This window comes from Lolium perenne, chromosome 2, assembly GCF_019359855.2.
Source record: "Lolium perenne isolate Kyuss_39 chromosome 2, Kyuss_2.0, whole genome shotgun sequence".
Classification (NCBI taxonomy): domain Eukaryota; kingdom Viridiplantae; phylum Streptophyta; class Magnoliopsida; order Poales; family Poaceae; genus Lolium; species Lolium perenne.
Window position 1 is genome coordinate 229324742 of NC_067245.2, and position 72089 is coordinate 229396830.

A 72089-nucleotide genomic window follows, 5' to 3' on the forward strand; every position below is an offset into this window, starting at 1 on the left:
AGCATAACACAGGTAATGATCAGGCAGCGGGGGCTTCAGGAGGGGCATCGCCAGCACCGGCATCGCCCAGAGGCTCCTCCTCAGCTTCATCCTCCTCCTCGTCGAGATAATCTTGGACGTCAGGAGGGGGAGGGATGAAGGTGCGCATGTCAGCGTACTCCGCGATGTGGTACGCGCGATCCTGCCGCTTAGCGGTGAGAATCGGGTCCAGATCGGTTTCCGCGCCTTCGCGCACTCCGGTGAGGGCATCCAAGTTCAGCTCCGGATACCATGAGCAAGCGATGCAGAGGGCAGAGTCTGCTCTAGCGCGAGCAGCAGAGCACTGCCACTCGCGGATCCTCTTGCCGGCGCCCTTAAGGCGGTCGCTGATCAGCGAGAAAGTATCCGGCACCTCCTCGCCAGGCCACAGAGTCCTGAAGAGCTGGGTAGCTACATCAGGAATGTCAGACAGGTTGCGATCTATGGCGCGCATATGAGACACCCGCACGCTCAGTGCGACCAGATGGTCATAGGGGGTCCATGGCACGCCAAGATTCTCTTGGGCCTGGGCAGTGCGGTGCTCGTCAACCTTCTTGACAGCAAACCTCTGAGAGTCCGGGAAAAGGCCTGTGCAAAGAAAGAAAAAGGCTAAGGAAAGGAATCCGGAAGAAAATGCAACCGGAAGGAAAGATAACGAAAAGAAAATGCGATCGGAAGAAAAAAGGCTTGTGGGCAGTAATCGGAAAGTGCAAAAGGAAAGGACTTACGGTAGGCGTGTGCGTCAGTTTGCACGACCAGCCGGTCGTACTCCTTCTGCTCCGCCTCCAGCCGTGCAGCTTTTTCCTCGGCAGCCTTCCGGGCTTTGGCCAGCTCCTCCAGCTCAGTCCGCAACACCATGTTGGAGTTGCCGGCATCTTCAAGAGCCTCATGCATCTTGGCCGCTGCATCAGCTTCAGCAGCTTTGAGAGCCTTAGCATGATCAAGCCCCAGCTGGATGAACTGGGACTTGAGCTCCTGGTAGCTGGTCTTTTGGGCGCTCAGCTCCTCCCCGATCTTTGCCGGATGAGCTGGTCCTTCTCCCCTGAAACCCGGAAAAGAAGGTGTTAACAAAATTGTGCTGATTAAGATGAAAAGAAAACCAAGCTAACAGGAAAGAGGGAAAATTGTACGTTGGGCGGCGGCGAGCTGCTCCTTGAGAGCCTCAATGGAAGCTTCCGGGATCACTGTTAAGCAAAAATTATAAATGTTAGGAGGAAAAAAGGTTTCCGGTAAGAAGATGCCGGTGGTACAAAAACTTACCTTGGCACTTATCATGTGCCTCAGCGAGGTCCCGATGCTCCCATAGAAGCTCCTCAAAGAGGACCTTCCGAGCGTCAGCCATGAGCTGTTCAAGAAAAAGAGATTAGCTGAGTTTTGCGCTAAGAACAAGGTTCTTAACCCGAAACTCGGGGACTGGCAGTGCTAGTTTTGCGCGTTTTTAAGCTAAGTTTTGCGCTAAGAACAAGGTTCTTAACCCGAAACTCGGGGACTTTGGCGAAGCTAGTTTCGCTGCGTTTTTAGCCGAGTTTTGCGCTAAGAACAAGGTTCTTAACCCGAAACTCGGGGGTACCGATGCTAGTTTTGCGCGTTTTTAAGCTAAGTTTTGCGCTAAGAACAAGGTTCTTAACCCAAAACTCGGGGACTGGCAGTGCTAGTTTCGCGTGTTTTAAGCTAAGTTTTGCGCTAAGAACAAGGTTCTTAACCCGAAACTCGGGGACTGGCAGTGCTAGTTTCGCGCGTTTTAAGCTAAGTTTTGCGCTAAGAACAAGGTTCTTAACCCGAAACTCGGGACCGGGCAGTGCTAGTTTGCGCGTTTTAAACTAAGTTTTGCGCTAAGAACAAGGTTCTTAACCCGAAACTCGGGGAATTTAGCGAGTGCTAGTTTCGCGCGTTTTAAGCTAAGTTTTGCGCTAAGAACAAGGTTCTTAACCCAAAACTCGAGGGACCGGCGATTGCTAGTTTTGCGCGTTTTTAAGCTAAGTTTCGCGCTAAGAACAAGGTTCTTAACCCGAAGCTCGGGGACTGGCAATGCCGGTTTCACGCTAAGTTTTTAAGTTAAAGTTTTGTGCTAAAAGCTGCGCTCTCACCACAAAACTCGGGGACTGGGAAGATAGACAAGAGAGAAACCGGCATGAAACTGAAGAAAAGATAGAAAAAATCCGGAAGTAAGGGAACCGGCAAAAGTTGAAAAGAATGCTGGAAACTTACCCTCAGATTGTTCGTGGAGTCAAACCACGCGTTGTCGAGCTCCTTCACGGCTCGGCGGAGCCGCATGAAGTGCTCCTCGGAACTTCGGTCCCCAGCAGGGTCTGGCAACGGCTGCCTGTCCTTGCCCACGCCGTGGGTCGCCCGGGTCATATCCGCGGCATTCCACTGCTGGGCATAGGGCAGCAGATGCCCTAGCTCCCGGCCCCGCGCCGGAACTCGTTGATGCGGCCGAGCAGGCCGGTGGCCTTCTGTTGCAGATCGCTGGCAGCCTTGGAGACATGCAGCACCAAGGGCTGCTGTCCACCGGAAGGGGCCTTGGAGGCCGTCGCCTTCCCCTTGACTAGCTTGGAGAGCTTGGGCGGCGGCGCAGTTGGAGCAGCCCCGGCAGGTTTGGGGCGAGGCGCATCCGGTGGCGGCGTTGGAGTGGTTCTTGGAGAAGGGGGTGCGCTAGGGGCACCACCCAAGTTGGAACTTTCCGGCACGGAAGTTTCCGGCACGGAAGTTGTCTTCTTTTCAAGGACGGGAGGAGCCGAAGGCTCCGCCCGCCCGGCAGCTTCTTCCTCGGCGCCGATGTTGCTGGCGCCGGAATCCTGGTTCTCTGGAGGGAAGGAAAGATCCTCCTCCGTGCGGTGTTTTGGCGGTGTAGGGGCCGCACGCCCCAAACTTGTTGTGCCCCCGGAGGGGAGGCGAGAAGGTGTTCTTAGGCACCCCGGATGGTGCCGGGCTTGAGCGAGGAGGAGGGGTTGAGGTCCTTGCGGAACCTTCAGAGCCCGCTGGCCTTGAGCCAAGCTTGAGCGCAGGGCTGAGAAAAAGAAAGAAAAACAGTTGGAGAAAAGCAACCGGAAAAAGAACTTGGCAAAAAGAGGCAAGCAAGAAAACAAGAAACTTACCCGGAGGCAGTCGGCATCTGCTTGCGCCCGTAGCGACGCATGCCCACTTCCTTCTCCCCCAAGGGCTCAGTCCGGAAGCGCTTGGAGGGAGGGGCCTGACTGGAACCGGCATCAGATGCTGGCATCTTGTTCTTTTGGCCCTGGGCCATGAGTTTGTCCACAAACTCGAGCCGGCCTCGGCGCGCAAGGGCGGCGGCGCGTGCTCATGGACCTATGAGTTAAAAATGGCTAAGAAGCGATTCGCGAGAAAGCAACAATGAAAGAAGAAGAAGAAACCGGAAAAGAAAAATACCTCAAGCATGGTCAGATCATCCGAAGAACCGGTTGGCTTCGGCGGAGACCTGCCAAGGCATGAGGCTGGGGTCTTGCCCATCTTTAGATCCTTCCAAAAAATGTAAGGATCCGGGTCGACGGAGTCAAGGGCGCGCTTCACGCAGATCCCACGCCGCTCTGCTTGAATGAGGGGGAAGCGGTCCTTGGCCTGAAACACGAAAAAAGAGGGTTAACAAGAGCAAAAAAGTTACCGGCAAAACCGACCCTAATTGCGTAATCTCTTACTTCTTGGGTCGGAGGGTTAGTAGTGCTGAGGGGAAGGAGGCCCCATTCCCAGTCAAACGGCATGGCAGTTTGGCAGATCTGCCTAGCCTTGCGGACGACGTCCTTCTTGCTAAGGGGACGGCCTGTGATCTTGGTGGGATCGCCAGGACCGTACATCTCGCTCATCCTATGCACCCGGCGCTTGAGAGGAAGCACCCGGCGCGAAATAAAAGTGCGGATGATATCATCCGAGCAGATGTTGGTCTCCTTCTTCAAAGTGGCCATGAAGCGTACCACCCGGTTGGTTTCGGTGTGATCCGTCTTCGGGTTATAGCTCCTGTTGGCTCTACTGGGAGGCCCCACTTTGAACGGCGGAAGATCAATGAGATTCGCGCGGCCGTTGTTCTTCACGTAGAAGAAAGTTCCTTGCCAGGCGCGACAGGACTCGAGGCCGGTGAACTTAAAGAAAGGGCTCCCCTGGCGGGAGCCAACGATGCAGGACCCGCACTCCACAGGCGGCTTGGGCTTAGGAATTTCCTTGCCCTGAACGGAATTAATCCGCAGAGAAAAGAAGTGGGCAAACGTCTCACGAGTGGGACGAATGCCGATGTAGGCCTCCATGAAGGTGGCATAGCAGGAAAGGTAAAAGATGGCATTGCCAGGAAGGTGATGAGGTTGGAGTTCATAGAAATCTAAGAACTCCCGGAAAAAAGGCGAGGCAGGAAGGCCGAAGCCACACTCAAAATGAGCAAGAAAAACAACGTGTTCACCGGGCTGGAGCTCCGGTTCAATCTCGTCACCGGGAAGCCGGCAGGTTACTCCTTCCGGAATCCTGCGGGACAGGTATAGCCAATCGATCTCGTATTCGGTAACATTGGAGCCCATCCAGGCTCCACGAGTGATGGGGGAAGGCTCTACGCCGGAAGCTTGGCTAGAGCTACCGGATTCTAGGTGGCTACCGGATTCTTGGCGGCTACCAGATTCCTGCTGGCTGCCGGAATCGGTATCCATCGGATCTGAAGCCGTAGATCCACCGGAAGATTGTCTACGCCGGCTACCGGAGGAGGAAGAAGAAGAAGCAGAGGAAGATTCCTCGCTAGACATTGGGTTGGAGGCGAAAAAACAGAAATCCCACAGTTGAACCCCGCGCGAAGATCTACGAGTAAGAAGAAAATCAAAGAAAAAGAGGAAATAAGAACACTGTCGACCCAAGATCTAGAAAACAAGCAAACGGCAAGCAAAGTGAGATTGGCACTAACCTCGAGCGGCGCAGTCGCTGGGGAAGACGTTCGCTGGCGAAGGAGCGGGCCTACTGTCGCCGACGAGCACCGTCGACGGTGAAGCGGAGAAGGGCGCGAAGAAGAGAGAATGCGGCGGTCGCAACAGAGGCGCAGCGAAGGATTTCCGCACGGCGAGGTCCGGCGGAGAAGCAGCGCGAGTTCGCCGGGCAGCAAAGCTCGAGCGGACGACGGCGGACGGAGAACGGCGGAGGCACAGCGAGCGAAGAACACTATGCGCGAAGGATGGAGAATGCAAGAAGAGGGAGAAGAAGGGGCAGTTCTCCTTATAAAGAAGAGAGAAGGTAGGCCGAAAACCGCCGGGCCGCGGCGGTTCGCCTCGCGGGCCGCGACGGTTCGCACCACGGGCCGCCACGTGGCGAGGAAGTACACGCGAAAAAATAAGAAGCCACACGGAGGCACACACAGATCCGAAGTGGCTAGTGGGATCCGCAGTGGTGCATTTAATGAACGCGCGGGAGTCGAAGCGAAGTGACAACTGACACTGGCGCGCCAGTTAACAGTGCGCATGTCACTGACAGGTGCGGGGCCCGAGATATTCTCGACTTCGCCGAGGAAAGAGTAAATGCGAATGATACCGGAGAAAAGAGATGCCGGGAGATGCCTTGCAAAGAGAGAAAAGACAAATAAGGGCAAAGATGCCGGATCCAAGTTCAAAGCCGGAGAGATTAAACCGGTATCCTAAAAAGATAAAAACCTGGCATGGTCTGTAGGATAGAATCCGCCAGACTATACCAGCTTCGGGGACTAATGTTGGGGGGATGACCCCCGGTATGCCAAAGGCATGCCAAACCGGATGGTTTGAGCCATCAAGATACCGGTTTAATATTCTAACCGGAACACAAAGGTAAGAGTGTAGGCTAAGTGAAGCTAAGCCGGTATCCCCAAGAGGGGTATACCGGAACCTGGTAAAGAAGATACCGGAGAGAAGGGCCTGTCGGCGGGACTGGTCAAAGATTCTCTTCAGAGCAAGAAGACAAGGATGAGCTAAGCAAAGCGGCTTTAATCAGAGCCCTGGCGCCAAAGAGAGAGATGACGCTGAAAGAAGCCGGAGGACGTCAGCGTCCCTGATTAAAGAGGACTCCGGCGTCATCTACGATTAAAGTAGCTTTGTAAAGTAGTTTGTCCAGTCAAAGATGCCATTAGGGTTTCTTGTTCTGTAAGCCACCCTCTCCCCTTTATAAGGAGAGGGGGCACTGCCTCATACGGGCGCGTGTCCACAGAGGAGATTAGACGATAGAACTTGTATCCAAGCACCTGTAATCATGTTGAGATCAATGAAGCAAGCGATCTAGTAAAGAGTTCTTCCTCTTGTCTCTCTTCTTGCATACCGGCCTTTGGTTGTGTTCTTGAGGAAAGCATCCGGAAGTTCATCCCATCTAGTCGCAAACCCTCCCCCGAATCCTCTAGCGCCCATTCGGCCCCAACTTAAGCCATCCCATGGCATCTGCTCGTTCGCCACGACGACACCCGTCTTGCCCTTCAACTTGAGCAACTTCAATTTCTTTAGTGTGCTCAACCTCATGTGCTTGTTCTTGGACATCATTTGGTGCGGAGCAAATATCAAATGGATACTCGTCGGAGCCATCATGAATTCTTGGTTGATCTTGTCCTTGATCTTGTCCTTGATCTTGCACACAAGAGGGAGAGTCTTGTTCTTGTTCTTGGGTTGGTGCATCATTTGCTTCACTTGATGGGGTTTGTTGATGTTGATAAGATGAGGGCTCCACCGTGGTAGAGCATAGTCCTTCCCGAGACGCCACACCGTGTCCCTCAACGGGGCGGAAAAATCCCACACCCATTTTTACTATGGCATCTTGAGGTATTTCATCACCTGCACATACATCAACTTGCCCCACTTGGGAGCCATCATTTTCTTTGAACTTCACACTACTAGATTCGATGATAATCCTGGAGGCTATATCAAAGATTCTATAAGTGCGAGATTCGGCACCGTAACCAACAAATACACCCTCCAAAGCTTTAGGAGCAAATTTAGATAAACGAACCCCTTTGATTTTGTAGAAACACTTACACCCGAACACCTTGAAGTATGAGATATTAGGCTTGTTCCCGGTGAGTATTTCATATGGAGTCTTGTTCAAGCCCTTGCGGAGATAGAGCCGGTTAGAGGAGTGACAAGCGGTGGAGATGGCTTCGGCCCAAAAGTTATAGCGGGATTTATACTCCGCCATCATAGACCTTGCCATATCCATAAGAGTCCGGTTCTTCCTCTCCGCAACACCATTTTGTTGAGGGGTGTAAGCAGCGGAATATTGATGTCGAATCCCCTCATCACTAAGAAAATCATTGAGTGTGTAGTTCTTGAACTCGGAGCCGTTGTCACTTCTTATTGCCATAATGAGGAGGTTGTGTTGGCGTTGCACCTCGGTAGCAAAGTCAATGAATATTTGTTGAGTCTCATATTTCGTCTTGAGAAAGTAGACCCAAGTGTATCTTGAGTAGTCATCAACAATCACCAAGCAATATTTCTTCGCACCAAGACTTGCATGAGTAACGGGACCAAAGAGATCCACATGAAGGAGCTCCAAGATCCTCTTGGAAGAGATGATGGTCTTGCTTGGATGCGGAGAGTCATGCATTTTGCCTTCAACACAAGCCCTACAAACACGATCTTTGGCAAAATACACATTTTCCATTAGTCCCACAATATGGTTCCCCTTGTGAAGACTTTGCAAAGTTCTCACGTTGACATGGGCTAGGCGGCGATGCCACAACCAACCCACGTCCGCCTTTCCGAATAGGCACATCACACTTGTTGTCGTCGTGGTGAACGAGCAGATGCCATAGGATGGCTTAGATTGGGGCCGAATGGACGCAAGAGGATTCGGGGGAGGGTTTGCGATTAGATGGGAAGAACTTCCGGATGCTTTCCTCAAGAACACAGCCAGAGACCGGTATACAAGAAGAGAGACAAGAGGAAGAACTCTTTACTAGATCGCTAGCTTCATTGATCACAGCATGATTACACGTTCTGTCTACCTCTATTTCATCGTGCCCGCAAGGAGGGCTGCCCCCTCTCCTTATATAGGGGAGAGGGTGGCTTACAGAGCAAGAAACCCTAATGGCATCTTTGACTGGACAAACTACTTTACAGAGTTACTGTACAAAGCTACTTTAATCCTAGATGACACCGGGGTCTTCTTTAATCAGGGAGGCTGACGTCCTCCGGCTTCTTTCTCCGTCACCTCTCTCTTTGGCGCCAGGGCTCTGAATAAAGTTACTTTGCTTAGCTCATCCTTGTCTTCTTGCTCTGAAGAGAATCTTTGACCAGTCCTGCCGACAGGCTCTCCTTTCCGGTACCTTCTATACCGGGTTCCGGCATACCCCCTTGGGGATACCGGCTTAGCTTTGCTTTCCCGGATTCCTACTAGGCTTCCGGTAAGAACATTAAACCGGTATCTTGATGGCTCAAACCATCCGGTTTGGCATGCCTTTGGCATACCGGGGGTTATCCCCCCAACATTAGTCCCCGAAGCTGGTATAGCCTGGAGGATTCTATCCTACAGACCATGCCAGGTTTTCATCTCTTTAAGATACCGGTTTAATCACTCATGTCCTGAGCTTAGTTCCGGCACCTTTACCCTTGTTCTTTCTCTTCTCTTTGCAAGGCTCGTTCCGGCATCTCTCTTTTCCGGTATCATGTGTCTTTACTCCTTCCTCGGCGAAGTCGAGAATATTTCGGGCCCCGCGCCTGACAGAGACATGCGCATCTTTGTGTCGAAAGCGCGCCAGTGTCCGTTGTCACATCGCTTCGACTCCCGCGCGCCCATTTAATGCACCGCAGCGGATCCCACTACCTCTTCGGGATCCCGTGTGCGCCTCCATGTGGCGTCCATTTTCTCGCGTGTATCCCTTCGCCACGTGGCGGCCCAAGGTGCGAACCGTCGCGGGCCGCGAGGCGAACCGCCGCGGCCCAGCGGTTCCCTGCCCACTTTCTCTCTCCTTTATAAACACAACCGCCCCTTCTTTTTCATCTTCTTCGCATTCTCATCCTTCGCGCACAGAGCTCCACGCCTTTGCGCCACCGCCGCTCTCCGTCCGCCGTCGCTCGTTCAAGCTCCGGCGCCCGGCGAACTTACGCCGTGCTTCCGCCGGACTTCGCTTGTGCGGAGATCTTCGGCAGCAACTTCATCGCGCCCGCCGCATTTGCGCTTCTTCGCGAGATTCTCCGCCTCGCCGTCGACGGTGCTCGCCGGCGACCGCAGGTCCGCTCCGCCGCCAGCAAACACTTCCCTCAGCGACTGCGCCGCTTAAGGTTGGTACCAATCTCGCTTCACTCGCCCTCTGCTTGCTTTTCAGATCTTGGGTCTTTGGTGTTCTTATTTCCTCTTTTTCTTTGGTTTTCTTCTTACTCGTAGATCTTCACGCGGGGTTCAAGTCTGGGATTCCTGTTTTTTCGCCTACCCTTGCAATGTCTGACGAGGAATCTTCCTCCGCATCTTCTTCTTCCCTTTCTCTCAAGCGCCGTAGACCCTCTCCCGGTGAATCCACGGCTTCAGATCCGATGGAGACCGATTCCGGCAATCAGCAGGAATCCGGTAGCCTCCAAGAGTCCGGCGGCCACTTAGAATCCGGTAGCTTTAGCCAGGCTTCCGGTAGCCAAGAAGCAAGTAGTTCTGGCCAAGCCTCTAGCAGCTCCAGCCAATCTTCCGGCGAGGAGCCTTCCCCGATCACCCGCGGAGCCTGGATGGGCTCCAACGTTACTGAGTTTGAGATCGATTGGTTGTACCGGTCTCGGAGGATTCCGGAAGGAGTTACCTGCCGGATTCCTGATGACGAGATCGAATCGGATCCTGAAGACGATGAATATGTTGTTTTTCTTGCTCACTTTGAGCGTGGCTTCGGCCTTCCTGCCTCCCCTTTTTTCCGGGAGTTTCTAAATTTTTACGAACTCCAACCTCACCACCTTCCTGGCAATGCCATCTTCTACCTCTCTTGCTATGCCACCTTCATGGAGGCCTATATCGGCATTCGTCCCACTCGTGAGACGTTTGCCCGTTTCTTCAATTTGCGGATTAACTCCGTCCAGGGCAAGGAAATCCCTAAGCCCAAGCCGCCGGTGGAGTGCGGCTCTTGCATAGTTGGCTCCCGCCAAGGGAGCACTTTTCTTAAATTTTCCGGCCTCGAGTCCTGCCGCGCCTGGCAAGGGACTTTCTTCTATGTGAAGAACAGCGACCGCGCCAATCTTATCAATCTTCCTCCATATCGAGCGGGGCCCCCTAGCAGAACCAATTGGAGCTACAACCCGAGGATGGACCACGCCGAAACCAACCGGGTAGTGCGCTTCTTGGCCTCTTTGAAGAAGGAGACCAACATCTGTTCTGATGATATCATCCGGACTTTCATATCGCGCCGGGTGCTTCCTCTAAAGCGCCGCGCACATAGGATGAGCGAGATGTATGGCCCAGGCGATCCTACCAAAATCACAGGCCGTCCTCTCAGCAAGAAGGACGTTGTTCGCAAGGCTAAGCAGATTTGTCAAACTGCTATGCCTTTTGCGTGGGAATGGGGCCTCCTTCCCCTCAGTTCTTCTAACCCTCCGACTCAAGAAGTAAGAGATTGCGCAATTTGGGGTTGTCTTTTGCCGGTAACTTTCTGCTTTTGTTAACCTTCCTTTTTATCTTGTTTCAGGCCAGGGACCGCTTCCCTCTCATCCAGGCAGAGCGGCGAGGAACTTTCCGGAAGCGCGCCCTCGACTCCTTCGACCCAGATCCTTACATCTTTTGGAAGGATCTGAAGATGGGCAAGACTCCGGCTGCGCGCCTTGGCCGGGACCCGCCGGAGCCAACCGGAACCTCCGACGACCTGACCGTGCTCGAGGTACTTTCCTTTCCGGTTTTCTGTACTTTGCCGCTATTGCTCTCTTGCGAATTGCTTCTTAGCCATATCCAACTCACAGATCCACGAGCGCGTGCCGCCCCTGCGCGCTGAGGCCGGCTCTGAGTTTGTGGACAAACTCATGGCCCAGGGCCAAAAGAATAAGCAGCCGGCATCTACCACCGGCTCCAGCCATGCTCCTCCCTCCAAGCGCTTCCGGACGGAGCCCGTGGGGGAGAAGGAAGTGGGCGTGCGCCGCTACGGACGCAAAGCGATGCCCACCGCTTCCGGGTAATTTTATTTTCCGGCTTGCCTCTTTTTTGCTAAGTTCTTTTTCCGGTTGCTTTTTCTCAACCATTTGTCTTTTCTTTTTCTCAGCCCCGCTCTCAAGCTTGGCCCAAGGCCATCGGGCTCTGAGGGATCCGCAAGGACCTCAACCCCTCCTCCTCGCTCAAGCCCGGCACCATCTGGTGCCGGCAACACCTCTGCCTCCCTTTCGGGGGGCACAACAAATTCGGGGCGTGCGGCCCCTTCATCGTCAGATCACCGCACGGAGGAGGATCTTTCCTTCCTCCCAGAACACCAGGACACCGGCGCCAGCAACATCGGCGCCGGAGAAGAAGAAGCTGCCGGGCGGGCGGAGCCTCCTGCTCCTCCTGTCCCTGAAAAGACAATTTCCGCGCCGGAATCTTCCGCGCCGGAAGGCTCCAACACGGGTGACGCTCCTAGCGCTCCCCCTTCTCCACGCACCATCCTCATGCCTCCGCCAGAGGCTCCTCGCGCCCAGCCCTCCAGGGCCGCTCCTAACGCACCGCCGCCCAAGACCTCCGGGGCCGCCTCTACCGCGCCGCCGCCCAAGCCTTCCAAGCTCATCAAGGGGAAGGCGACGGCCTCCAGCGCCCCTTCCGGCGGCCAGCAGCCCTTGGTGCTGCACGTCTCCAAGGCCGCCAAAGGTGCCGCCATGAAGGCCACCGGCCTCCTTGGCCGCATCACGGAGTTCCAGCGCCAAGGCCGAGACCTGGGGCACCTTCAGCCCTATGCTCAAAAGTGGAACGCCGCGGACATCACTCCGGCGACCCGCGGAATGGGCAAGGACCGGCTGCCGGCACCTGATCCTGTCGGGGATCGGTCTTCTGAGGAGCACTTTATGCGGCTTCGCAGCGCCGTAAAAGAGCTCGACAGCGCGTGGTACGATTCCACGAACAATCTGACGGTACGTTCTACTAACTTTTTTCAATCTTTGCCGGTTTCTTCGTTTCCGGCTCTGTTTTATCTTTTCTTTAGTTTCATGCCGGTTTCTCTCTTGTCTATCTTCCCAGTCCCCGAGTTTTGTGGTGAGAGCGCAGCTCTTAGCGCAAAACTTAACTTAAGAACTTAGCGTGAAACCGGCACTGCCAGTCCCCGAGTTTCGGGTTAAACACCTTCTTCTTAACACACAATTTACCTTAGAAACGCGCAAAACCGGCACTGCCAGTCCCCGAGTTTCGGGTTAAGAACTTTGTTCTTAGCGCAAAACTTATCTTAAAAACGCGCAAAACCGGCACTGCCAGTCCCCGAGTTTCGGGTTAAGAACTTTGTTCTTAGCGCAAAACTTAACTCATTTCTTCTTTTTCTTGAACAGCTCACGGCTGACGCTCGGAAGGCCCTCTTCGAGGAGCTTTTATGGGAGCACCGGGAGCTCGCTGAGGCACATGACAAGTGCCAAGGTAAGTTTTTTGTTCCACCGGCATCTTTGCTACCGGAAACCTTTTTTCCTTGTGACATTTACAATTTCTGTTCAACAGTGATCCCGGAAGCTTCCATCGATGCTCTCAAGGAGCAGCTCGCCGCCGCCCAACGTACGATTCTCTCCTTTTTCCTTTGAACTTGGTTTCTTTTCATTTTTACTAGCATAACCTTGTTAACACTCTTTTTCCCGGTTACAGGGGAGAAGGACCAGCTCAGCCGGCAGCACCAGGAGGAGCTGAACGCCCTCAAGACCAGCTACCAGGAGCTCAAGTCTCAGCTCATTCAGCTGGGGCTTGACCACGCCAAGGCCCTCAAAGCCGCTGAAGTGAACGCAGCGGCCAAGTTGGACGAGGCTCTGGAGGATGCCTGCAATGCCACTGTGGTATTGCGGGCAGAGCTGGAGGAGATGGCCAAGGCCCGGAAGGGTGCCGAGGAGAAGGCCGCGCGGCTGGAGGAGGAGCATAAGGAATGCGATCAGTTGATCCTGCAAACCGACACACTCGCCCACCGTAAGTTCTTTTCTTTTACACTTTGACTACTGCATATGAGCCTTTTTTCCTTCGACCCCATTTTCTTTCCGTTATCTTTCCTTCCGGTCTCTTTTCTTCCGGATTCTTTTCTCTCCGGTCTCTTTTTCTTCCGGACTCTTTTCCTTAACCTTTTTCTTTCTTCGCACAGGCCTCTTTCCGGATTCGCAGAGGTACGCTGTCAAGAAGGTCGATGCGCGCCGCAAGGACCAAGGCCGAGCGGATATTACCGTGCCATGGACGCCCAAGGACCATCTGGTCGCGCTTAACGCGCGGGTGTCCCATATGCGCGCCATAGACCGCAATCTGTCGGACATCCCTGATGTAGCTACCCAGCTCTACAGGACTTTATGGCCTGGCGAGGAGGTGCCGGACACCTTCTCCCTCATCAGCGATCGTCTCAAGGGCGCCGGCAGGAGGATCCGCGAGTGGCAGTGCTCTGCTGCCCGCGCTGGAGCGGACTCCGCCCTCCGCGTCGCCTGCTCCTGGTACCCGGAGCTCGATCTGGACGCCCTTACCGGCGTGCGTGAAGACGCAGAAACGGATCTGGACCCGATCCTCACCGCTAAGCGGCAGGATCGCGCGTACCACATCGCGGAGTACGCCGACATGCGCACCTTCATCCCTCCCCCTCCTGACGTCAAGGACTATCTCGACGAGGAGGAGGATGAAGCCGAAGAAGAGCTCCTGGACGACGCTGATGAGGGAGAAGGTGTGGCCCCGAAAAGTCCACCACATACAAGTTGTGTCCGCGATACCCAACGAAAGCGACTTTTAGAGTCTTGCTCCACAAGAGGACCACAATATCATTATCAATAAAGACGGCGAAACCCATCTTGCCAAGGGCGGAAACGGAAAGCAAATTGTAACCAAGGGTTTTGACAAGCATGACATCCACAAGAGTAATGTTGTGAGCAACCACAACCTTGCCAAAACCCAATACCTCGGATGTAGAATTATCGCCAAAGGAGACGGTGATATCATTTATGTTGGGCCTCAACTCCTTGATGAGGTTCTTGCCGCCGGTCATATGACTTGTACATCCACTATCAAGTACCCATTTTGAACCTCCGGCGGCATAGTCCTACATGAGATCAATTCTTGGATTTAGGTACCCATTTCTCAATGGGTCCTCTTTTGTTAGCAACAAGGGTCTTTGGGACCCAAATAGACCAAGCAACATAACCATCATATGGACCAACATATTTAGCATAAACATCACCATAATAATCTTTAAAAAGAACATAGTGAGGGTTATCAATTCCCGCACCATCATCAATAATGGTTTTGCCCTTTTGGGTTTCACCATTAGTGGTGACCTTCTTTTGTGCGGGCTTGGCTTTTGGCTTGTTTGCCTTTTTAGCCTTGGCATTGAAACCAAGTCCCTCCTTCCCATTTTTTGACCTTTGCTTACTCAAAAGATCATCCAAGGAAAGCTTACTTTGGGGAGAGGAGGCCTTAGCAAGTTCATCCTTCAACCTAGCATTTTCATCAATAATATTTGCATGATCACATGAAGGAGTAGAGGTACTAGGTATGTCATATGAAGCAAGCCTAATTTGAAGTTGCTCATAAGACTCGGAGAGGAGAGAGTATTCACTCTTCAAGGCTTTGTGAGCCTTGTCTAGTTCATCTAGATCCTTCACAAGTTTCTCATGATCAACACCAAATTTGGCATTTTCCTTTATAAGCACTTTAGTCTTAGCTCTAGCAAGATCTCTAGCTTTAGTGAGCTTGTTAAGTTTATCTTGAGGTTCTTCAAGATTTTCTAGCCTCTCTTCAAGAGATGCTATAGTTTCTTGACATTCCTCAAGAGCATTTTTAAGAGCATGTATTTGTAGAGAGTCTTCTCTTTCTATTTGGCACTTTTTCTCAAGAGTATCATTTAGTTGAGCTATACGAACCATGAGACTTGAAACATGCTTCTTAGTGTTACCTTGTAGGTTAAGAATGAAATCATCAAACTCTAGCATTTCTTGTTTCACTTTTAGACTAGCAAGATCAACCCCTAGATCATTTGAAATGTTAGGCGTAGAGGGGTTAGGAGATGATACCTCGGAAGATTTAGCCATGAGGCAACTTTCTTCCTCCACATGAATGACCTCATTGGGAGATTCACTTGTTGATGAAGAGTTAGTGGAGAGGGAGGCAAGGGCAACCAATCCATTTGAGGTTGCATCTTCTTCATCATCAACATCATCATCTCCGGAGGTATACTCTTCTTGAGTTGATAGCACAATTGATGTGTCCAAGGTGGACCTTGCCATGAAGCAATGTGCATTCTTGAATTGAGGATTCTCATTGGGTGAATCAAAGAGAGAGGAAGAGGGAATGTTGGTAGTGACAATGACGGCCACTTCTCTTGAGCTTTCCTCTTCATCATCACTAGCACTTTCAATCTCATCGGAAGAGTATTTTTCTTTAGTGACTAGCACAATCCTTGAGGGCCTTTTGCCCTTCTTGTTCTTGTTATAGAACTTCTTGTTGGGGGGCTTTGAATACTTGCCCTTTGAGTCTTTGCTCTTGTCCTTGGGAATGAGCCTTCCACCATGAGACTCCCTATTCTCATAGGGACATTCGGCAATGAAATGACGCTTGTCATTGCAATTGTAGCAAGATCTTGTTCTTGGGCCCGAGCTTGAGGGACCCCTTGAGTTGTTTCTCTTGATGTTGTCTTCTTTGGCCTTGGATGGGTCAATCCAAAAGGTGTTTGCATGGAACGCCATGTGGTCATGGTAGTGGTGTTCCAAGTCTTCCGGATAGGACATGCTCCAAGATGCCCTATAAGATTCTTGAGGAATCACTTCTTCCACGGAGTTGACCACCAAGGCAAGGTTGGACCCTTTTGACATACCAAGAGCACGATTGCGAGAATCATGAGAGTTTTGCTCAAGCACCTTGAGAGCTTGCATCTCGTGCACGGCTTGTTGAGAGGTGAGAGAGGCATAGCATTCTCTACCGACAAGAGTCTTGACATCAATAGGCTCAAACGGCATCATGCAATCAATGTACTTTTCCTTGATCCAAGAGTCATCAATGTGAGTGGCACCAACATTCCGGAAGGCACCGGCAACGGTGAGAAGTCTTCCATACATGTCTTCATGATCTTCATCCGGTAGCCTCATGAATCCTTCGGCTTTATTCTGAAGAGCATTATACTTGTTCCTTCTTGTGCTCTCACTTCCAATGCAACTTGCGGCCAAACCATCCCAAGCTTCCTTGGCGGTGGTGAAGTGCCGAACACGAGACAACTCCTTTGTCCCCACACTAGTTTGAATCATGTGCAAGGCGGTGTTGTTGAGTTGACTATCAACCGCTTCTCTTCTAGTCAACTTGTCGGGGTTGTAAGGCTTGAAGCCTTCCACGATGATTCTCCAAAGTTCATTGGAGGCACTGCGAACATGATAGCTAAACTCAAATTGCCAAGTATCGTAATCATTAACGGAAAACTTAGGTGGGTCGCCTCGAATGTTTATATGAGGGTGAGGAACCGGTATATCGGGAGATAGAAAAGGTGGAGCCACTCGATTGTAGCTCTCACCTCCACTAGTTCCTCTAGGAGATACAATGGTGGATTTGATAGTGTTTATGTTATCACCATCCACGGGTGTGGTAGAGGAGGGTAATACCGAAGTATCATCCTCTTCTAACGCATCCGTGACATTAACCTCTTTGGTGGGAGCCACGGGACGGGGCGGAGTCAAAAGCTCGGAAATCATCTTTCTCATGCTTTCCATTTGAGCTTCCATGGATGACCTCAACGGGTTGATATCATCCATGGTGACCATCTTAGCCTCCCCTTCCGTATGTCCATCGTCCGGCATACTCTTAGGCGGTTAAGCCCAAAATAAGAGCCGAGGCTCTGATACCAACTGAAAGGATCGTATGCCGCACCTAGAGGGGGGGGGTGAATAGGTGCTAACCAATTTTTAGTTCTTTTTCAATATAGGCTTGACACAAAGGTAAATTCTCTAGATATGCAACTAAGTGAATTTACCTATATGACAAGGCAATCAACTAAGCAAGATATAACTATGCAATATAAGAGATAAAATAGGATAGAGGTAACCGAGAGTGGAGCACGCGATGACACGGAGATGATTCCCGTAGTTCCCTTCCTTTGCAAGAAGGTACGTCTATGTTTGGAGGAGTGTGGTTGCTACGAAAGCCAAACCAACAGCCACGAAGGCTTCACTCAGATCTCCGGTGAGCAACGCCACGAAGGCCTAGCCCACTTCCACTAAGGGATTTCCTCGAGGCGGAAACCGGGCCTTTACAAGGTTCTTGGGGCACACATCCACAACTGAATTGGAGGCTCCCAAATCTGTAACAATACAACAATCAACAACAACACATCAATACAAATCAAATAGGGAACCAAATAGGAACACTAGCATGAGATCCCTCAAACAAATGAGGGGAAATGGAAAACGCTTCGGTGAGGATGTAGATCGGTGTCTTCTCCTTCGAATCTCCAAAGATCAAGAGCTTTGGTTGGGGGAGGAAGGAGATCTTGCAAATCTTGTGTTCTTGAGGTGGCTCTAATGGTGGTGAAGCTTGGCAGATTTTTCTTGCAATGATTGAGCAACTTGTCCCTTTGGAGAAGAGAACTATTTATATGATTGGAGCTCTCAGATCTGACCGTTGGGGCGAAATCCACTAACACCGGAAGTTCCGGCCAGGAGGGCCGGAAGTTCCGGCTTCCACCGGAAGTACCGACCAGGAGGGCCGGAACTTCCGCCTTTGTCAGACAACCAGTTCAGAAGATGTTTGGGCGGAACTAGGGAGGAACTTCCGGTGACCGGAAGTTCCGGCCAAGTTCCGGAATTTGGAGAAAACCATACTGGACATTACTGAGCCACATTTCGGGAATTCCGGAACTTGTCCGGAAGTTGGGCGGAAGTTCCGCTGACCGGAACTTCCGGCCAACTCCACCGGAACTTCCGGTCAGGGAATAAAAACTGCACACGGAACTGCGCTGAGAGGCTTCTGCTGGATGCACCAGGGCGAAAGTTCCGCCAGCTGAGGCCGGAACTTCCGCCAGAGATAAAAAAGCCTTCATAACTTCAGAACAGCCATACCATATCACCGATCAAATATATTTCTCGAAAACTTATACCTGTCTACATCAACACACATAAATATATACCTAGTTTTGACATCAAACACACAAAACCCAAAATGGCGGGAAATGTTCTTTCACACGCGGCCACAAGGCAACCAAAGCCGACATGAAGCGTGATGCTTCGTACATGCTATTGTTTGGCACTTTGAAGGAGATGCATGCGGACAGAGAGGTGTCCACGGACAAGAGGGATGAGAGGAGGCGCCGGGCGAAAGATGAGGACAGGAAGAACTACTTCGATGTCCAAAAGAAGAAGCTTGAGATTGAAGAGGTCAAGGCCAAGACCAAAGCTAGAGAAATTGAGCTCAAAGAGAGAGAAATTGAGCTCATAGCAATGGCAAGGGCCAAAGAGGTGGAGTTGAAGGCAAAGGAAGTTGAGCTCAGACGGCAAGCCGAGGATAACCTGATCATGAACGCCGACCTGACCACCATGAGCGAGGCGAAGAGAGCTTGGTTCGAGAAGAGGCAGAAGGAGATCCTAGAGCGTCCAAATTGAGTTGACAATCTCAATTTGTAATTTTTATATTTGTTCGAACTATGGCACATTTCATTTGTTCATCATGCAACATTTTATTTGATATTATTTTATGCTATTTGATATTATTCTATAATTGTTACATATTATTCTATATTTGTTAGATATTATTTATAAGTATGTGTGTCCAGATGGCCTATTTCCCAAAGAAAAATGTCAAATGGCCAAATGGGTGGCCGCTGCGTTGGGCGCACCGTGCGATCCAAACGGACACGCGGACGCAGGGCGCTGTCCGTGTGTCCGCGCGGTCACCCAAACGGCCCAGCGCGTCCATTTGGGCCGCTCGGTTGGAGATGCCCTTATATCATAGGAACGTCCATTCGTGGGCCCTACACACTCATTTTAAAAGATTTTTTTTAAATGCACTACAAATTGAAAAACTAGCATAACTTTCACGTAACAAATGAAAATGAGTTTTTTATTTCATATTCGACTTCCTCGCGACAAGCTCTTCGAAAGGTGTCTAATATTCAATGTTTTAAAATTTATTTCGTGAAATGGATCTATAGAGTTCTCTCTGTTATTTTGATATGTTGTCCAGACACAATGCCATGTAGTCCTATGATATGTTGTGCTGGTTTTATAAAGTTCTTCAGAGTTTGTTTAAAGGGATTTCTAGTTTCGTGCCCCTGGTTCGTTAGTTGTACTCAGTTTTCCCCAGTCCCTTAGTTTTTCCTCAGTTTTCCCCTCCTCTAGTTTGAAACACGCACAAGTGCTGGAACGGCCGGTAGCCGTCAGGTCAGAGGCCTTGACCGTTAGTCTGACCGGGTGGGGCCGCACAGGGGCAGCTCCTCCTGACCGTCTCGTCTTGACGGGTAGGGTCAGGAGACACGTCGGAGCAGCCATCCATCTATCGCTGACGTGTGGGCCGTTTTATTTCATGATTTTATACGCGGTGCTGCCAATGACAAATGGGGCCGCTCTATAGGGCTGCCGCAGCCAATGACCAGTGGGGTCGTATATTTTTCAGTAAAAGACATATATTGCCGCTCTGTGGGGCTGCCGCAGCCAATGACCAGTGGGGTCGTCTATTTATTTAGGGAAACTCATATATTGCCGCTCTGTGGGGCCTCCGCAGCCAATGACCAGTGGGGTCGTCTATTTTTCAGGAAAAGACATATTGCCGCTCTGTGGGGCTGCCGCAGCCAATGACCAGTGGGGTCGTCTATTTATTTAGAGAAACTCATATATTGCCGCTCTGTGGGGCCTCCGCAGCCAATGACCAGTGGGGTAGTCTATTTTTCAGGAAAAGACATATATTGCCGCTCTGTGGGGCTGCCGCAGCCAATGACCAGTGGGGTCGTCTATTTATTTAGAGAGAAAAAATCATATCTTGCCGTTCTGATATATGTCTTTAGAGAATATCATAGAGAGAAGCAACAAGTTCGCTAATTAATTATTCTTAAGCTAGACCGGAGAACCATTGCAGCTCGTTCCCCACCGTCGGACGGAGCAGCCATCGCTGGCGGCGCGCGCGCGCCTCGTCGCGCCGCCGCTGCTCATCCCCGGCGGCGTCGGATTTAACTGCGGCGCTGCACGTCAACCACGGCTCCAGCACTTGTTTCGTCCGCACGCATTGTACCCACCGCAGGAAAGTCCGCCGCAAGCAGATCCGCCGCCCACGACGGCCGGGATTTGTTCCGCGCACCAATTGGTAGACCTCCGCTTCTGCCTCCCCGCCCCTAATCGATTCGGTTCCCGTAATTTATTGGAGTTTGCAGGTACGAAATAGTCCTCAATGTCTCGTCGTAGCGGGTACACCGGCGAGGGTGGGGATTCGATCATGTCGTGGCCACGTTCTACTTCTCCTACCTCGTCGGAAGTGCGGTATATAGCTTCAGCTCTCTGTACTACCGTTGAATTTGAAGTTCCGCCATGGCTGTTGGGGTGATTTCAGTTGTTCTTTTTTCCATTATTGTTACGATTAGCTGTGCAAGCCGATGATCCATGGTACATTGCATACCAAGATGAATCAACCCGGTGGTGTAGCCAGAGGATGGATTTGGAGGAGAAGGTGGCCAATTTAGGTGATGAATTGGCCCGTAAAAACCTGATGATATTCGAGCTGAAGCGTATTGTGGATGAAGAAAAGAAGAATTCAGAGCTTATTCGCAAGGAGAAGTTGAGAGTTGAGACAGATCTTGCCGTATTTGATCAAGTGGTAGAAAATCTAGAACATGAACTAAAAGTGATGGGAGAGGAGAAAAGTAGATTCATCTGTGCAGGTTTTATTAGGTGTCATCCCTGTCCTAGCGGTTATGTGGTTACGGTAGACGATTTAGTATAGAATTGTTATTCGTAGATGGCTCTAACCACTTTGTATTTTGTTGTGGCTCTAAGCACCGTATTTCGGTGTACAATTTCCTACTTGTGCTAAGTAATGTGCACGATAATTTTAGCAAGGGATCCCAAAAGTGAAAGCATGTACCAGCCTCCGGATCAAATACATATCAATATCTTCCCAATCAAGTTGGGATAGAATTCAAATCATACATACGGATGTACATGGACACATCAAGAACGTGAAGAAGCTTTTTTTGAGACGGAGGTAGTAGTTCGAATTTATAATAATTTATCCCAATTTGCGGCGTCGAACACGGTCGCGCAGCGATGGGCAAGAAAGGCCGGAGACGACGGGCGAGTGAGGGTGGTCATCTGCGCCATCAAACGTTGAAGCGATGTTATCGGCGATGGCTTCAATGTTCGTGGCATCGATGACCACTGTCGAACCGCCGCTGTCTTGGTGTTCTTCATCAGCGACGGATCTGCGGAGGGCTGGATCGGCGGCTTTGCAGCGCGGTTGTAGACGATGGCTTCAATCGTCTTGGCATCGATTCGCACTCTCGGCACCGGAAGTGAGACATCAACAGGCTCCGACATTGAAGGCTGGGTCTGCGCGTCGAAGCGATGTTATCGGCGATGGCTTCAATGTTCGTGGCATCGATGACCACTGTCGGCACGGCCGCCATCTTGGTGTTCTTCATCATTCAACAGATCTGAGAATAGAATCGAAAGTGAGACAGAGAGAGACATTTCAACTATTTCTGACGGTTAGATCCTCACCGGCACTCTTAGATCCACGGCGCACGCACGGTTAGATGCACGCCGCCGCACGCACGGTTAGATCCGCGCCGCCGCCGCTGACGCACGCACGGTTAGATCGCGCGCCGCACGCCTGCCGCACGCACGGTTAGATCCGCGCCGCCGCACGCACGGTTAGATCCCGCGCCGCCGCACGCCGCCGCACGCACGGTTAGATCTGCGCCGCCGCCGCACGCCGCCGCACGCACGGTTAGATCCGTGCCGCCGCGACCGCCGTAGTAAGAGAGGAAATACGAGAGAGGAGGATGCGGCCGGAATATGCGATTGCCAGGGTTGGTAGGTATGTGCTCTGCTCTTGTCTCCGTATGCGTCCATCGTGGTAGAGAGAGATACGAGGCCGTCCGATCATAAATGATCGAACGGTGCAAGCGTTCGTTGAGCTTTCAACTAACCAAGATCCGTGTGACATACATCTCGACCAATCAGAGATCAGCCGGTGAGTACAAGTTAGGAAAACTGAGTAGAACTAAGAGGGGAAAAGTGAGGAAATGTTTATCGGAAGGGCAAACTGAGTATGACTGAGTAAAACAAGTGGGCCGGAGGGGAAAACTGAGTAATACTAAGTAAAACAGGGGCACCCAAATAATAAACGGACTAAGGGAAATTGAAGCTTTTGGCATAAAAATTGTAAAATTGTGTTATTTGAACAATATATTACATTTTGGCCGACTAGATATTGTTTGCAACTCAAAGATACACAAGTGTGACGAATTTGGACTCATTTGGACAAAGTTTGTAAGCATAGTGGGTATTTGGGAGGTGTATTGAGCAGAAAGCCCTGCATCTTCATATCTAGTAGCTCATGGACTAGGAAGTGGTTTTGAAGCTTTTGGCATAAAAACTTCATATCTCTATATTTCCTTTTCCATTATTATTTCTCTAGGTTGTAGGTAACATAACAAGGCTCCATGGGAAGGTTCCACCATGTTTTGAATTATTTTGAATTGAACCCTAAAACCCTAAAACCCTAAAACCCTAAAACCCTAAAATGATAAATGTGGCTTAAATGTGGCATACAAATTGTTCATACAAATTCAAATTGTTCAACACAAAGGGATCCCCAATACAAAGGGAACCACAATACAAATTGTTCATACAAATTCAAATTGTTCAACACAAAGGCATCCCCAATACAAATTGTTCAACACAAAGGCATCCCCAATACAAATTGTTCAACACAAAGGGATCCCCAATACAAAGGGAACCACAATACAAATTGTTCATACAAATTCAAATTAGTTGTTCAGAATAAAATCTTTCTCTTGCTCCTGGTGTGACTCGCCGGGGCCCACACCTTCCTCCGGGAAACCCTACCAGGGATATTACCGGTGTCTACCTTCCTTTTGCCCTCTTTCTTGTTCTTCTTCTTACGCAAAGCTTGTGCTTTTTCTTCTGCCATGTACTCTTCGAAGTTAGCATCTATCATGGCCTTACTACTTTCGAGGCATTCTTGACTATACTGTTCCCTCTCCTCTAGACTCATCGGTTGAAGCCATTCTAGATCCATCTGTTCCCTCTGCTCTCGATCCATCGGTTCAATCTCCTCATGTTCAATTGCTGCTTCAATCTCCTCTGCATTTGCTGCTTCAATCTCCTCATGTTGAACTGCTGCTTCTATCTCCTCTGCATTTGCTGCTTCAATCACCTCCTGTTGAATTGTTGCTTCAATCTCAAGTTGAATTGCTGCTTCATTCTCCTCTGCATTTTCTGCTCCCGCCTGATCTTCCATTCCAAAAGCTGGGTCAACTCCATTTTTACAAATCCTAGCAATGTGTCCAGGGATTCCACAACGTTTGCACTTACGTTTTCGAATCGGTGCACCACCCTCTGCACTAGCTCTGATCCTATTCTTCCTCGGCCTACCTGCCGGTCTAGTCAATACTGGAGAGTACAGTTTGAAGCCTGGATCGACTTTCATCCATTGGTCTTTTCCCAACAAGGTAGGAACATTCATAGCATATGCAGCCCTAAATTTGGCAACAGAGAAATACTCTGACACATACTGATCAACTTCACCATCTTCACCCCCTATAACACTCATGAAAAACAATGCGTGTATGCAGGGTATCCCACGGATCTGCCATCCCCTACAATGGCATGTCCTATCAACCAAACTCCTTTGGATACCTCCACTGCTGTTTGGTTGTCGGTGTAGGTTACCTCAGCCTCCATTCCTTTTCTGACGCATTGCATCCTCAATTGTTTTGCCCTCTCATGCAAAGACTTAATCAAAGATGGGAGCATGAGATGGCCAACATAATTTGTGGATGCAATTCTTTGACGCAGATCGATCTTTATCATGATCATCTGCCTAATCTTATCAAATATTTGCCACAGCATAAGCCCTTTCAATGACTTGACCTTTGAATTGAAACTCTCCGCAAGGTTACTTGTTACATAGTCTACCTTGCAAATTTCATTGAATTGGCTTCTTGACCACACCCTACCATGATGTTCATCCAAGTACTCCTTCACCCCAGGTTTTTGTTTATACAACACATCCAAATGAAACAGATGCTTCCTAGAGCTGCATGTGTATGAAGCTGGCCATAGGTTGTCAGTAAAAACTTTACCCTTGAATTTCTTTGTAAAATTCTGTACCAAGTGTCGCATACATTCCCTATGCTCCACTCCAGGGAATACTGCTTCTACCGCAGTCTCCAAACCTTTGCAAGCGTATGTGTGGATAACAAGTCCTGGTGGATGACCTATAAGGTCGCGCAAATTCTGCAGAAACCAAGTCCAACTTTCCTGTGACTCAACCTCCAAAACCCCATAAGCAACAGGGAACATCCAATTATGTCCATCAACTGCAGTAGCAGCAACTAGCTATCCTTTAAACCTGCCATGAAGAGCTGATGCATCCACGGCCAAATAAGGCCTGCAACAGTCCAAAAAGCCTTTCCAGCAAGCTTTGAAACAAACAAAAGCCCTTCTGAAACATTCCTTGTGCATTACCTTCCCGCTTTTCAATTTGTAGGGAACTGCATGCTTGTCTATCGCTACAACACTGCTGGACTAGCCATCTCCACTTCAGCTTTGAAAGTGTAAAGCAACTGAAAGCTTTCATTCCATGGACCATTGATCTTGTCAAGAGCCATTTCCTTTGCATAGAACATCCTCATGTAAGGTACTTCCATTTTATACTTCTCAACCACCTTTTTACGAGTCTTTGTTGGACCAAGTGAAGGATCTTCTCTCAGCCAATCTAGGATTATATCTCGCCAACCACCTAGTCTTCGCTAGCTTTGTTTTCAGCTACGGCTCTCCCCCTAGAGGTGGACACCTATGGATCTCCTTATTCTTCTTTACCTGAAACATAATGATAAGGGATGTCGGTAATAGATAACAAATTTTACACCGTGATCTAAATACACAACCGGTTGGCGTAGTACACTGAACCAAGCCGCTTCTGCGCATTGTGGATGCATGCAGCCTAAACCTACACCTTGGGTATGGGCATTTAATTGTGAACCTACGGCTCACTTTTAACAACCTCAAAATTATTCTTAGTGAGAATGTGATATGTAGTAATTGCATTACGGCAGTCCATCATCGTTTGAAACACGGTGCCTTCTACAAGCTGGGGATTCTCCCTGTTCCACTCAATTGTAGGCAAGTCTTCACCTTCGTAATCGGCTAAAACGAGGCTGTCATCATTCTCATTCTTCTCTTCATCATCAGTGTCATCAAATCTGGCACCAAAAGCAATATCTTCCATGTATTGATCCTCCATTGCCTGCTTACTACATCGATCTACCAATTCAGGAAACATCAACTCATCCTCATCATCTTGAGGAGGCTGATCCTCAATGTCTGCATCGTCCTCCACAATGACCGTACGAACGATCTGGCTACCACTAGCACTGGGGACAGATGGTGCTGCTGTGGACCTACAAGGAGGCGCCGCAGACACTGTTAGAAGAGGCGACATCGGTAGAGAGACATGATGCCCGACCACCTGATGATGCCCCAGCACTAGATGAGGCCTGGCCCCTGCCCCCATGGATACGACTTTTACCGAACCGGTAAGAAGCAGTCAAAGCAAAAAGAATTCCCAGATCGTCGTCGGAAATTAGTGGAACTAATCTTCCCTCCGTGTTGAAATATTCGAAATGAATCACATCGTAAGAGCTCCACTGTGCGAGCGCAGATGTTAGCTTTCAAATCCCTCAACGAGATGGTGGTTGCAACCACCGCAGGGAAGAAAAACCCATTCTTATAGCGTTTAGAATCACGCGTATAGCTAGAATCCAGCCTAGCCACCAGCCGAAAAGCCAGCGCTGGATCAATCCTATTCCAAAAGCAACGCAGTTAGTTGAGCAACAACGATTGGCGCTCAAAAACTGCCTACTGTTAATTCACATAGGCAGACGATGCTTACCCAGATGGAATCCATGCGTTAGATCCCTCCGATTCCCAATCTTCTCCGCGGTTGACGCGAACATTTGGCACACCAGATGGACATACAAACTCCACGAAAGGGGTAGATCCAGATCTGGTGGAGGCGGAGCCCTCTCCGCCTCCCGGTGGTGGTGGTGGGGACGGGGGCGGCTCGGCGGCGGACGACGCCATAAGGTAGGAGGGCAGGACGGCGTGGCGGCGGAGGGGCGGTGTGTGAGCTCCTCCAGTATCGGGCGGAGTGGAAAGCTTTGGGTGAGCTCCTCCAGTCAACGATCCAACACAGTTCGAAAGAAACGGTCAATTCAACACCAACGCGGCTCCCTAGCCGTCACCGGTAACGGTGAAGGCCTCTGACCAGACGGCAACCCTCCCGTCTGAGCGTCTGCGACGGGTTTCAAACTAGAGGGAGGGGAAAACTGAGGAAAAACTAAGGGGCTGGGGAAAACTGAGTACAACTAACGAACCAGGGGCACGAAAATAGAAATCCCTTGTTTAAATGGTACATGCAATACCCTTTTCATGTGGGCAGCGGCGGAACTAGCCCAAAAAAGCTGGACGGACCAATACACTGAACCTTGGTAAAATGAGCTGTTGTTGGGCCAAAATTTACAAGTATATAGGCTAAAATTTCCTGGGCTAGGTGGGCCATGGCCCGGTTTTGACACAACATAGGTCCGCGAGTGCACATGGGGATTGTTAACCCAAATCTCGAGGAAACCTAAATAGGAGTAATGGTTGTGATATCAACTTCGTCCCATATCAGCTGCACCAACTGCGCGTCCTCCCAACTGAGACTTCTGAAAATTGTGGTGTTTGATAGCCTCGGTTCTCATCTAGCTACTGCCCACCTCATATGAAAAAAGCCCTCAGCTATGTCTCATGCGATAGAGAAGCTCAAACTCGAGCTTCTCAGCTTAGCCTAGCTGAGTCCATCCCGAAAAATCCTTCGCGTGTATGGTCACGGCTTCGCAAGCCTCGAGCAAGTCATTCTTCCTCGTAGCCTCATCCGCCACCACGGTCACCTCCAAGCACAGCCACGACCACCTCCAAGCGCCGCCACAACTTCACACCGCCTCCTCCAAGCGCAACCACGGCTCCACAGCCGAACACGAAGCTCTACTGCCACGGCCGCCATAGCCAAGCCCGAAGCTCCGCCGCCAAGTGCCTCCTCACGCCACCACAGCTTCGCAGCCTCCTCCTCATGCAACCACGACCTCCACAACTGAGCACGAAGCTCCGCCACCACGACCTCCACAACCGAGCATGAAGCTCCGCGATGAGGTGATCCTGGGATCTAAGACCTGATTGCTTTTTTCGTTTTCTATTCAAGGGCTTTTGTGTAATATTTGGAAACCCTTTTAGTTTCAAATTTGAACATGATCCTCAACATCTCTTAACATATACCAACCCACCAAACAACACCTCAACTCAGCATGTATCAACAAACTCAGGTTATCAGACGCGTGCCGAAATATCAACCCGACTTAGCTAGGGTCACCATGTACGAGGAGAGACGGAGATTCTGGGTTGACCCGGACTACCGAGCATGCCCTAAGATTCTCACCTGGAAGACGAGTTCCAAATAATACTCTCAACAAATGGACCAATGCACTATAAATATATGTTACGTTAGAGGATGTTAGAGATGGAGGCTGAAAAAGAGATTGGAAATTGAAGTGCTAAGACAAGATTAGTTTGCGAGTGTCTTGGGCTGACAGGAGAAAATTGCAAAATAGTACCACATTTTAGGCAGCGACTTCAAAAAACCACCACAATTTAAAAGTTTATCAGAAAACTACCACACGTGGCCTTTAATTGTTTCCCTGGCATGAGAGGATCCCGTTTTTCTTCAACAAAAAGATACTAATAGTTTCCCTGGCATGCTTAGGACCCATAAGCACCTGAACTCCTGAACCACGCTCACTTTGACCGGGTGGGTTGTCTGCCCAATTGATTGGTTAACTAGCAATCACACTAGTCTTGAGCATCCCATTGCCACCGAAGGCAGATAAGCGAAAAAAAATACTTGACAGGTGGACTAATAAAACGTGGATAGGCAAATTAATATATGCAGTTGAGGAACTAGAAAAGAAGAAGCAATGGTTTTTCAACTTTTACACTACTCGCACAAAACCACATCGAATATGCTACCTTTGGAGGGAAAGATGGACATAACATACATTACGTAGCACATAAAAAATTATCCGAGAAATAAGAACATCATCAATCAGATAGTAATATCCATCATATCAATGTCTTTTGAGTTAAAGCTGAGGATGCCACCAGTTAAACATTTTCTATTTGTCCTGCTTTGAGATTCATAGTTAGCCTTTGACTTTCTGTGAACACAATTCAATAAGAAGACTAAATTCGCGTAGATAATAGTATGATCGAACAAAATGCTCAAATTTGGATAAGCAATAATTATTTCTCTTATTTGACATAAGTGAGCATAAACATAGGCCAATATTTTCAAATAATTGAAGTGTTGTGATAAATGTTGGCATGGAAAAGGTACCTGTTGGATAAGAAATTTACTCTTTCATTGTTTGTTCTTCAGCATTACTCAAAGTAAAAAAGACATCGTCAATATCATCTGTGGTGATCCTTTGACAAGCAGTTTTGTGAACTCCAGCCATATGCTTTTTGAATTCACTCTATAATTAAAATAATTAATCAGTAAATCATAGCAGAGTGAGAAAGAAATAGATGAGATAGAACGAACCCACAACAATGTTCTGGATAGTGTCAACATAATTTTGCCATAATCAAAAACAGTGTGCTTGAGAAATTGAAGCCATAACTCTCTAATCTCATTAAACCTGGGCGACTGCAATGCAAAACAAAGAAAATAACTCAATCCTTAGTCCAACATACCATGCAGCAAGAATATAAGCTGTACTGCACCAAGGTAAGCAAAATAGCAGCACATAATTTTTCCATACCTCATCTGTTGTAGATTTGTCAGTAGGCAAACTTGCCATCTTCTTTTTCATGATCTCAAGAAGTTTTCTTCCCTCAGTACAATTCTCTTGCATAATGTCGCGAAATGGCCTATATTTTTCTCCACGGATAGTTTCAGAAAATAACCAGGCAAATATTCCACTTCTTTCTTTGAATCTAATGATGTCGTGTGCGTCTTGATCCTGAGTGAAAGACACACCATCAAACAGTCCATCGCTCTCCCCTTCAGGTACTGAGTTTACAACAGATCGCATCCTTGGCAAGACAAACCTGGGGTGCTTCTTGTACATATGTTCCATTAACGGACCAGGCATTGTATGTTTTTTATTTGAATTGCAGAGAGGGCACATCCAAAACCTCCAAGAATTAGTCTCCTTAAGGGCATGTACAATGGTGATGACTCAGCTGAGGGGTAGTTATAGGTGATTTTGGTGATGTGGAGGAAAGAGAATGAGACGGCTTACAAACAGCATTTTTGTTGTTGTATGAAGGGTGTCTATAACTTATACTCACACATGGTTATGGCTAAAAATAGATAGCTTACAGATAGACCATTGTAGACACTGTCTATACTACTGTCTATATATGATATGGAGTGTTATTATAGACACCACCTGTCTAGACCATTGTACATGCCCTAAAGAAACTCAGTGTACTTTGCACGCTGAAAAGAGACGACTGGTCAAACTTGGTGTATTCATCTTGTAACGCATCAATCTTCACTGACAAGAACCTCTGTTTGCTCTCACCAGTAAGACAGTTCTCCCAAAATTTCTCAGCACTCCCGATGATTTGCTTGAGTAACCAATCGAAGTCTCCAGCGACTGAGCTAAGTCTCGCTTCATAGTTATCGCCTCCAATGAAACCTGGTGGAACACACTCCTCTTCTGGGTCACTAACATCTTCCATATCTAGAGCCCGGTGGCACTCGGCCTCTGCACCATCTAGCCTACCAGAGACCAAAAGTAGCTTTGCATGAAACAACGCGATCACAACCGAGTTCGGGAATGCTTGGGCAGCACTGCCTGCACTGCGGACAAGCCGTTCCATGCCTTTGCTCATGTCCAGCTCTCGGGGAAGGCTACGCATATGCTGCAACTGAGCCAACAGATGACACAGCTGCGCCCGCGCCGAGCCTGGGAAGCGGTTGGCAAGGCTTCTGGCCTCTTTCAATATCCTCATTGCCAGGACATCGGGCTTCTGAACCCCACCATCTGTCGACAAATCCACCTCACCGGCCGCCTTCGGGGCCACCCCACTGTCCAGATTATGCTTGACCTCGGTGTCCTGAGAACCACCGTCAGTCTTCATCTTCAGGGCCGACCCACCGTCTGTATTCAGGACTGCCCCACCGTCGGTCTTGCTGATGTCCAAAGTACAAGCACTACCTTCAGTCGGCCCGCCCTCTGTTTTCAGGACACCGTCGGTCTTGCGAATGTGCAGAGTACGAGCACTACCTTCAGTCTTCAGGACACTGTCGGTCTTGCTGATGTCCACAGTAGGAGCACTACCTTCAGTCTCGATGTCCAGAATACGCCTGACTTCGTGCAAGACCAAGCGATTCGCCAATCGCTGGCATGCTTCCTTCCTCTGTTTTTTTAGAAAAAGAAATTTGCCCGACTTTAAATTAATAAAGCCATACGGTAGCTAGTTAGGATTACACACCGCTGGGCATTACAGCTTGGCCACAAAGACACGACAAATGAAGTTCCAACAAAGACGAGCACACGACAATACGTAAGGAAGCCCTAAAGATAGAGCGAACGCCGGTCCCAAACCAGATGGAGGCTACTTCCTTACGACGCCGGGGGCTTCAACTGCACGTACAGCTCCCTTAGCTCTTGTGCCATCCAGCTTAACCCCTCCTTTTCTCTTGCTTTGAACTTTAGGCTCCACAGCTGCAAAAGAATAATAGTTTTGTAAATAATGTCAGCTGGGTTAGAAATAACTTTCTTTTCAATCGCAAGTTTATTTCGAGTGTTCCAAAGGGCCCAGGATTGTGCCAAAAAGAGCACCCACAGCAGCCTCCTAGCATAACCTGAGAAACCAGAAAGAATAGCGTGGAATTGTGCGAAATTGGCCGGACACCAGTTGCACCCAAGCAGCTGGCGTAAGACCGACCAAGCAAACTTTGCAAGGGAACAAGCGAAGAAAATGTGGCCTGCATCCTCCGGGCGCCACAGAGGGCACATAGACCATTGGAGGGGCCGTGTCTAGTCAGGATCTGCAGCCTAGATGGCAACTTATCCAGCGCCAGCTGCCAAGAAAAAATCTTGATTTTGAGCGGGACTTTGGATTTCCACATGTCCTTGTGATGAGCGACAGTCTGGGAGAGTTGGGCGTACGATTTGACCGAATAGGAGCCACTCTGCTCCAGGTGCCAGGAAACCTTATCCAGGTCAGTGACGAGGAGCACCTGGCTCACCATGCTTTGCAGCTCACCCCAGAGCTGCAGTTTGGGAGTGGAAGAGGAGAACGGGATGTTGACCGACGGCCTCGCCGGCGTTGTGATGTCCATCTCCATCTCCATGGCGCGGCGGTACTCGGTCTCCGCCTCGCAAAACATCTCCGACTCGATGAAGATATCCGCGAGCGCGGTCGCCATGTCGACGCTATCCGGCGCGAGGACCTTCGCCTTGGAGAGCGCGTCGCGAGCACTACGGAGGTGCGTCTCCGATCGCGACGACGCGTCCGCCGGCTCCTCCTCCGAGCCTGCTGCAGCCTCGCGGGCGCGGGCGACGGCGACGAAGTGGAGGTCCCCCATGAGGCATTGGGTGATGACCTCGCCTGGGTGCTCGGCGGCGAGCGACTCGGCCCGCTCCAGCGCCTGCGCGATGCGACCCTCCTTTTTCAGCTGTAAAATCCGCTTCACTTTCGCCATCAGATTAGATTTCGCCATTGCGAGCCGGAGAGGGAGAGCGGAGGTTGCGGGGAGGAGGGTTTGGTTGGGGTCTTGGGGACGAGCGGCGGCGTTGACAAAACTGCATAAGTACGATTAATACCACCGCAATTCGAGTAGGTTATAAAAAATCACCACTATTTATTTATTTATTTTTAAAAAATCACAACCTTAATGCTCCCTCCATTCCATACAAAATAGTCTAAGATTTTTCTAAATTTAAATATACATTCAAATTTTGATAAACCACCGACATTCTACATGGGACAGAGGGAGTAGATGGCAGACTATTTTGCAGGTTGTACCTAGGATTGCAGATGCAGAATATGCTAAACCTGCAAAATATGGTATTGTCGTACAAAATGCACAAGACCGATTAATCTTTCCGAATGAAGCATGGAGACGTTTGAAAACTAGAAACTCTAGTTGCACGGGCTTCCTCCACATTGTGGTTAGCATGAGTCTTAAATTACTCATAGCTCCTTTGGAGCCTGCCCCATTATCGCGCTTTGATGTGGGCAACCTAAACAGGCATCTCTCGTTATCATACCTGGTGCGGTTCAAGCAAAGGGCTATGGAGGAAGAATTGACGAGTCCAACTATAATTGGGTTGTGTAAAGCACCCGAAGGCTCATGGACCCAGCGTGTGTAACAAGGATACGACTCGTCTAAGAAAACTCCTACGCGGTAACCTACCTGGACATAGTAACCGGAGACCTGGCTTCGCATATAAAAGGCAGGAGAGGCACCATGCAAAGACATGCGATACACCAAACCCTAGCTATGCTCCATCGATCTCGCCATAGCCAATCTCGATAACCTATGGCGTGGATGCATCGATACAACATGCGTCGAGGATTTGGTGAGGCGATGGGATTGGGGCAGCGGCGACAGATGGGAATGGGCCGCGCGAATGTGGTCGACGAGGCATTGTGGGGATTATCGATGGTGTCAAAGGATTCAGAAATGCTGCCGGTAGACAAATATTGGCGGCGTACCATATTTTACCATGCCACCGATATTTTGGTCAAATACCGGTGGCGTGGAATATTGGCGGTGCACTGTTAGTATTTTTCCTCCTATAAACTATTTTCTTACTAGTGTGATTATTGCTTCAGATTGTTTGTTAGTTGTTCTGCGTCTCAAAGTTGAAGGAGGGGGGCTATCAATTTGTGGACATGTGATTAACGATATCAACACCCTGACGGTCTCCTTCTTGTGGTGCTATGTTCTTCATGTTAGTCAGTCACATTCAGCTCGTTCTCTTGGGTTGTGTAGTAGGTCTGTGTGGCGTGGTGTGTCCAGATAGTGTATCCGGGAAACTATTTATTGTAGCATTGTATCTATGTGAATCGCACTCCTTAAACTATTTGTTGTAAATCAAAAATTAGATTACTATGTCCAGTTGAGTTCTACATGTTTTGGAACCTATATGAATTTTGTATAAGGAGTGCTTGAACTAGAGGAAAAACAAACAAAAAATGTAACATGAGATTTGGGTGAATGTGAAATTTCCTACAAAACAATAGCGTAATGCAGTCCTATTAAAAACATATAGCTATTTAATCCTATGAATCAAGCAATGCACATAGAAAAAAATTCCAAGCAACACACACCTCCACAATCTTATTGGATTTCTTTGAATCAAGGAAGCCCATTTTTTGAACCGCACACACTATATTAACCAATGAAACATAGGACACATCCACACATACATGCGAAAACTTCCAAAAAGAAAACAGGACATGACATGTGTGTAGCTGTTATCACCGGTTTTTAGCCAAATAAGGAGATGGGCCGTGATTGAGATGGGCTTAGAGGATATGCACGTAAAATGTTTCTGAATCGGCCTTGTACGAGAGTTTGGGCTAGATTGCCCGTGTATCTGTATGTTATGGTAGATCACGTTTAAGTTTAGAACTAAGAGATATAGTTTAGTCGTACACAGTTAGGTTTATTCCCAAGATAGAAAGTCCACGGACTATAAATATGTACCTAGGGTTATTGAGAAAGGGGGACGATCACGTTCACAACAAACCAATCTAGGCGCATCGCCACCCCTTGTTTCGAGGGTTTCTTCCGGGTAAGCTCCATGCTGCCCAGATCGCATCTTGCGATCTGAGCAGTATCAAGTTTATTCGTTGTTTGTGTTGCTCGTACTGAAGCCTTGTTGATGGCGAGTAACACCTTTATCATAGATGTGTTAGGGCTAACATCGATACTTTTACGGTATGTTTGCTTAGTTACGCTACCCCTACATGTCTAGCTGCCTTTGCACCCATCTTGGGTGTAAGGGCAGCATCTTGCTTAGTCTTTATTTAGTAGATTCGATCTGTTATGGTTGTTCCTTGTTCTTCAAGGATTAGTTTGATATCCGCATGTTTAGGCCTTGCAAACGGGTTGAATGATCCAGTAGTGCGTAAGGTATGGTTTGCCGATCCTAGAGGAGTTGTTCCGGGAACCAACTCTATGTTAGTTTTTAGGCCTTTTCTAGGGTTAGTTTTTCTGTTATCTTTCGTATCTGCCAGGCTCAACTACGTGTAGGACGTTTCAGTTATGCAGTGAAAACCCTAGACTGTCGTAGATTGATTGAACTTAGTATTTATCAAGCAGGACCCCCATGTTATCGTAGATCTAATACGAACCATGAGTCGATCGGTTCCTTGAGCCGATTCACAGGGTAACCTGAGAGCCGATCGAGGCTCGGATTTAATGTTTACGTGTCTTCCATGCAGGAAATTAATCGAAGCAATCCATCACCTTCCTGACCAGGTATAGGTCAGGTGGCACGCCCTCGTAACAGCCAGGACGTGTGCCGGAGTTTTGCGGGCCGTTGCCCGAGGGACCAGGGCCCACCAACAGTTCTGGGAGCCTCCCGGCTCTTCGTGTTGCTCGTCGCTGCTCGCCGGTGGGTTTTGGCAGGCAACACATTCTGGCACGCCCGGTGGGACCTTCTACAACAACTGCATCAACATCTACAGCCACTGCGTCAACATCTGCAGCTGAGATGGCGGAAGCACCAATCACGTACGAAGAGCTGCCTGAGGAGCACAAGAAGAAGTATGATGAGCTTAAAGCTCTCTTCGAAGCCGATCTCATCGGCTCTTTCGAGAGGACCCGTAAACATGGCATTAGGTGGAAAGGGTTCTCACCCGAAGGCGCTTTCGATGAAGTAGACCTGTCCATCCCTTCAGAGGAACGCACCAGAGCTCTGCGCCAGGAAGTTAATTACATGGTGGCTCATTCGCTACACCGTCATTCTGAGAGCCTGGTGAACACTTTCGAGCGCATTGCGGTTCATGTGGTTCAGGAAATCATGAAGAATCTGTAACACCCCAATTTTCAATAAAAAGAAAGTTAGAGAATTCCAGAAAAGCAAAATTTCAAACCAACAAAAACTTTTCTTTTTGCATATAGTACCATGCATAGGACTTGTGCATTTGAGTGATATGCCATGATGATTGTTATTACTTGTATTTGATGTGCTCTAAAACTCTAGAGTGATCATATGAAGATCACCAACCAAATAAATCAAAGAGGAAGAAATTCCAATAATTGAAAAACCCTAAAAACCCTCACATATGCCCTATGGCATTTTTATAAATTTTGACCCTAGACCTATTTGGTCTTCACCATTAGTTGAATAAGGTTGTTAAACACTTATTACAACTTTTGGAATCAAAGAGTCACAATTCAAATACTTTTCAAACACAAAAACCCTTCACATGTGATAATGGTCAATTTTGACAATTATAGTCTGATCACCACTTTGAGCCCCTGAAATTCAATTTTCCCAAACCAATTCTTGCTAACTCTTTGCACCATTTCAAAGTCAACATCAAGGTGAACAACTTTGATAAAGATCACCCTGCCAAATTCACCCTTGATCATTAGCTATGCTCATCCAAAGTCTTAACTTTTTAACATATTCAACATTCCTCACTTAGCCATTTTTGCCAATTCTTGAATTCTAATTTTTCCACCACCACCTCAATTCACCTCTGGTCATTTCCAACTTATATCAACCCTCACATATCACAAACATTCACCATTTGAATTTTTTTCCAAATTTGGATATTTTGCAAATTCCAAAATATGGCACTATTTGCACACTATTGCAAATAGTGATTCTACCCCATCTCATCTACCCCAACCTACACCATTTGGTCCCCTGGTCCCCTCTCACTCTCAATACAGCATAGAAACCCTAGAAGGGCAAGCCTAGCATGCATGTGCATGGCCATGCCGGCCATGCCACACATGTCGCACCACCCTCTCCTCTCTTCTTCCCTGGCCACGGCCACCGTGCCAAAACGCGCCACCACACCACCCTAGCACCGCCTACACTCGCCACGGTCGAGGAGAAGCTCGACACTGGCCGGAGACAGCGCGCCCAGAACGTGCTCGCCATGCCGACGACGTCGCGCATGCCCGTGCATGGACGCGCCCTGGCCACCGCTCGCCTGGCCACCTCGCACACGCCCTGGACCACCTAGCTGCGAGTTGAGCATCGCCGCGTCGCCACGCAGCTCCCAGACATCAGCACGACCACGACCCTTGCCCACCGCTGCCGGAGAAGGAGACCTCGACCCGCCGCGGACACCGCCCGACATGGAAACAACGCGAGCTATTCCGACGTCGCCCGACCGCGCTGTCGCCACCCAGAGGACCACCGTGACGCCAGGAACACCACCGCACCCTCGCCTAGCTCGCTAGACCACCGGAGACACCGCACCCTTGTCGAGTTCGCCGCAGAGCCTCGGGCACTCGCTCGCCTATAAAAGGAGGCATCGCCTCGTCGATTCCTTCACACCACCACTCCTCCCTCTCCTTCATTGATCTCCCAGCCACCTCGCCGCTCCACATTGACCACCAGAGCCGCCCAATTTCTACCTCACTGCCGCACGCCGCCGCGGAAGCTCGCCGACGATTGGAGCCACCTCAGGCGACGCCACCTGTACCTGGAGCTTCGCCGTCGTCCACCGCTACCTCGAGCACATTGCCAACCCTTGCTGGAGCCGCCGTAAGCCCTCCGAGCCCCTAGGCTCGCCACCAGACCCTCTGCTTCTCGTCGGAGAAGGCGACGACCGTGCGCCGTTGGATCTCCTTCTAATCCAACGCGCCACATCGCTCGTACCGCTTCGGCGTTTAAAAGCCGCTGACATGCGGGACCCCCTGCCAGGCAGCCCACGCGGGCACAGACGCGTGGTGGGCTGGCTTGGGCTGTTTTTAAACCTTTTCGGCCCGTTAGCTTTTCCCGCCGGCCTGTTTAACAATTCCAAACTTTTCCAATACTGCACAAACTTTGAAATTCAATAGATTCAAATTGGCTAAACCAAATCCAGTGAATTTTATGTTGTTAGAAAGCCACTAAAATTCTCTAGCCAATGCCACTGGCCCCATGGCCAGATTCTTTGTAGAATTAATGTGACAAAAATAACAAGACAGGGACTTTTCCCTATTCAAATAATTCCTAAAAATCAACCAAAATAGATATTGAGTTAATTCCAACTCTAATATCTCACATTTGACTTACACTAATTGTTTATGCAATAAAATGGTGTGGTCACTTTGCATGATCATGCCATGGTTTAATGAATGGATATTTTGACTAGTTTAACTAGTTGATATTATCCAAAACTATTAAAGTTAAATTGTGTGAAGTCTTACACTTCATTTAAACTTGTCTCACATGAATTCATGGGATGTTTGGACCCCTGGTTCCAAACTCTCTTATATGAATTTCTTGAGATTTAAATCAAATGTAGTGTTATTTAAATGGTATGAGGTGATCCACCTCATTTAAATCATTTTCCCAAATGATGATGATGATGAACATTTGACTTAGGTCAATATGAGTTCATCCATGATTGTTGGAGAAATTAAATCTTAAGAAGATTTCAATGAGAGGAAACTATTTCTCAAGAAACCTATTGGAAACTATCATTTACATGTGGAATACCAATTTCTATTTAATCTCACAACCCATGCATCCTAGTTTATTTATTTGGTGTGCATAGAGTAGTTGGTGTGTTATTTGTGATGTATGGAATAGCCATTGAATTAGTGAGTAATTATACTCGTATTCCAATTTAGACGGTAGCATCGGAGAGTACGCCGAAGAAGAAGGTTGCTACCAGGAGGAGGAGGAGGAACAGTTTGAGAACTACCAAGGCAAGCTAATATTCTTGCAAAGTGCAAAGCCCCTTTGGGCAAGGCACCATGTTTCTTATCTTTTCTTATGTGAACCCATCCCAAGTTTTTACTTTAGAAGTTTTTACTTGTTTTCTAAATGAGTTACTTTTATAGTTAACTTTGGTCAAAATACAAGTTGGTTTTTAGAGTAGTGAGTTAGTCTTTTCCAAGCAAAGCAAGATAGCACCCCTCATGAATTAGAGCTAGTGCTAATGAACTAAACTTGACTACTCTAGATGGGAACATTGTGATTTTGAAAGGATTTTGAAACCTTGGAATGAAGATGCATTCCATTGAATGATTTTGAAGGTGAATATGACCAAGAGAAGATAGTGATTTTTGATAAAACATGATGTTGGTTTGAATGCGATACCTTTCCAATTATTAAGTACCCCCACAATACCTGATTATGGGTAGGGCTTAACTGGAAGTTTATGCGTCTTAGTATGGGTTCCCTCTAAACAAGCGTCATCGGGGTTATGCCGAAAGCTGCCTCTACCACAAAAGAAACGATACGATATGATGCGAAATGAGGTGAATGTCCGGCCCAAGCCCTGTGCGATTCCCAGTGACCCTGTCTTCACCGGGAGGCCAAGCTCATGGGGGAGGTGCTCATACTAGGGTTCGTAAGTGACCGGGTATGGTTGATGATCCGCGTCTTGTGTTACGATGATTCGGGGAAATCCCGACGGATGAAATCAAATGTTGTGGCACAAGTGTGCAACCTCTGCAGAGTGTAAACCTATTCGAATAGCCGCGTCCACGGTTACGGACGGTTGGAAAGGCCATACAGTTTCTGATGTCATATCTTTGAAAATGATGTTGAAAGGTGAGGGTGAAATGACTTGTGGTGGATTGAATTGAAATCACCACTTGAAGGGTGGGAATGACACTAATGTTCCCCCTCGAGTTAGTTAGCACTTGAGTAAGCTTTTCTCAAAATTTTGTGAACTAAAACTAGCTTTATGCAAATAAACTAGAGCTTAGCAAACCCTACTAGATTGTCTAGCACTTACTTTAGTATTAGTTTGCGAGTACTCAACGTACTCACGGCTTTGTCCCTGGCTATTCAAATGGCCAGAGTATGAAGATGACCAAGGAGATGACCAGCAGGACGCCTACGACAACTAAGCGCCTTCTGACGTCAAGCGTTGGCCTGTGGACTAGAGAGTCCTTGTATCTTACGCTTCCGCTATGTTGAACTATGAACTTGTGTTTGTTCGTTGATCAATAGATCAACTATTCGTGTAATATGGATCATGTGATTCCAATTTGTAAGACTTATGGTTTGTAATGAATGATGACTGTGATACTTAACTATTATGCCTCGCAACAACAATATTCCTGGGATTGCGATGTATGACATAATAGGCATTCGGACTTAAAAATCCGGGTGTTGACAAGTTGGTATCAGAGCCATTGTTTGACCTTAGAAGACCTTAGTTAGAATGGGCGTTCGGAAAAATTGAACTTTGAAATCAAATGAAAGAAATTATTTGTAAAAATTTACTACCCTCTTGTCTTTGAGACTTTGCCAAAATTTGATGAAGCATGTTCTATCTTATTTGAATCAACTTAAAACTTTGCCACACTTTGCACTCTCTAACTTACTCATCCAATTCTCTTTCAGATGGAGCCGAATGAACCCCTCAACACCAAGTTTTACCAGCTTGGAAACGGAGGAAGCTTGATCTTCGAGCATGACCTCGACTCCCTGTCGGATCACCTTGGCCGCCCACACCCCGAGTTTCACGGGATTCAGGTGGACGACCAGCCGGGAGGGGAACTGCAGTGGATTATCACCGCTGACTTGAGGGGCAAGCTGGAGCCTCCCACCTCGGAGAGGATCCTTTTCTCTTTCAGGGAAAGCAACTGGCTCGACGGGCTTGCACGTGCTCTTCAGGAAGCACTTGCTCGTCTATGCGGACAGAATGCGGAAGCACTTCGTGAGGAACGCTTTGCGCATCTCGCGAGGCGTAACTCTGACGGAAGACCCATGGATGTGCCACTGCACCCCCAGTTGAGGCACCATGTGGATCACTTGGACTTCATGCTCTACCAGACTCAGAGGGACCTCGACGCCTCTCGCGCTTACGCGAACCAGACCCATGCTCACATCACCGAGCAGGGTGAGGCGATCAAGCTACTCAACAACGATCGCAGAAGCCTTCGCCAGCAGCGTGCCAAGAAGGACGCTACGATTCGCCGCCTTCGCGCCCGGATCGCGTCACTTGAGGCCACTGTCACGGCCCAGGAGGATCAGATTCGTCAGCTGGAGGATGACGATGGAGGCATCGACATCCGAGGAGGAGACGCCTTTCTGAGCGATGACGACGACTTTGAGGAGGACGAGAACACCGAGGAGGAGGACTACGAGTTCCTGGAGGCAGGACCCGATGACTACGTCCCTATCGATATCAATGACGAGGAGTAGTTGCACTAGTTTCACTTATAGTAGGTGTGAGTTGTATCCCATCCCTTGTATCGTAGCATGTTAATGGTTCTTAAAACCATTGGAGTATGTGTGTAGTGTGTACTATGTGTTGCATGAATGAATGAATGTTATGTTTGTCATGAAAAGATTACAAGTTTTTCAATGTCTTTCAAACTTAACTAAAATGAACCATAGAATGTTCCCTCTTATCTCATGATCTTCTATATCTTCAGATGGCCCCTCCGAATCGCACCAACGACGCGATGATGCAACTTCTGCAAACCACCGCTGCGACCGGGAAACCGAGAGAGCCGAACGCCAAGCCAACCTCATCGCCTTGCAGAACATCGCCAACCAAGGCCATGGAAATCATGACCACCCCGGATCCAAGCTCAAGAACTTCCAAAACACCAACCCTCCGGTGTTTAGCAAGACCGAGGAGCCCCTCGACGCCGATGATTGGCTCCAGACTATGGAGAACAATCTGGAGGTAGCTGGAGTGGAAGCCAACGAGAAGGTGTTGTTCGCCACTCACTATCTCGCTGGACCATCTCACGCTTGGTGGACAAGTACCCGTGCCATGAACGGAGGTCAATTCATGACTTGGGAAGATTTCAAACTCAAGTTCAGCAAGTACCATGTACCCCCGGGTCTTATCAAGAAGATGAGGGACGAATTCCGTGAACTGAAAGAAGGTCGCATGACGGTGGTTGAATACCGCGACAAGTTTCTCACCTTGTCAAGGTATGCCCCTGATGAGACTGACACCGTTGAGAAGAGGAAGGAGAGATTCCTGAACGGACTGCATGATGAGATGCAGACTGTCCTCGTCAACATCCCCATCGCCGACCTCGAAGCCCTTGTTGACTCCGCCATCCAGATGGAGGGCAAATTAAACCAAGCCAATGAGAACCGCAAGCGCCGCATGGCAAGTCAGAGTGGATCAAGCCACCCCCAAAAGTTTCGCCCTAGCTCAAGCGGAGGATTCCCTCCGAGAAACAACAAACCCCAGATGCAGAACTCTCGCCCCGGTTATCAGAACCGGAGTGGAGGAAACTCCAAGCCAGGAGGCTACAACAACAACTACAACAACAACAACAACTACAACCGCGCTCCACCCCGAGCCCCTAACAACAACAACACCAACACCAACACCACCCCTAGAACCGGAAGCAATGCCATTCCTGTTGCGAACAAGCAGGACAAGAGCACTATCACTTGTTACGAGTGTGGCGTAGTGGGGCACTACTCCAACGAGTGTCCCAAGCGTCTTGCCAAGCTCGCCGGCAACACTGCTGCCCCTGCTCAGCAGCAACGCCGTGTCTCCACCGGCAAGAAATTCGCCCCCAACAACCCCAACAACCGCAACGGCCGCCTCTACCACATGAACGCCGAAGAAGCCCAGGAAGCACCAGATGTTGTGCTGGGTATGTTTTCTGTCAACCACACCCCTGCTAGAGTGTTGTTTGATTCCGGAGCATCTCATTCCTTTGTCACCGAAGATTTTGCATCAACAAGTAAAATTCAACCCCTCAGTTTGAAGCATGTTATGATAGTTCAAATCCCCGGATCAACCACCAAAGCCAGAAAATTTTGCAAAAATGTGCCAATCAAAATCCATGAGGTAGATTTCTTTGCAAATCTAATCATCCTCGGAACCAAAGGTTTGGAAGTTGTCCTAGGAATGGACTGGATGTCCAAGCACAATGGAATGATAGACTGCGCCAAGAAAGCCATAACCATGACTAGCAGCACCGGTATCGTAGTGGAGCACGTCTCTGAAAAACTACCCAGAAAATTTACCTGCAACCAAAGTGTCTCCAAGCCAACTCTGGACCAAATCAGGGTCGTTTGTCGCTACCCTGATGTGTTTCCGGATGATCTACCCGGTATGCCCCCGGATAGGGATATCGAGTTTATCATCGAGTTAATCCCCGGAACTGGACCCATCGCCCAGAGAGCCTATAGCATGAACGCAACCGAGCTTGTGGAGCTAAAGAAGCAAATAGATGACATGTTAGCCAAAGGTTTGATTAGACCAAGTGCATCCCCCTGGAGATCCCCCGTCTTGTTTGTCAACAAGAAAGATGGTGCAAATCGTTTATGCACGGACTATCGTAAGCTTAACGATGTCACCATCAAAAACAAATACCCCCTACCCAAGATCGAAGACTTGTTCGACCAACTCACCGGATCCCGAGTTTTCTCCAAGATTGATCTTAGAACTGGATACCACCAACTGAAGATCCGAGCCACCGACATTCCAAAAACTGCCTTTACCTCCAGATATGGATTGTATGAGTACAATGTCATGTCGTTTGGACTGACCAATGCCCCCGCTTATTTCATGAATCTCATGAATAAGATCTTCATGAACTTTTTGGACAAGTTTGTCGTTGTTTTCATCGACGACATTCTGGTCTACTCCAAGTCCGAAGAGGAACATGAACAGCACTTGGAGATTGTCCTAGAAACCCTTAGACAGCACCAGTTGTACGCCAAGTTTAGCAAGTGTGAGTTTTGGCTGGAAGAAGTTGGATTCCTCGGACACATCTTGTCTGCAGGAGGAATTGCCGTAGATCCCGCCAAGATCAAAACTGTTATGGAATGGAAAGCCCCAACCACACAAACCGAGGTCCGCGCTTTTCTTGGATTAGCCGGATATTACCGCAGATTTGTAGAAGGTTTTTCGAGCATCGCTCGACCAATGACCCAACTGTTGAAAAAGGACAGAAAGTTTGAGTGGACCGACAAGTGCGAAGAGAGTTTTCAACAGCTCAAGAGTAGACTAACAACAGCCCCAATCCTGATCATGCCAGATATCGCAAAGCCCTTTGACGTATATTGCGACGCCTCCAAGACTGGACTTGGATGCGTGCTTATGCAAGAAGGCAAGGTTGTGTCCTACCTTTCAAGACAACTCAAGCAACATGAACAGAATTACCCAACCCATGACCTCGAGCTTGCAGCCGTGGTCTTAGCCCTGAAAGTTTGGCGTCATTACCTCATGGGTAATCGATGCGAGATCTACTCCGACCACAAAAGCCTCAAATATATATTCACCCAGAAGGAGTTGAACATGAGACAACGCCGATGGATCGAATTGATCAAGGATTACGACATGGAGATTCACTACCACCCCGGCAAGGCCAACGTGGTAGCGGATGCTTTGAGTCGACTGCCGTGCCAGTTGAACTCCATGCTCGCAACCGAACAGCCCAGTTTGCACCAAGAGTTTGAACAGTTCAGACTTGAACTTGTGAGTGAAGGATTCCTAGCTAGCATAGAACTGCAACCCACCTTGGTTGGTCAGATCAAGGAAGCCCAGAAGGACAACGCTAGCATTGACGGAATCAAGAAACAGATAGCCGCAGGAAAAGCCCCCGGATTCACCGTAGACGCAGCCGGAGTGCTTTGGTACAAGGAACGTCTCTGCGTACCATCGGACTCTGACTTGAAACAAGTCATTCTGCAAGAAGCCCATGACACCCTTTACTCAATCCACCCCGGAGGTACCAAGATGTACCAGGACCTAAAAGAACAATTTTGGTGGCACGGAATGAAGAGAGAGATCGGTAGCTATATCGCTAAGTGTGACATCTGTCAGCGAGTTAAGGCAGAACACCAGAGACCCGCCGGACTGTTGCAACCCCTTCAGATTCCAGAATGGAAATGGGACTCCGTAGGAATGGACTTTATCACCGGACTGCCCAAATCCAGCAAAGGCAATGATTCCATATGGGTAGTGGTCGATAGATTGACCAAAGTCGCCCATTTCATCGCCGTCAAAACCACCTATCAAGGCCCCAAGTTAGCTGAACTCTACATCTCCAGAATAGTTGCTCTGCACGGAACCCCCAAATCGATAGTGTCAGATAGAGGATCACAGTTCACCTCAAGGTTCTGGCAGAAGGTGCATGAAGGACTAGGCACTCGCCTAAATTTCAGCACCGCCTATCACCCTCAGACCGACGGACAGACTGAGAGAGTAAACCAGATACTAGAAGACATGCTTAGGGCATGCGTACTGGAATACGGATCCAAGTGGGAAGACTGCCTACCTTATGCAGAATTCTCTTACAACAATAGTTACCAAGCCAGCCTACAGATGGCCCCCTTTGAAGCCTTGTACGGAAGGAAGTGCCGTACCCCCTTGAACTGGTCAGAAGTGGGAGAGAGTCAAGTTTTCGGCCCAGACGTTCTTCGTGAAGCCGAAGAGAAGGTTCACAAGATCCGCGAGTACCTCAAGACTGCGCAATCCCGACAGAAGAGCTACGCCGACAAGAGACGTCGGGAGATGACCTTTGAGATCGGAGATTTCGTCTATCTCAAAGTATCCCCCTTGAAAGGGATGCAAAGGTTTCAGCTGAAAGGAAAGCTTGCACCTTGCTATGTGGGACCTTTCCAAGTCCTCAGCCGCCGAGGTGAAGTATCTTATCAACTGGAGTTGCCTGAAGAAATGTCGGCTGTGCACGACGTTTTTCACATCTCACTTCTCCGGAAATGTCTTGAAGTTCCTGAGAAGACCGAAGTGTTCAAGAACATCGATCACCGATCGGTGGATATCAACAAGGATCTGACTTACCGCGAAGTGCCGATTCGCATCCTAGAAGAAGCTTACAGAACCACCCGCACCCGAAGCATCAAGTTTTTGAAGATCCAATGGAGCAATCATACCGAAGATGAAGCCACCTGGGAACGCGAAGACTTCATGAAGAAGGAATACCCAGATCTCTTTAGTACCTAACTTTCTTTTCGATCTCGGGACGAGATCTTTTGTAAGGGGGAAGGGTTTGTAACACCCCAATTTTCAATAAAAAGAAAGTTAGAGAATTCCAGAAAAGCAAAATTTCAAACCAACAAAAACTTTTCTTTTTGCATATAGTACCATGCATAGGACTTGTGCATTTGAGTGATATGCCATGATGATTGTTATTACTTGTATTTGATGTGCTCTAAAACTCTAGAGTGATCATATGAAGATCACCAACCAAATAAATCAAAGAGGAAGAAATTCCAATAATTGAAAAACCCTAAAAACCCTCACATATGCCCTATGGCATTTTTATAAATTTTGACCCTAGACCTATTTGGTCTTCACCATTAGTTGAATAAGGTTGTTAAACACTTATTACAACTTTTGGAATCAAAGAGTCACAATTCAAATACTTTTCAAACACAAAAACCCTTCACATGTGATAATGGTCAATTTTGACAATTATAGTCTGATCACCACTTTGAGCCCCTGAAATTCAATTTTTCCAAACCAATTCTTGCTAACTCTTTGCACCATTTCAAAGTCAACATCAAGGTGAACAACTTTGATAAAGATCACCCTGCCAAATTCACCCTTGATCATTAGCTATGCTCATCCAAAGTCTTAACTTTTTAACATATTCAACATTCCTCACTTAGCCATTTTTGCCAATTCTTGAATTCTAATTTTTCCACCACCACCTCAATTCACCTCTGGTCATTTCCAACTTATATCAACCCTCACATATCACAAACATTCACCATTTGAATTTTTTTCCAAATTTGGATATTTTGCAAATTCCAAAATATGGCACTATTTGCACACTATTGCAAATAGTGATTCTACCCCATCTCATCTACCCCAACCTACACCATTTGGTCCCCTGGTCCCCTCTCACTCTCAATACAGCATAGAAACCCTAGAAGGGCAAGCCTAGCATGCATGTGCATGGCCATGCCGGCCATGCCACACATGTCGCACCACCCTCTCCTCTCTTCTTCCCTGGCCACGGCCACCGTGCCAAAACGCGCCACCACACCACCCTAGCACCGCCTACACTCGCCACGGTCGAGGAGAAGCTCGACACTGGCCGGAGACAGCGCGCCCAGAACGTGCTCGCCATGCCGACGACGTCGCGCATGCCCGTGCATGGACGCGCCCTGGCCACCGCTCGCCTGGCCACCTCGCACACGCCCTGGACCACCTAGCTGCGAGTTGAGCATCGCCGCGTCGCTACGCAGCTCCCAGACATCAGCACGACCACGACCCTTGCCCACCGCTGCCGGAGAAGGAGACCTCGACCCGCCGCGGACACCGCCCGACATGGAAACAACGCGAGCTATTCCGACGTCGCCCGACCGCGCTGTCGCCACCCAGAGGACCACCGTGACGCCAGGAACACCACCGCGCCCTCGCCTAGCTCGCTAGACCGCCGGAGACGCCGCACCCTTGTCGAGTTCGCCGCAGAGCCTCGGGCACTCGCTCGCCTATAAAAGGAGGCATCGCCTCGTCGATTCCTTCACACCACCACTCCTCCCTCTCCTTCATTGATCTCCCAGCCACCTCGCCGCTCCACATTGACCACCAGAGCCGCCCAATTTCTACCTCACTGCCGCACGCCGCCGCGGAAGCTCGCCGACGATTGGAGCCACCTCAGGCGACGCCACCTGTACCTGGAGCTTCGCCGTCGTCCACCGCTACCTCGAGCACATTGCCAACCCTTGCTGGAGCCGCCGTAAGCCCTCCGACCCCCTAGGCTCGCCGCCAGACCCTCTGCTTCTCGTCGGAGAAGGCGACGACCGTGCGCCGTTGGATCGCCTTCTAATCCAACGCGCCACGTCGCTCGTACCGCTTCGGCGTTTAAAAGCCGCTGACATGCGGGACCCCCTGCCAGGCAGCCCACGCGGGCACAGACGCGTGGTGGGCTGGCTTGGGCTGTTTTTAAACCTTTTTGGCCCGTTAGCTTTTCCCGCCGGCCTGTTTAAATCAAATTTGATTTAAACAATTCCAAACTTTTCCAATACTGCACAAACTTTGAAATTCAATAGATTCAAATTGGCTAAACCAAATCCAGTGAATTTTATGTTGTTAGAAAGCCACTAAAATTCTCTAGCCAATGCCACTGGCCCCATGGCCAGATTCTTTGTAGAATTAACGTGACAAAAATAACAAGACAGGGACTTTCCCTATTCAAATAATTCCTAAAAATCAACCAAAATAGATATTGAGTTAATTCCAACTCTAATATCTCACATTTGACTTACACTAATTGTTTATGCAATAAAATGGTGTGGTCACTTTGCATGATCATGCCATGGTTTAATGAATGGATATTTTGACTAGTTTAACTAGTTGATATTATCCAAAACTATTAAAGTTAAATTATGTGAAGTCTTACACTTCATTTAAACTTGTCTCACATGAATTCATGGGATGTTTGGACCCCTGGTTCCAAACTCTCTTATATGAATTTCTTGAGATTTAAATCAAATGTAGTGTTATTTAAATGGTATGAGGTGATCCACCTCATTTAAATCATTTTCCCAAATGATGATGATGATGAACATTTGACTTAGGTCAATATGAGTTCATCCATGATTGTTGGAGAAATTAAATCTTAAGAAGATTTCAATGAGAGGAAACTATTTCTCAAGAAACCTATTGGAAACTATCATTTACATGTGGAATACCAATTTCTATTTAATCTCACAACCCATGCATCCTAGTTTATTTATTTGGTGTGCATAGAGTAGTTGGTGTGTTATTTGTGATGTATGGAATAGCCATTGAATTAGTGAGTAATTATACTCGTATTCCAATTTAGACGGTAGCACCGGAGAGTACGCCGAAGAAGAAGGTTGCTACCAGGAGGAGGAGGAGGAACAGTTTGAGAACTACCAAGGCAAGCTAATATTCTTGCAAAGTGCAAAGCCCCTTTGGGCAAGGCACCATGTTTCTTATCTTTTCTTATGTGAACCCATCCCAAGTTTTTACTTTACAAGTTTTTACTTGTTTTCTAAATGAGTTACTTTTATAGTTAACTTTGGTCAAAATACAAGTTGGTTTTTAGAGTAGTGAGTTAGTCTTTTCCAAGCAAAGCAAGATAGCACCCCTCATGAATTAGAGCTAGTGCTAATGAACTAAACTTGACTACTCTAGATGGGAACATTGTGATTTTGAAAGGATTTTGAAACCTTGGAATGAAGATGCATTCCATTGAATGATTTTGAAGGTGAATATGACCAAGAGAAGATAGTGATTTTTGATAAAACATGATGTTGGTTTGAATGCGATACCTTTCCAATTATTAAGTACCCCCACAATACCTGATTATGGGTAGGGCTTAACTGGAAGTTTATGCGTCTTAGTATGGGTTCCCTCTAAACAAGCGTCATCGGGGTTATGCCGAAAGCTGCCTCTACCACAAAAGAAACGATACGATATGATGCGAAATGAGGTGAATGTCCGGCCCAAGCCTGTGCGATTCCCAGTGGTATGTCTGTCTTCACTGGGAGGCCAAGCTCATGGGGGGAGGTGCTCATACTAGGGTTCGTAAGTGAAAGGTTATGGTTGATGATCCGCGTACTGTGTTACGATGATTCGGGGAAATCCCGACGGATGAAATCAAATGTTGTGGCACAAGTGTGCAACCTCTGCAGAGTGTAAACCTATTCGAATAGCCGCGTCCACGGTTACGGACGGTTGGAAAGGCCATACAGTTTCCGATGTCATATCTTTGAAAATGATGTTGAAAGGTGAGGGTGAAATGACTTGTGGTGGATTGAATTGAAATCACCACTTGAAGGGTGGGAATGACACTAATGTTCCCCCTCGAGTTAGTTAGCACTTGAGTAAGCTTTTCTCAAAACTTTGTGAACTAAAACTAGCTTTATGCAAATAAACTAGAGCTTAGCAAACCCTACTAGATTGTCTAGCACTTACTTTAGTATTAGTTTGCGAGTACTCAACGTACTCACGGCTTTGTCCCTGGCTATTCAAATGGCCAGAGTATGAAGATGACCAAGGAGATGACCAGCAGGACGCCTACGACAACTAAGCGCCTTCCGACGTCAAGCGTTGGCCTGTGGACTAGAGAGTCCTTGTATCTTACGCTTCCGCTATGTTGAACTATGAACTTGTGTTTGTTCGTTGATCAATAGATCAACTATTCGTGTAATATGGATCATGTGATTCCAATTTGTAAGACTTATGGTTTGTAATGAATGATGACTGTGATACTTAACTATTATGCCTCGCAACAACAATATTCCTGGGATTGCGATGTATGACATAATAGGCATTCGGACTTAAAAATCCGGGTGTTGACAGAATCAGTACTCTCCGTCAGGGCCTGCCCTAGGGACTCGCCAGGGAGAACTACCGATCCAGACCAGGCCGCAGCTGCCATTCGCGCTTGCAGCTCCAGAGCCACCGGGTTCACCAGCATACGTCGTCTACAAGATTGGAGGCGATCCTGGCGACTACCAATTCATGCATGAGCCGCCTAAAGAAATCCCACATGGATACGTGTGCACATACGTGCCGGACTGCAATAACTTGGCGCGCACGAACCAGATTGCAGCCGGAGGGATTTCTGGAGCGGACGCCGATAAACATGCGTGGCTAGCTAAATATGCCACTGGAACAAGTCATGAGATCTCAGCCCCTGCAGCTCAAACTGTGGAACAAATCAGTACAATCTTGAGACCAGTTCGGCATCGTGCCAAAGAGGAGAACAATCGGCTATTCCAAGCCGTACCCCAACGAATATGATCTGATTCCACTGCCGCCCAAGTATCGGCTCCCTGAGTTCTCAAAGTTCAATGGATCAGAAGGGTCTAGCTCGATTGAGCATGTGAGTCGGTATTTGGCACAGTTGGGCATGATTTCAGCATCAGACCTGTTGCGTGTGAGGTTTTTCGCACAATCTCTCACAGGACCAGCTTTTGGGTGGTACACCTCGTTGCCACCAGATTCAGTCCGGACGTGGAAGCAACTGGAAGAGCAGTTTCACATGCAATATCACTCAGAAGCTAACGAGGCTGGCATTGCCGATCTGGCGCAGGTGCGGCAGAAGCGGGGCGAAACGGTGTCGGAATACATTCAGCGTTTCAGGACTGTCAAGAACCGATGCTATTCGGCTCGTTTGACTGAGAAAGAAGCGGTCGAACTTGCAGTGTTGGGCCTCGCGGCGCCGATCAAGGATCTGGCTTTCCAAGTGGAATACAATTCACTGGCGCACATGGCTCAGAAATTAACATTGTATGAGCAGCGCCACCCAGAATTGTACCAAGACAAGTTCAAACGCCCGATAGGCCTGGTCGAGACAGAAGAAGTTGGAGACTCTGCAGAAGACCAGGAAGTAGCCGTGGCTGAATGGGCTCGGGGGGCAGATCCCGTGTCCTGCAAATGGGTGAAACAACAAGGGCCTGCAAAAGGGTTTGACTTCGATGTAAGCAAAGCTGAGCAGATATTCGATTTGTTGCTTAAGGAAAAACAACTGAAGTTACCCGAAGGCCATAAAATCCCTACGGCGCAAGAAATGAACGGGAGACCATACTGCAAGTGGCATCACTCGTTCACCCATGTCACCAATGACTGCAAAGAGTTGCGTCGACAGATCCAAATGGCGATAGAACAAGGCCGTTTGATCTTTGGTCAGTTTGCCATGAAAGTGGACACGCACCCGTTTCCTGGCGTCAACATGGTGGAATACAATCACTCCGCGAGGCGTCAGCTAGATTTCTCATTCGGTGTTAACATGGCAGGGCCTGTATACCACCATGGCAGGGATAAAGAAGAAACCGGTCACTCCCGTGGCAAGGAAAAAGAAGAGGCCGGCTCACGCGACCGGCCCCGATATGATGACAGACGGTACGTCACCGAGGAACAAGTGAGAAACGTGCGGTATCAACGACCACTCTCCGCGCATCTCCTTAACAAGTATGAGCGTCAGTACGACCGACGCCGGCGGTACGACACAGATGACGAAAGATATCATCGGTCCGACGTAGACAACCGAAAATATCGTCGGTATGATAGAGACGACGAAGGATATGAACGCCGCGCTAAGGGGAAGTCAAGGGAGCAAGAAGATATGGACAGACACTGGGATTGTCCTTTCTTTAAGCACTGCTGGGATTCGGGGATGAGCCGATTGCCTACAATCGACAACTGCCCAGAATGTAGACAGCAGAAGAAGGACGCAGGTGAGGTTTCAGTGTTCAAACGTCTAGGGCCTCTCCCATCTCAGAACAGATGAGCTGAGTCATCTCGACAGGAAGATTTCGAGGAGTCAGAAGAAGAAGAAGAAGAAGAAGAAGAAGATATATACCACCGGCCAAGGTGGTGCCCTGATGGACTCAGTCACTCCCAAAAGCGTAGGGTTCAGCGGCTACGTAGCTTGGAGGAAGCCGAGGCGCAATACCTGCACACGTTGAGGAAAGCGCGGCCCGATCTGGCCGTGAAAATTCAGCAAACTTTGGACGCAGAGATTCGTCCACAGAAGAAAGAATGGCGCCCCAAACAAATGAAAGCCGATGAGAAGGCATCGGCTGGCACAAATATGGTGTTCATACTTACGTCGGAGTTTTGTGCTCCAGGAACTGAAGAAGTGCCGGTGGCACAGTTTGACTGCGACCCACGGCCAGTTATCTTTGAAAAGCCACGAGAGAAGAGCTACAAACATTTGAAGGCCCTGTACCTGAGAGGTTATATCAATGGGCATCCTGTCAGTAAGATGTTGGTTGACACGGGAGCGGCAGTCAATATAATGCCGTACTCCATGTTACGGCGTTTGGGACGCTCTAAAGAAGATCTGATCAAAACCAACGTCACACTAAGCGACTTCAACGGTCAAGCATCAGAAACGCAAGGCGTTCTGAACGTGGATCTAACCGTAGGCCGAAAAACCATCCCTACATCATTCTTCATCGTCGACAGCAAAAGTACCTACGCTGTCCTGCTAGGGAGGGATTGGATTCACGCCAACTGCTGCATTCCATCCACAATGCACCAATGCCTGATACAGTGGGATGGAGATGAAGTGGAGGTCGTTCATGCAGATGACTCAGTCGAGATCTCAATAGCTGGCATGAATATTTGGGACGCGGAAGACCAAGAGCCGATCTCTGGAGTTAGTTTGGACGACTGTGAGCGCATCGAAGCTACAAAAAACGGGGTGAGGCTGGTCTTATCCACCGGCCTAACAGAGTAGCAAGAGCGAAGTCAACCGACGTACGTGGCAAGGCCGATCCCTGTGATCGACCCCAAAAAATAAAAAGCAATGATCTCACCTCAAGCATGTCACGTAGTCATAGTAGGGAGACTCCCTCCCGTAGTAGAGCACAAATAAGTTGTAAACCTTCATTGAGTAATGCAATCAAAAAGGGGGCCGATTCCAGTAATCGGCCCAAATTATCCTCACCATACGTTTTGCCTGTGTTCAGCATCGATCTAGTAGGCGACGGAAAGCTAGGATATGGGTTTACATCGGCTGATGAGCTAGAAGAGATTGACATTGGTCCCGGGGATAAGCCACGACCAACATTTATCAGCAAAAAGTTAGATCCGCATCGAGGGGCCTGATGATAGCTTTGTTGAAAGAATACCCGGATTGTTTTGCTTGGGATTACACAGAGATGCCCGGGTTAGACAGGAGCATCATTGAGCATCGGCTCCCTCTCAAGAAAGGATTTCGGCCGTTCCAGCAGCTGAAAGTGCATGGAGCCCCCATGTGTGGTTTTGGTAATTAATGACAATCCCTATGGACTAATGTTTGCATTGAGTTATATTTGTAGGAGTTTTCCATAGGCAATTCTTGAACCATTTGTTGGCTTCAAGGTTGCAATAAGAAGAAATTGATGAAGGATATCAAGTGTCAAGTATGTCTTGAAGATGAAGATGAAGTGAGCCCTCAAGTTACTTCAAGACATCAATATGATGAAGAATGAAGAATGAAGTGCAAGTTCAAGATGAGCCAACTCGAAGAGTTCATAAGCTTGAAGCTTGCCATGGAGAAATGAAGTGCAAGTTCAAGATGAGCCATCTCGAAGAGATCCTTTGCTTGAGTCTTGCCATCCATATGGTGATCATGGATATGTGAAGATGCGCCGAAGAAGAAGCTCTCCCATGGTGGATTATGGGGGAGCAATCCACATGGTGGTCATGGTTATGTGAAGATGCGCCGAAGAAGAAGCTCTCCCATGGTGGTTTATGGGGGAGCAATCTACAAGACTTCGTCAAGCAAGCACAAGCAAGAAAGGCGTTCCATCTTGTTGCGGTCAAGATCGTCATCATCGAGCTCAAGTGGAATGTGCAAGTATAAGGTTTTCTCTTGATAGGGTTTCTCTCTCACCGGTCTCATAGTGTAGTTGGAGACCGGTTTATAGTTTAGTTGCCGTACTATCAAGAGGGCTCTCGAGTGAGTAACTCGATCGTATCCTTCGGAGCGCTCAAACCTTTGCATACTTGCATCATCTTTCTTGGTTGTTATTTGTATCTTATCCATATGGTGTTTTAGAGCTTGTGCTTATTCTCATGACAAGTTCTAGTTCATCGAAAACGGATTCCGCATGAATCACTTGTTGCGTTTTCGATATTGGAGTTTTTCTCGGTTTCTCGTCTTGAGAGGTTTCACTCTAAAATACATAGAAAAACCTGCCCCACTTGTTCTTAAGCTTTTCACTCTTTGTGGGGTAGCTCTTGTCATCTTCTTTACAACAAAATTGGTTTCACCCAAATCCGAGTTTCCCAACTCAAGTTGTTGCATTTTCGAGGTTGGAGGTTTTACCGGCATGTATTTTTTTAGATAGGTCAAACCTTTCATCATTTGTTTCTATCCTAACTTACTGGACTATGATGGTTCCCTGCATGATCTTGTAGAGCTTGTTACTAGCTTCGAAACGAGCCCAAGATCATCAAAATCGGAGTCCGGATGCAAAAGTTATTCAAGTTTCCGTGAAGCAGTTTTTTGGCCGGAAGTCCGGAACTTCCGCCCTACTTCCGCCGAACTTCCAGAAATGACGAATCTGCACGCAGAAAACATACCGAGGGCATTCCGGGGGCGCCCTACTTCACCCGGAAGTTGGCCGGAACTTCCGGGGGGCGGAAGTTCCGCCCCAAATGACCGGAAGTTCCGGTTTTGACGAGTTTTGTGCATAACGGGCAGATTTCTCTTGCCCTATTTAAGGGGGTCTTCTTCCCCAAAGTTTCCCAACCGTTTGAGCTCATTTTTGCCTCCATTGTTGACCTTCTTTGAGCTTGCTATCTCCCTCTCCCTCCCATGAATCTTGCATCTATTTGAGAGAAAGATAGAGGAGATCTAGATCTACATCTTCACCAATCAAATCCCTCTCTTTGTGAGGGGAATCCTCTAGATCTAGATCTTGGAGAAATTTGGTGTTCCTCCTTCTATTTGTTCTTCCTCTCTTATTCCCCCAATAGCTTTTGTAGCTTTGTTGGAATTTGAGAGAGAAGTACTTGAGCATCTTTGTGGTGTTCTTGCCATTGCATTTGGTGCATCGGTTTGAGTTCTCCACGGTGATTCGTGGAGGTGAAAGCAAGAAAGTTGTTACTCTTGGGTTCTTGGAACCCTAGACGGATTCTAGGCCTTTGTGGCATCTTTGTGGTGTTCTTGGGGACTCCAATTAAGTTGTGGAGAATCTTCAAGGGCAAGGCCTTTGTGGCATCTTAGTGGTGTTCTTGGGGACTCCAATTAAGTTGTGGAGATTCTTCAAGGGCAAGGCCTTTGTGGCAATTTGTTGGGAGCATCCAATTAAGTTGTGGAGATAGCCCCAAGCTTTGTGCGGGTTCTGTAACCTCCCTAAGGTTACATAGTGGATCGAGGACATCCCTCTTGGTGGGAATTCTCGAGGAGAATACGGTGGCCCTCGTGCATTTGGAGTGACTTGTCCTCCACACCGCTCCAACGGAGAGTAGCACTCGCAAGAGTGTGAACTTCGGGCTACATCGTCGTCTCCCGCGTGCCTCGGTTATCTCTATACCCGAGCTCTTTACTTATGCTCTTTACCTTGTGATAGCCATCGTGCTTGAAGTTATATATATCTTTGTGGATATTATTTGTGAAAGTTTTTCTTGGCATGGTTTTTCACAACATGTCCCTCAATACATTTTTGGAAAACCTTGTGCTTCAAGTCATACTATTAATTTGTTTGCATGTTGGTATGAAAACTATTAATTGCTTTGCATGTTGGTATGACTAAATGAAGCAATCAAGAAACTATCTTTGCATGATGGTTAACTTTTATCTTTTACCATATGCTTTATTCATTGTAAATATGATCTTATGTATACTTACAAACTACCACCAGGAAATATTTCCTAATACCTCTTGTCCTAGGACAATTGGTAATCTTTATGAGGTAGATTTTTATTGATCATATCTACATTGGCTCTTGTGTTCAAATTGCCTTATTTATTGCCATGAATTTGTTTTGCTTTGACTCCCATGTGTCTTCCTTGCATCTTATGGATCTAATTTGACTATTCAAACTTCTTAGCATTTTAGTAGATATAGGTAGCGTGATGATCCTAGTTTTGTGCATTTTGTATTCATATGAAAAATCCTAGATAATGCACTAATCTTGGGGAGCTCTTATATATTTGTTAGAATGCTTAACATCTCTTGATCTTTATCAAAAATTTGGTTTTGAGAGATATAAAATTTTCTTTTTGGTACTTTGTGCCATCATAAGAAGTGTTGAGGGTTTGGTTTATTTGTTGGAACCTTGCTCTCTTGGGAGTTGGTTATCTCATTCATTTGTGCTTAGGCTTAATTAGCTTCTTATAATGAGATAAGTCTTTGGAGTCAATCTTGTGTTGATTTGATTCTTTGATATAATTTGGGCAACCATTGTCTCTTGATTTATTTGGTGTTTTGTCCAAATTGTATCTTCCTTTGGTTCTTGAAAGTATTGTGCATGCATATTTAATATATGTATATCTTATGGCATGTGTCACTTTCTTTGATCCAATATATATAGGGTAAACTCCATCAAATCCTAATTTGGCTAAGATGTGCATGAAATTCAATTTCATATCTATATGCACATAGAATTGTGGAGTTTGTCCTATATGTTGTAGTGTGTCTAACTACTTCGGACCCAATTAGTTTGGGGACCATTTTGTACTTACCTTTGTGTTAGGTACAATGGATATGCATTGGATGCTTGTCTCACTCTTGGAAAGAAGTGGTGACTCAATGGTAACTTGAGGCAAGCTAGGATGGTCAACGAACACATATCTACTACATCCACACCAATGCTATCTTGGTAACAAGTATCTTCTCATGCATACTTTTTCTTGTATCCAACCTTATGGTTGCATCTTGGCATGAATATCTTGATTTGCAAATGTTGTGCTTCTTGCAAAAGTCTTAATGAAACCTCTTTATTGTGAATGTGAGTAGTTTGAGATGAGTGCATTTGTTGGGAAGTATATATTTTAAATCATGCTCATGATTCATCCATCCCAACTATGCCTATCTAGAAATTTTATTGCATATCAATTCCTCAAGGCTCTCATATGTGCAATATAGATGAAAGTGCAAATTTAGTTACTTCTTTTGGTATCCTCGTTTGTGATACTTGTTGCCTTTCTCGATGCATCCCAACTATCGTCTATCCCTTGTTGATATTTGTGATGTATTTTAGTTGTTTGTGGTTGAAGTTCATGAATGTACAATAAGATAAAATTGAGCCTTTTGCCATGCTATTAAGCAAAAATTCTTATTGGTATATATTGCATGACTTCGTCTTGGATATCATGCTATATGTCTTGTGTGTCTATTTTGTGTGTGCATGTTTCTTTATGGATAAATATCTTAGTGATTTTGTCTACTTAGAGAAACTTATACACATAAGATATGATACATCTCCATTTGATATCTTATTTTTTTTGTTGCATGTTGATTGGTCATGCTAAGCAATATAATTCATTGAATACTATGATGATGCTTTTTGCTCATCCATATAATAGTCTTATAATATGCTTTGTCATGCCTTTCACATATTCTCTTGGTTGAGCCTTTTTATGGTGCCTCTTACTTGATTGCTCAACCATTTGTTTGTTGCAAGTGTTAAGCTTAATTTTCTATCTATGATCTATTGCAAATGTTTGTGTTTTAAATGGTAATGAGGAAGTGAGGATTCCATGTTATGCATATTGTATTCAAATGCAACATTTTATTTTATGCATGTACCTTGGGGAGCATCCTCATTTGATTTAGAGCACTATCTTTTGGTGATCATTAGGGTTTGATTCACTTGGTATCTTTTGTTTTTGAATGATATTATGGGAGTGATGATTCCATGTTTGTGCACTTTATACTCCAATGCAAATTGTCTAGTTTTGTGCACAAACCTTGGGGAGCTTCCTCATATTATTTAGACCAATCTTCTTGATCTTATCATAATATCTATCTTTCTTTTAGTATCTTCTTTGCGGTTCATTTGGTTGCTTGCTTCATTTGTTGAAGCTTCTAGTTTTTGTTATCTTTTTGCAATCTTTGATCCTATCTATAGTGTGATTCCTTCCGAATATTCGTCTTTCAATTCGTGCATTTGATTCCACTCAAATTATGAGAAATGCACACGCTATGGAGGAACTCTCACTATATTGGCCTTCTAAAAAAATTCACCCATTTCGGAAATTGGTGCCAATGGGGGAGAAGTTTGGAGGGTTTAAGGGAATTTGGTTATGTCTTTGCTTTGTGCTTAAGCATGTGCCTTTATTGCATTGCATCTTGTTGCTTTGCATAGTTGAATAGTTAGAGGAAACTCCACTAGGCTTTGAATGCCAATATATGCAATGAAATTCAAGATCATTCACACATGCATATATTATGGGGGAGTTTGCTCTATATATTCAACTTGTTTGTTACTTCAATTCCTTATATAAACCCTCTCAAAGAGATTGTCATCAATTACCAAAATGGGGGAGATTGAAAGTGCATGGAGCCCCCATGTGTGGTTTTGGTAATTAATGACAATCCCTATGGACTAATGTTTGCATTGAGTTATATTTGTAGGAGTTTTCCATAGGCAATTCTTGAACCATTTGTTGGCTTCAAGGTTGCAAAAAGAAGAAATTGATGAAGGATATCAAGTGTCAAGTATGTCTTGAAGATGAAGATGAAGTGAGCCCTCAAGTTACTTCAAGACATCAATTGATGAAGAATGAAGAATGAAGTGCAAGTTCAAGATGAGCCAACTCGAAGAGTTCATAAGCTTGAAGCTTGCCATGGAGAAATGAAGTGCAAGTTCAAGATGAGCCATCTCGAAGAGATCCTTTGCTTGAGTCTTGCCATCCATATGGTGATCATGGATATGTGAAGATGCGCCGAAGAAGAAGCTCTCCCATGGTGGATTACGGGGGAGCAATCCACATGGTGGTCATGGTTATGTGAAGATGCGCCGAAGAAGAAGCTCTCCCATGGTGGTTTATGGGGGAGCAATCTACAAGACTTCGTCAAGCAAGCACAAGCAAGAAAGGCGTTCCATCTTGTTGCGGTCAAGATCGTCATCATCGAGCTCAAGTGGAATGTGCAAGTATAAGGTTTGCTCTTGATAGGGTTTCTCTCTCACCGGTCTCATAGTGTAGTTGGAGACCGGTTTATAGTTTAGTTGCCGTACTATCAAGAGGGCTCTCGAGTGAGTAACTCGATCGTATCCTTCAGAGCGCTCAAACCTTTGCATACTTGCATCATCTTTCTTGGTTGTTATTTGTATCTTATCCATATGGTGTTTTAGAGCTTGTGCTTATTCTCATGACAAGTTCTAGTTCATCGAAAACGGATTCCGCATGAATCACTTGTTGCGTTTTTGATATTGGAGTTTTTCTCGGTTTCTCGTCTTGAGAGGTTTCACTCTAAAATACATATAAAAACCTACCACACTTGTTCTTAAGCTTTTCACTCTTTGTGGGGTAGCTCTTATCATCTTCTTTACAACAAAATTGGTTTCACCCAAATCCGAGTTTCCCAACTCAAGTTGTTGCATTTTCGAGGTTGGAGGTTTTACCGGCATGTATTTTTTAGATAGGTCAAACCTTTCATCATTTGTTTCTATCCTAACTTACTGGACTATGATGGTTCCCTGCATTATCTTGTAGAGCTTGTTACTAGCTTCGAAACGAGCCCAAGATCATCAAAATCGGAGTCCGGATGCAAAAGTTATTCAAGTTTCCGTGAAGCAGTTTTTTGGCCGGAAGTTCCGGTGGCCGGAACTTCCGCCCTACTTCCGCCGAACTTCCGGAAATGACGAATCTGCACGCAGAAAACATACCGGGAGCATTCCGGGGGCGCCCTACTTCACCCGGAAGTTGGCGGAACTTCCGGGGGGCGGAAGTTCCGCCCCAAATGACCGGAAGTTCCGGTTTTGACGAGTTTTGTGCATAACGGGCAGATTTCTCTTGCCCTATTTAAGGGGGTCTTCTTCCCCAAAGTTTCCCAACCGTTTGAGCTCGTTTTTGCCTCTATTGTTGACCTTCTTTGAGCTTGCTATCTCCCTCTCCCTCCCATGAATCTTGCATCTATTTGAGAGAAAGATAGAGGAGATCTAGATCCACATCTTCACCAATCAAATCCCTCTCTTTGTGAGGGGAATCCTCTAGATCTAGATCTTGGAGAAATTTGGTGTTCCTCCTCCTATTTGTTCTTCCTCTCTTATTCCCCCAATAGCTTTTGTAACTTTGTTGGAATTTGAGAGAGAAGTACTTGAGCATCTTTGTGGTGTTCTTGCCATTGCATTTGGTGCATCGGTTTGAGTTCTCCACGGTGATTCGTGGAGGTGAAAGCAAGAAAGTTGTTACTCTTGGGTTCTTGGAACCCTAGACGGATTCTAGGCCTTTGTGGCATCTTTGTGGTGTTCTTGGGGACTCCAATTAAGTTGTGGAGAATCTTCAAGGGCAAGGCCTTTGTGGCATCTTAGTGGTGTTCTTGGGGACTCCAATTAAGTTGTGGAGATTCTTCAAGGGCAAGGCCTTTGTGGCAATTTGTTGGGAGCATCCAATTAAGTTGTGGAGATAGCCCCAAGCTTTGTGCGGGTTCGGTAACCTTCCTAAGGTTACATAGTGGATCGAGGACATCCCTCTTGGTGGGAATTCTCGAGGAGAATACGGTGGCCCTCGTGCATTTGGAGTGACTTGTCCTCCACACCGCTCCAACGGAGAGTAGCACTCGCAAGAGTGTGAACTTCGGGCTACATCGTCGTCTCCCGCGTGCCTCGGTTATCTCTATACCCGAGCTCTTTACTTATGCTCTTTACCTTGTGATAGCCATCGTGCTTGAAGTTATATATATCTTGCTATCACATACTTGCTTGTATTGCTTAGCATAAGTTGTTGGTGCACATAGGTGAACCATAGCATATAGGCTTTGGGCTTGACAAAGTAAACGCTAGTTTTATTCCGCATTTGTTAAGCCTATCTCGTAAAAGTTTTAAATCGCCTATTTACCCCCCCTCTAGGCGACATATGTGTCCTTTCAGCAGCGAGCACGACAGATGAAGGCCGAAATTTTAGAAGAAGTCAAGAAAGAGATCGAGAAAATGTTGAACGCCGGGTTCATCAGGCCATGCAGGTATGATGAATGGATTTCTAGTATCGTACCTGTACAGAAAAAGGATGGCCGATGGCGCGTCGCCATAGATTTTCGGGATCTCAATAGAGCCACTCCGAAGGATGAATATCCCATGCCGGTGACACGCGTACAACACGTGACCGTTGGGAACCCCAAGTGGAAGATGTGATGCGTACAGCAGTAAGTTTCCCTCAGTTAGAAACCAAGGTTTATCGAACCAGTAGGAGTCAAGAAGCACGTTGAAGGTTGATGGCAGCGAGATGTAGTGCGGCGCAACACCAGGGATTCCGGTGCCAACGTGGAACCTGCACAACACAAACCAAGTACTTTGCCCCAACGAAACAGTGAGGTTGTCAATCTCACCGGCTTGCTGTAACAAAGGATTAGATGTATAGTGTGGATGATGATTGTTTGCAGAGAACAATAGAACAAGTATTGCAGTAGATTGTATTTCAGTATAGAGAATTGGACCGGGGTCCACAGTTCACTAGAGGTGTCTCTCCCATAAGATAAATAGCATGTTGGGTGAACAAATTACAGTTGGGCAATTGACAAATAGAGAGGGCATGACCATGCACATACATATTATGATGAGTATAGTGAGATTTAATTGGGCATTACGACAAAGTACATAGACCGCTATCCAGCATGCATCTATGCCTAAAAAGTCCACCTTCAGGTTATCATCCGAACCCCTTCCAGTATTAAGTTGCTAACAACAGACAATTGCATTAAGTATTGCACGTAATGTAATCAATAACTACATCCTCGGACATAGCATCAATGTTTTATTCCTAGTGGCAACAGCACATCCATAACCTTAGGGGTTGTTGTCACTCCCCGAGATTCACGGAGACATGAACCCACTATCGAGCATAAATACTCCCTCTTGGAGTTACAAGCATCAACTTGGCCAGAGCATCTACTAGTAACGGAGAGCATGCAAGATCATAAACAACACATAGATATAAATTGATAATCAACATAACATGGTATTCTCTATTCATCGGATCCCAACAAACACAACATATAGCATTACAGATAGATGATCTTGATCATGTTCGGCAGCTCACAAGACCCGACAATTAAGCACAATGAGGAGAAGACAACCATCTAGCTACTGCTATGGACCCATAGTCCAGGGGTAGACTACTCACTCATCACTCCGGAGGCGACAATGGCGGCGTAGAGTCCTCCGGGAGATGAATCCCCTCTCCGGCAGGGTGCCGGAGGCGATCTCCTGAATCCCCCGAGATGGGATTGGCAGCGGCGGCGTCTCTGGAAGGTTTTCCGTATCGTGGCTCTCGGTACTGGGGGTTTCGCGACGAAGACTATTTGTAGGCGGAAGGGCAGGTCAGGGGGCCACACGAGGGGCCCAGGTGACAGGTTGGCGCGGCCAGGGCTTGGGCCGCGCCGCCCTACCATCTAGCCGCCTCGTGGCCCCACTTCGTTGACTCTTCGGTCTTCTGGAAGCTTCGTGTGAAAATAGGCCCCTGGGCGTTGATTTCGTCCAATTCCGAGAATATTTCCTTACTAGGATTTCTGAAACCAAAAACAACAGAAAACAGCAACTGGCTCTTCGGCATCTCGTCAATAGGTTAGTTCCAGAAAATGCATAAATATGACATAAAGTATGCATAAAACATGTAGATATCATCAATAATGTGGCATGGAACATAAGAAATTATCGATACGTCGGAGACGTATCAGCATCCCCAAGCTTAGTTTCTGCTCGTCCCGAGCAGGTAAACGATAACAAAGATAATTTCTGGAGTGACATGCCATCATAACCTTGATCATACTATTGTAAGCATATGTAATGAATGCAGCGATCAAAACAATGTAAATGACATGAGTAAACAAATGAATCATATAGCAAAGACTTTTCATGAATAGTACTTTCAAGACAAGCATCAATAAGTCTTGCATAAAAGTTAACTCATAAAGCAATAATTCAAAGTAAAGGCATTGAAGCAACACAACGGAAGATGAAGTTTCAGCAGTTGCTTTCAACTTATAACATGTATATCTCATGGATATTGTCAATGTAAAGTAATATAACAAATGCAATACACAAGTATGTAGGAATCAATGCACAGTTCACACAAGTGTTTGCTTCTTGAGGTGGAGAGATATAGGTGAACTGACTCAACATAAAAGTAAAAGAATGGTCCTTCAAAGAGGAAAGCATCGATTGCTATATTTGTGCTAGAGCTTTGGTTTTGAAAACAAGAAACAATTTTAATAAAGCATATGTGTTATGTAAATTATATCTTACAAGTTGCAAGCCTCATGCATAGTATACTAATAGTGCCCGCACCTTGTCCTAATTAGCTTGGATTACCGGGATTATCGCAATGCACATGTTTTAACCAAGTGTCACAAAGGGGTACCTCTATGCCGCCTGTACAAAGGTCTAAGGAGAAAGCTCGCATTGGATTTCTCGCTATTGATTATTCTCGACTTAGACATCCATACCGGGACAACATAGACAACAGATAATGGACTCCTCTTTAATGCATAAGCATGTAGCAACAATTAATTTTCTCATATGAGATTGAGGATATTCGTCCAAAACTGAAACTTCCACCATGGATCATGGCTTTAGTTAGCGGCCCAATGTTCTTCTCTAACAATATGCATGCTCTAACCATTAGGTGGTAAATCTCCCTTACTTCAGACAAGACGGACATGCATAGCTGATACGTCTCCAACGTATCGATAATTTCTTATGTTCCATGCCACATTATTGATGTTATCTACATGTTTTATGCACACTTTATGTCATATTCGTGCATTTTCTGGAACTAACCTATTAACAAGATGCCGAAGTGCCAGTTGCTGTTTTCTGCTGTTTTTGGTTTCAGAAATCATAGTAAAGAAATATTCTCGGAATTGGACGAAATCAACGCCCAGGTTCCTATTTTACCTGGAAGCATCCAGAACACACGAGAACCGCCAGAGAGGGGGCACAGGCCCACCAAACCCTAGGCCGGCGTGGCCAGGGGGGGCCCGTGCCACCCTATGGTGTGGGCACCCCTTCGACCCTCTGGCGCCGCCTCTTCGCCTATTTAAAGCCTCCATCGCGAAAACCCTGAGACGTTCGACGAAACCCACAGAAACCTTCCAGAGCCGCCGCCATCGCAAAGCCAAGATCTGGGGGACAGGAGTCTCTGTTCCGGCACGCCGCCAGAACGGGGAAGTGCCCCCGGAAGGCTTCTCCATCGACACCGCTGCCATCTCCACCGCCATCTTCATCACCGCTGCTGCTCCCATGAGGAGGGAGTAGTTCTCCATCGAGGCTCGGGGCTTTACCGGTAGCTATGTGGTTCATCTCTCTCATATGTGCTTCAATACAATAATCTCATGAGCTGCCTTACATGATTGAGATTCATATGATGATGCTTGTAATCTAGATGTCGTTATGCTAGTCAAGTGAGTTTTACTTATGTGATCTCCGGAGACTCCTTGTCCCACGTGTGTAAAGGTGACAGTGTGTGCACCGTGTGGGTCTCTTAGGCTATATTTCACAGAATACTTATTCACTGTTGAATGGCATAGTGAGGTGCTTATTTATATCTCTTTATGATTGCAATGTGTTTTGTATCACAATTTATCTATGTGCTACTCTAGCAATGTTATTAAAGTAGTTTTATTCCTCCTGCACGATGTAATGGTGACAGTGTGTGCATCCGTGTTAGTACTTGGTTTATGCTATGATTATGATCTCTTGTAGATTATGAAGTTAACTATTGCTATGATAGTATTGATGTGTACTATTCCTCCTACATAAGCATGAAGGTGACAGTGTGCATGCTATGTTAGTACTTGGTTAGTCGAATTGATCTTTCATGCACTCTAAGGTTATTTAAATATGAACATTGAATTGTGGAGCTTGTTAACTCCGGCATTGAGGGTTCGTGTAATCCTACGCAATGTGTTCATCATCCAACAAGAGTGTAGAGTATGCATTTATCTATTCTATTATGTGATCAATGTTGAGAGTGTCCACTAGTGAAAGTGTAATCCCTAGGCCTTGCTCCTAAATACTGCTATCGCTGCTTGTTTACTGTTTTACTGTGTTACTACTGCTGCAATACTACCACCATCAACTACACGCCAGCAAGCTATTTTCTGGCACCGTTGCTACTATTTATTCATACCACCTGTATTTCACTATCTCTTCGCCGAACTAGTGCACCTATTAGGTGTGTTGGGGACACAAGAGACTTCTTGCTTTGTGGTTGCAGGGTTGCATGAGAGGGATATCTTTGACCTCTTCCTCCCTGAGTTCGATAAACCTTGGGTGATCCACTTAAGGGAAAACTTGCTGCTGTTCTACAAACCTCTGCTCTTGGAGGCCCAACACATCTACGGGGAAAAGGAGGGGGCGTAGACATCAAGCTATTTTCTGGCGCCGTTGCCGGGGAGGAAAGGTAAAAGGTACTCACACTCCGGATCTCGGATACTAAGCTATTTTCGCCGTTGTAAGTACTCGAAGCTATTTCCTTTAGATCCTGCAATTGCATCTTTTTGTTTCTTGTTTACACTAGTTTGGCATAATGGACAAGAATGAGCTTCTTATTCTATTTCCTGATTTAAAACATGGATTGTTTGATGCGAAAATTAAAAAACCTATGGAATCTTATTTGCATGTTGGTAGTAATATTAGTATGAACGCTTTGAACACCATTGTTGATAATAATATAGGAAGTTCTAAGCTTGGGGAAGCTGGTTTTCATGATCTTTTTAGTCCCCCAAGCATTGAGGAGAAAATTTACTTTGATGATACTTTGCCTCCTATTTATGATAATGATATTGGTCTTTTAGTACCACCTGTTATGGAGGATAAATTTGATTATGATTACAATATGCCTCCTATATTTGATGATGAGAATAATAATGATAGCTACTTTGTTGAATTTGCTCCCACTACAACTAATAAAATTGATTATGCTTATGTGGAGAGTAATAATTTTATGCATGAGACTCATGATAAGAATGCTTTATGTGATAGTTATATTGTTGAGTTTGCTCATGATACTACTGAAAGTTATTATGAGAGAGGAAAATATGGTTGCAAAAATTTTCATGTTACTAAAATGCCTCTCTATGTGCTGAAATTTTTGAAGCTACACTTGTTTTATCTTCCTGATCTTGTCATTTTGCTCTTCATGAATTTATTTGTGTACAAGGTTCCTTTTCATAGGAAGCATGTTAGACTTAAATGTGTTTTGGATTTGCTTCTTGATGCTCTCTTTTGCTTCAAATACTATTTCTTGCGAGTGCATCATTAAAACTGCTGAGCCCATCTTAATGGCTATAAAGAAAGAACTTCTTGGGAGATAACCCACGTGTTATTTTGCTACAGTACTTTGTTTTATATTTGTGTCTTGGAAGTTGTTTACTACTGTAGCAACCTCTCCTTATCTTAGTTTTGTGTTTTGTTGTGCCAAGTAAAGTCTTTGATAGTAAAGTTCATACTAGATTTGGATTACTGCGCAGTTTCAGATTTCTTTGCTGTCACGAATCTGGGCAAAATTCTCTGTAGGTAACTCAGAAAATTATGCAAATTTACGTGAGTGATCCTCAGATATGTACGCAACTTTCATTCAATTTGAGCATTTTCATCTGAGCAAGTCTGGTGCCATTTTAAAATTCGTCTTTACGGACTGTTCTGTTTTGACAGATTCTGACTTTTATTTCGCATTGCTTCTTTCGCTGTGTTGGGTGGATTTCTTTGTTCCATTACCTTCCAGTAGCTTTGGGCAATGTCCAGAAGTGTTAAGAATGATTGTGTCACCTCTGAACATGTGAATTTTTAATTATGCACTAACCCTCTAATGAGTTTGTTTCGAGTTTGGTGTGGAGGAAGTTTTCAAGGGTCAAGAGAGGAGGATGATATACTATGATCAAGAAGAGTGAAGAGTCTAAGCTTGGGGATGCCCCAGTGGTTCATCCCTGCATATTTCAAGAAGACTCAAGCATCTAAGCTTGGGGATGCCCAAGGCATCCCCTTCTTCATCGACAAATTATCAGGTTCCTCCCCTGAAACTATATTTTTATTCGGTCACATCTTATGTACTTTACTTGGAGCGTCTGTGTGCTTTTGCTTTTGTTTGTGTTTGAATAAATTGGATTACATCATGCTTGGGTGGGAGAGAGACACGCTCCGCTGGTTCGTATGAACACATGTGTTCTTAGCTCATAGTATTCATGGCGAAGTTTCTTCTTCGTTAAATTGTTATATGGTTGGAATTGGAAAATGATACATGTAGTAATTGCTATAATGTCTTGGGTAAATGTGATACTTGGCAATTGTTGTGCTCATGTTTAAGCTCTTGCATCATATGCTTTGCACCCATTAATGAAGAAATACATAGAGCATGCTAAAATTTGGTTTGCATATTTGGTCTCTCTAAGGTCTAGATAATTTCTAGTATTGAGTTTTGAACAACAAGGAAGACGGTGTAGAGTCTTATAATGTTTACAATATGTCTTTTATGTGAGCTTTGCTGCACCGGTTCATCCTTGTGTTTGTTTCAAATAAACCTTGCTAGCCTAAAACTTGTATCGAGAGGGAATACTTCTCATGCATCCAAAATACTTGAGCCAAACAACCACTATGCCATTTGTGTCCACCATACCTACCTACTACATGGTATTTCTCCGCCATTCCAAAGTAAATTGCTTGAGTGCTACCTTTAAAATTCCATCATTCACCTTTGCAATATATAGCTCATGGGACAAATAGCTTAAAAACTATTGTGGTATTGAATATGTACTTATGCATTTTATCTCTTATTAAGTTGCTTGTTGTGCGATAACCATGTTTCTGGGGACGCCATCAACTATTCTTTGTTGAATATCATGTGAGTTGCTATGCATGTTCGTCTTGTCTGAAGTAAGAGAGATCTACCACCTTATGGTTAAGCATGCATATTGTTAGAGAAGAACATTGGGCCGCTAACTAAAGCCATGATCCATGGTGGAAGTTTCAGTTTTGGACATATATCCTCAATCTCATATGAGAAAATTATTAATTGTTGTTACATGCTTATGCATAAAAGAGGAGTCCATTATCTGTTGTCTATGTTGTCCCGGTATGGATGTCTAAGTTGAGAATAATCAATAGCGAGAAATCCAATGCGAGCTTTCTCCTTAGACCTTTGTACAGGCGGCATAGAGGTACCCCATTGTGACACTTGGTTAAAACATGTGCATTGTGATGATCCGGTAGTCCAAGCTAATTAGGACAAGGTGCGGGCACTATTAGTATACTATGCATGAGGCTTGCAACTTGTAAGATATAATTTACATGATACATATGCTTTATTACTACCGTTGACAAAATTGTTTCATGTTTTCAAAATCAAAGCTCTAGCACAAATATAGCAATCGATGCTTTTCCTCTATGAGGACCATTCTTTTACTTTCATTGTTGAGTCAGTTCACCTATTTCTCTCCACCTCAAGAAGCAAACACTTGTGTGAACTGTGCATTGATTCCTACATATTTGCATATTGCACTTATTATATTACTCTATGTTGACAATATCCATGAGATATACTTGTTACAAGTTGAAAGCAACCGCTGAAACTTAATCTTCCATTGTGTTGCTTCAATGCCTTTACTATGAATTATTGCTTTATGAGTTAACTCTTATGCAAGACTTATTGATGCTTGTCTTGAAAGTGCTATTCATGAAAAGTCTTTGTTATATGATTCACTTGTTTACTTATGTCATCTACCATTGTTTTGATCGCTGCATTCATTACATATGTTTACAATATGATCAAGTTTATGATGGCATGTCACTTCAGAAATTATCTTTGTTATCGTTTTACCTGCTCGGGACGAGCAGAACTAAGCTTGGGGATGCTGATACGTCTCCAACGTATCGATAATTTCTTATGTTCCATGCCACATTATTGATGTTATCTACATGTTTTATGCACACTTTATATCATATTCGTGCATTTTCTGGAACTAACCTATTAACAAGATGCCGAAGTGCCAGTTGCTGTTTTCTGCTGTTTTTGGTTTCAGAAATCCTAGTAAAGAAATATTCTCGGAATTGGACGAAATCAACGCCCAGGTTCCTATTTTACCCGGAAGCATCCAGAACACACGAGAACCGCCAGAGAGGGGGCACAGGCCCACCAAACCCTAGGCCGGCGCGGCCAGGGGGGCTCGCGCCACCCTATGGTGTGGGCACCCCTTCGACCCTCTGGCGCCGCCTCTTCGCCTATTTAAAGCCTTCGTCACGAAAACCCTGAGACGTTCGACGAAACCCACAGAAACCTTCCAGAGCCGCCGCCATCGCGAAGCCAAGATCTGGGGGACAGGAGTCTCTGTTCCGGCACGCCGCCGGAACGGGGAAGTGCCCCCGGAAGGCTTCTCCATCGACACCGCTGCCATCTCCACCGCCATCTTCATCACCGCTGCTGCTCCCATGAGGAGGGAGTAGTTCTCCATCGAGGCTCGGGGCTTTACCGGTAGCTATGTGGTTCATCTCTCTCATATGTGCTTCAATACAATAATCTCATGAGCTGCCTTACATGATTGAGATTCATATGATGATGCTTGTAATCTAGATGTCATTATGCTAGTCAAGTGAGTTTTACTTATGTGATCTCCGGAGACTCCTTGTCCCACGTGTGTAAAGGTGACAGTGTGTGCACCGTGTGGGTCTCTTAGGCTATATTTCACAGAATACTTATTCACTGTTGAATGGCATAGTGAGGTGCTTATTTATATCTCTTTATGATTGCAATGTGTTTTGTATCACAATTTATCTATGTGCTACTCTAGCAATGTTATTAAAGTAGTTTTATTCCTCCTACACGATGTAATGGTGACAGTGTGTGCATCCGTGTTAGTACTTGGTTTATGCTATGATTATGATCTCTTGTAGATTATGAAGTTAACTATTGCTATGATAGTATTGATGTGTACTATTCCTCCTACATAAGCATGAAGGTGACAGTGTGCATGCTATGTTAGTACTTGGTTAGTCGAATTGATCTTTCATGCACTCTAAGGTTATTTAAATATGAACATTGAATTGTGGAGCTTGTTAACTCCGGCATTGAGGGTTCGTGTAATCCTACGCAATGTGTTCATCATCCAACAAGAGTGTAGAGTATGCATTTATCTATTCTGTTATGTGATCAATGTTGAGAGTGTCCACTAGTGAAAGTGTAATCCCTAGGCCTTGCTCCTAAATACTGCTATCGCTGCTTGTTTCTTTGTTTCTTGTGTTACTACTGCTGCAATACTACCACCATCAACTACACGCCAGCAAGCTATTTTCTGGCACCGTTGCTACTATTTATTCATACCACCTGTATTTCACTATCTCTTCGCCGAACTAGTGCACCTATTAGGTGTGTTGGGGACACAAGAGACTTCTTGCTTTGTGGTTGCAGGGTTGCATGAGAGGGATATCTTTGACCTCTTCCTCCCTGAGTTCGATAAACCTTGGGTGATCCACTTAAGGGAAAACTTGCTGCTGTTCTACAAACCTCTGCTCTTGGAGGCCCAACACTGTCTACAGGAAAAGGAGGGGGCGTAGACATCAATAGCAACTCACATGATATTCAACAAAGAGTAGTTGATGGCGTCCCCAGGAACATGGTTATCGCACAACAAGCAACTTAATAAGAGATAAAGTGCATAAGTACATATTCAATACCACAATAGTTTTTAGGCTATTTGTCCCATGAGCTATATATTGCAAAGATGAAGAATAGAAATTTAAAGGTAGCACTCAAGCAATTTACTTTGGAATGGCGGGGAAATACCATGTAGTAGGTAGGTATGGTGGACACAAATGGCATAGTGGTTGGCTCAAGTATTTTGGATGCATGAGAAGTATTCCCTCTCGATACAAGGTTTTAGGCTAGCAAGGCTATTTGAAACAAACACAAGGATGAAGCGGTGCAGCAAAACTCACATAAAAGACATATTGTAAACATTATAAGACTCTACACTGTCTTCCTTGTTGTTCAAACTCAATACTAGAAATTATCTAGACCTTAGAGAGACCAATTATGCAAACCAAATTTTAGCAAGCTCTATGTATTTCTTCATTAATAGATGCAAAGTATATGATGCAAGAGCTTAAACATGAGCACAACAATTGCCAAGTATCACATTATCCAACACATTATATCAATTACTACATGTATCATTTTCCAATTCCAACCATATAACAATTTAACGAAGAAGAAACTTCGCCATGAATATTATGAGTAAAGCCTAAGGACGTATTTGTCCATATGCAACAGCGGAGCGTGTCTCTCTCCCACACAAAGAATGCTAGGATCCATTTTATTCAAACAAAACAAAAATAAAAACAAACCGACGCTCCAAGCAAGGCACATAAGATATGATGAAATAAAAATATAGTTTCAGGGGAGGAACCTGATAATGTTGTCGATGAAGAAGGGGATGCCTTGGGCATCCCCAAGCTTAGACGCTTGAGTCTTCTTGATATATGCAGGGGTGAACCACCGGGGCATCCCCAAGCTTAGAGCTTTCACTCTCCTTGATCATGTTGTATCATCTCCCTCTCTTGATCCTTGAAAACTTCCTCCACACCAAACTCAAAACAACTCATTAGAGAGTTAGTGCACAATCAAAATATACATGTTCAGAGGTGACATAATCATTCTTAACACTTATGGACATTTCACAAAGCTACTGAAAGTCAATGGAATCGAAAAATCCATCGAGCATATCAAAACAGGCAATGCGAAATAAAAGGCAGAATCTGTCAAAACAGAACAGTTCGTAAAGACGAATTTTATTGAGGCACCAGACTTGCTCAAATGAAAATTCTCAAATTGAATGAAAGTTGCGTACATATCTGAGGATCACTCACGTAAATTGGCATAATTTTATGAGTTACCTACAGAGATTTTTGCCCAGATTCGTGACAGCAAAGAAATCTGTTTCTGCGCAATAATCCAAATCTAGTATGAACCTTACTATCAACGACTTTACTTGGCACAACAAAACACTAA